Raw genomic sequence first — 54,044 nt, 5'->3', positions numbered from 1 at the left:
TAGCCGGTTTGGCTCAGTGGATAGAGCATCGGCCTGCAGACTGAAGGGTCCAGGGTTCGATTCCGGTCAAGGGCACATGCCCAGGTTGCAGGCTCTATCCCCCGGTAGGGGGCGTACAGGAGGCAGCCACTGATCAATGGTTCTCATCGATTCTATCTCTCCCTTCCTCTCTGGAATCAATAAAAATATTTAAAAAACAAAAAACCATAACAATCATATTTTGGATACAATTTTAATTTTACTCGAATTTCACAAAAGAAAAAAGTTGATAGAATTGCTGAATTCATATAAATATTTCCTCTAGACAAGAGATACTTCCCCTAAAATATCTCTTCAAGATTAAAAATAAAGAAACTGTGAGAACATTAAAGGCTGAAGTCATTATGATTTTTTCCAAGGACATATTTTCATTTTTGTTTGTATAGACTGACTTCTTGCTGTGAAAGAGTTCGTTGGCCCAGCCACACTGGCATGAACACGCAGTTCTGAAAATACTAAAGCCCTTCTGTACCAGTGACTATCAGCCACTGGACTCTCCCCAGGGCTCTCCCTCTCTCCTGGCCACCCCATCCCACCGCCAGGACTAACCCCAACCCCCATCTTCCCGGGACCCAGAGCTACAGGGGAAAGAGGACCCTGGTCCCCTCTCCCAGGCCCTTCAACACCCACCACTTACCACTTCGCCCCAAGCAGCTTAGTTTCCATCTGTTGTATATAATGGCCCTCAGGTAAGGCTTTGTTTGCAGAAAGTATTCAGTGTGAAAACCCTTTGAAAACCCTGCTCAAGGTCAGCCCTTGCAAGTTTGCACAGTCTGGGATTTCGAGAATGTAGGCCTTTCTCCCAAACACACTGCCTCCTATGAAGTCAAGTGCACAGCTGCATCCTGGTGTGACTACCTTGCATCCAAATGGGCAACAGACACAGGCCTGCAGGTATGGAGATGACCCCTGAGCCGGCTCCAAACCAGATGAGGCAGAAGGTGCAGGAGCCCAGGCTCAAGTGGAGGCGGCAGGAAGGGAGTTGGCTTTGCTCCATGCCCAGGCCTGTGCCAGGTGCTCACGGTCCAGATCCTCTCCAATCCTAAGAGAGGTGTTTCTTTGCTCCCTCCCTCCCTGCTTTACTGAAAACCTGTCTGTGCCAGGCACTGGGGTATAAAGGCAAAGCTAGCATCCCCAAGACCTCATTGCCCCAGAGAGCATCATCCAGAAAACGGCTGTGACTGCGGTGGGTGCAGGATGCAAGGGGAGCCCCAAGGGACTCAGGGAAGGTTCTCCAGGGGACCTGAAGGCTGAGGAAGGGCATTCCAGATGGAGGGAACTGCATGTGCAAAGGCAGAGAGGCAGGAAAGAGCCCGCCTGGTCTGGGAACTGTGGGAGGGCGATGGAGCCCGGGTCCAGGAAATCTGCTGGGTGAGGTTGGGGTCCCAGAACCCACTCCTTGGACCTTCTGCCTCCTTAACCTCCTTTGCTCCGGGTTAGGAAGAGGCCCCGGCCCAGCTGCACAAATGAATGGCTTTGACATTGGAGAGAGGGAGTGAGCAAGGAGGGGTCGGCTGATGTGTATTTTTGGATTGCTTCTCAAAAATCTCCTCCTCCTTCCTATATTTAAATTTTATACTTGCTTATCTGATTCTGCCCTTGGCCCTCACAGTACCCCCACCCCCTCCCCACTGGGAACTCTTAAGGACAAGGAACCGTGTTTTATTTCTGCATCCCTAACATTGGGCACAGTGTCTGAAACATAGTAGGGTTAATAAATAAGTGAATAAAGTGAGATTCATGTTAATTTCTAAGAAACTGGTCATAATGGCAGAGGACCGGGGAAATTTATTCTTTATTTCAAGATCAATAATTTTTGCCTTTAGATTTTGAGTCTGATTCCTGAAACACTGAGTCTTTAGTGCCACCTAGTGGCAGTAGCTGCAATAAAAGGCTTGTGTAACTAAGAAATGCTTGGACCTTGCATACTTCTGTTTTGTTTATTTTGAACTGAGACAGAGAAGGGAGAACTTGCATTGCATTATGGTACTTTGATTTTTTTATCTATGAATTCTCTGAACCATGAGATAATTCTAATTGTTAGCTCTAAGAAGCGTAAATAGTCCTTATAACGGATATTTTATGAAAAACGGGCAACTCTTCAATTTTGAGAAGGTGCAGGATGAAATGGGTAGAATGATCTGAACTTTGGAGCTCTGCTTGTGTAGCTCTTCTGGGTCAGAGTGGGACTAAATGAGACATAAGTTCCATTATTATTACCCTTTTGGAAAAGATTCTTCACTTTTAAAAAAAATATTTCTTTATTGATTTCAGAGAGGAAGGGAAAAGGAGAGAAAGAAACATCAATATTGAGAGAGAATCACCAATCTGCTGCCTCCTGCACGCCCCCTACTGGGGATGGAGCCTGCAACCCAGGTATGTGCCCGTGGCGGGAATTGAACCTGGGACCCTTTAGTCCACAGGCTGATGCTCTATCCACTGAGCCAAGCCAGCTAGGGTGATTCTTCAGTGTCTTATCCAAGGTTGTCTAACACCTGCTTTGTCTCTTCACTTGACTCCTAGTTGCCAGACCAAACCCCTGCCATGACCCCAGACTTTCTGCAGTTGATGTAGTCAGGAATCTGCCCCCAGTCTTAATTGGTTTGGCATAAAGATATTCTTAGACTATTTACACTTTATTGTACACTCGATTCATCTCTTTCTGTGAATCCTCTTTTTTCTATGTTTGTCAAGTAATAAAGTTCATTATTAACCTTTTTGAAATAAATATTTTAGGAAGCAACTGATACATTATATTAATGTGTTTGTTTAAAAAATTATTTTGGATGAGTGCTTTGTGATTACATGATCTTTTTATATAAATTTATCTTCCATATAAAATATACACTGCTAAATGGGTAATAATATAAAGAAAATGGCACATTTATAGACTGGATTTTGTGGTGCAGATGGCAATAATTCTCGTGATTAAAATTAGCAGCAGTGTGGAGTGCTCATACTGTTGTATTAAAGAATGGATCATAAAAGGCATGCTTTGCACTCTTTACAATATTGCATTCTAATGTAACATTACGCGCTTTCTCTTTTTTCCTTTTAGGATTCTTCCATTCTTATACTTAGTGACCATGTCATCTTGCAAGATTCATCCTGAAAATGTTGACTTAGAAAAGACCCTTTGTCTGGACTACGTTGGCCCCTGCTGTCTTCATGGCTCGCTCCTAATCAGGATGGTAAGTCTATTGAATTCTCTGTGTATCATAGTATCTAGATCAGTGGTTCTCAACCTTCCTAATGCCGCGACCCTTTAATATAGTTCCTCATGTTGTAGTGACCCCCAATTTCATTGTTACAAATTGAACATAATTAAAGCATAGTGATTAATCACAAAAACAATATGTAATTATATATGTGTTTTCCGATGGTCTTAGGCGACCCCTGTGAAAGGGTCGTTCGACCCCCAAAGTATACCTCAGAATGTGACTGTATTTGGAGCTAGGGCTTTTAAAGAGGTAATTAAGGTTCAGTGAAGTAGTATGGGTGGACCCTAATCTAACATGACTGGTGTCCTTATAAGGAGAGGGATGCCAGGGATGCAGGTGCACAAGGAAAAGGCCCCGTGAGGACACAACAAGCAGGTGGCCATCTGCAAGCCAGGAAGAGAGGCCTCAGGAGAAACCAAACCTACTGGCACTTGGGTCTTGGATTGCCAGTCCCAGAACATGGGGGAAGAAATTTCTGTTGTTTAAGCCACCCAGTCTATGGTATTTCGTTGTGGCCGTCCTAGCAGACTGTTACAGCCAGGCAGTGTAATAACTGCTTTTTATGAACTCTCTCTTTAATAGTCATCGTTACCAACCTGAGGCAGCTACTATTGTGACAGGGCCTGCAATAAAACTTTTGCCCACAGCAGGAACCCTCCTCAGTATGCTCAGACCTGACCCTGAACGTAGGTCAGTACAATACTCTGGCTCCTAAGTGGATGAGGTGGGGAGAGAATGAAACGGAGCCACGCATTTTTTGACACGCGTATCTCTATCCTGGTTGTGTTTGTGTTACTCTCCGTCCATTATGTTAAGAGAGAATAGTAATTCCCGAATTTACATCCGTGTCAGTTCTTACAAGGCTCTCTTGATTGAACTGATAAGCCCCTTCTGATCGTTCACTGTTCTTTTCTAATTTTGTCCTTTATTTTGGTCTCCCTCGCCGAGAGGCACTGGTCTATACTCTGCTACCCCAAGTATCTCTCACTGGTTTGATGTTTTTATATGATATTTTCACTTTAGCTTCATTTCAGTGAAATAAAGGTTTGCCTCCATGGGAGGGCCATACATTAAGCTATTGAAAAAGGTAGTTAATGAATTACCTTCTCATGTGTAGCTAGATGCTAGTTCTTATTGGGAGGAGGGCAGAGTTTGTTGGAAAGAATGCTAGAAACACTGAGAGTACTCAGGGCCTAGAGGAGGGTGGATTGGGCCACATAGGAGCAGAGGGGTAAAAGGAACATTGAGAGGAATTGATGACAGTAGTCATTTAGCAGGCCGTGACTTGGCTTCTGCTGGGAGCACCTACTGCCTCTCAATAGCAACTGCTGTCTTTGTGTTGTCACCCTGTCACACTTCCATCCTCCCCTACTGAGGTATGATGGGACCTGGACCTGCCTCTTGAGTCACGTGTGGCTACTTGAACCATCTCATCAAAGTCATATTAAGTACATACGGTCCTGGAATTTTATCTGTAAAACCTAAATAGTTCTCCCTAAAATAACACATGAGTGGCTACAAATAAAATTTGAAAACTGCAAATATGGGAGGCAAAGAGAAAGAAAACAGTCTGCTATTGCTCACAGGCTAGATTCACTGAGCACCACTTTAGTCTTGTTCTAAAGAAGGGATATAGGACCAAGGTACCCATAAAGTGCTTATTTAAAGTATTATTTAGAGTTTTGGGTTAGGGACCTTATAATTGAAAATGCTAAAAATACTTCTTAGGCCAGGCAATTCGATTTGGACTGAAGAGATAAGATAATGCTGAAGGTCAAGTTTTGACTTTGAGAAGACACAGGTATATCATTATCTGGGGGAGCTAGGCTTTTCCGTAGACACAGGGCCTCCTGTAGTGATAACTACAGACCCCTCTTCTAGGCTGTGCCTTAACTGCCTTGGCCCCGCAGACACCATCAGTAAACAAGGCTTCCTGGGAATATCTGAGTGGCCCTCTTTTAAGAGCAAACTTCCAAGGACTGCCTGAGCTCCCAAACCTATTGTGTCATCATCTTCAAAGGAGTCCAAGTACACAGCAATGAGGAACAGTCAACAAGACAGTGTGTGATTTTGTGCTAAATTGCATGTACAGATGAAGGACCGCTCGGAGACAGCTTCATGGGGGGAAGAGGAATTTTTGCTTGAGGGTAGATGGAAAAGAGAGCACAGCTGAGGTTCTGTTTTTGAGACTGTTAATTTTCTCTCCTGGCTGCCGTGCTGAAACTCCTGGAGATGATTGATGTGAAACAGGACGTAAGACACGGTTAAAAGGAGCAAGGAGCGCAGGCACATAGGAAGACAGTCTGAATTAGAGCTGCCAGTGGATGTGTGGAGACTTCACCAGCTGGAGGGAGGTTGGGAATTTTGTGTTTCATCAATGGAATGAAAGCACACCACTGTGCCATGGGGCAGACGCCTCAGTATGCAATAATATCCCCTGCCTACCCCTCCCCAGTTAACAGTGGGCACAGTAAAGTCACTGTGCTGGTGAAACAAATCTCATACAACCTGAAAAGTATAGCTGGTAGCTGATACTTCACCTTGAAGTTAGAATTGTTTGTTCCTTCAAGTGTTTTAATACTTCTGCGATGTTTTAGCCTTCGGCATCTCGATTTGAGCTTCCCCAGATGTTTGTGGTGTAAGTGATATCCTGGTCCTTGCACTTCGGCTGATCTGACCCATCTGTTGCCTAATGCATCGCTGTGTGCTCATGGACAAGGCCAAGGGATTAACCTGGGTTGGGTTGAGCATGTCATGCTTTCACAGTTTGCTTTCTTGATTTGGTTTCATAATGTTTTCTTTGTGCAAAAGGCCTGTGGGAATTTGAAAATGAGATTTTCTATAGATTTTACTCCTCCACCAACTACCAGTGTGATTTGGGCAAGCTGTAGAACCTGAAGATAGCCAGTTACCCACACTTCCCCTCTGGGTTTTCATCTGAAAAGCAAAAGGCCTGGGAATGATGATTTTGAGGTTTTTCTTCTGAGATTGAGAAATTGAAATTCCTGAGTAGTCAAAGTCAGATTTTTTTTTTTTTTTTTTGGCACCAGAGCATTGGGTTTGTCCACCAACATGCACTCTTCCACACTTATGTGCGTCAAGCCCACTGTCATCTATTTTCCTAGATGGAGACATGCCAGGTTGGTGAGCCTCGTGGAGTTTCTTTAAGAAACTAGACCCGGCCACCTGGCCCATGCTCACAGGCTCCTCTCATGTCCTCCCATTCACTTATCCATCACTCAACAGACACTTATTGAACGCCGGTCATATGCGAGGCACGAAGCTTTAGAACCCGATCTATGCCTTTTTATTCATCTTCCCTTACACTCACTTTCTTTGACAAACCAGGCAGACACCAGTATAGGAAATGCATATTTAATCATTCTCATGAGTGATCAGAACTATACAATCAAGTTTTCTATAACAAAATGTAATACAATCGTGGTGGGTCCAAAGTGCCCGGGAGGCCGTAGTCAACACGTGAAAGGTGTGGGTAGGGGGCTGGAAACAAAATATTCTTTCCTATCAAAGCCTCGTTCCTCAGGGCCTCCTTTCAAAGGTTTATTGTCCCTGCTTTCAGATTTCTCTGTGGGCTTCAAGGAAGGTACATGTTTTTATTGTCTTAATTTGAATGTGACTAGGTAGGGTTCTGAGATCTAAATTCAGAGAGGGAGAACTTGAGATGGAACTCAAGCAGGTCCCTCACAGAACTTTATTTGTAGAGAAAAACTAAGGGAAAGGAACTCAGAAGCTCAACAGCTGCAGATAATCCGTCAGAAATTCCTGGTTGCCCCAAACTGACTTCTGGCTCTCTGGTCTGAGACCGCAGCCTACGTGACAGAGGCTAATGCCTATTTTTAAGATCCTTTCCTATTCAGCATCAGGGTTTCTTAACCTCAGCATGATTGACATACTGGGCTGGATAATTCTTTGTTGTGGGTGGATGTCGTGTGCATTGTAGGGCGCTGAGTTCTATTCACTAGATGCCAGTAGCATCCCTCCCCCAAAATTGTGATAGTTAAAGTCTCCAAACATTTCTAAATATCCCTGGGGGTTTGCAGAATGAGCCCGGTTGAGTGAGTCTCACTGCTCTAGATGCTGTTGAGACCTGAGGTCCTCTCAGGCCACACAGGCTGGAAAGCACAAGCCTGCGACCTTGTGGTGACTTAACGCCCATGTGGCCAAGATGGGAGGCCTTTCCGAGCCCACTCAAGGCTAAACGTCACCTGAGAAATAAAATGGCATTTGTTTGTTTTTGAAAAGAAGGTACTCGGATCATTTAGAAAATGTCCCCCAACTACGATTTTTACCTTAAAATTACAGTCACGTCCCACACTTGTTCAGCGTTTGTCAGGTGGGAAGAGATGCCGAGGCACGTTTGGAAGCATCATAGTGACAAGCGGATCGTTGGACCCACCACTAAGATGCAGCCACCTCTGTTGTGAAGTGGCAGCTGACTAGCAGCTTCTTGCTGTTTCCACAGAAGTTTAAGCATGGACATATTGCAATTGAAACTTTCTGGGGGCGACATTACAGCAGGATAACAAGATCCAGAGACGGGGAGCTGCAATAGCCCACCCTCTCACTCCCCAACTGGGGATGGGTAAAGGGAGGTCCCTGAGATATGGGGGGGTACACTTGTCCCCACATGCATTTTACTTCGCAGTCTTAACACACTTCTCTAGTTCAGATGAATTATTTCCCCAACTTTTAATACGTGTCTTTGAAGATAGATTTATCTTGTTCATATTGGAGTCTTCAGTGGGTTGCTTTTGGCTTCTTTTTGCTTCTTGATCTTGGATGTTCACTCCAGGCTTTTAGGCATGAATTCATTTCCCCCAAGAAATAGAAAACTAGGTTATATCTTGTGGTGAAATTGTTCTGCAGATTCCTGGGATTCTGAAAATAACAGCAATAAGATACCATTACAACCATTCAGCAAACATTTATTGAGAACAGAACCTCTCCCTGCCACTGGATGAGTGTATTCTTATTCAGGAATGGCCTTGTTTTCTGTATTTTGATGATGTTCTATCAAGGCCACATGACACCCTAGGTTGCTGAGGGAAAGGAGATGGCTTGAGTCTCTCCTTCAAGGAAGGGATCATCCTCAGAGCTGATGCTGGAGCTGCTTGATCGTGTTAGGAACACAAGCACACACACAGTGGACCCCCCATACCATTCAGGGTTCATCTCACCTGCTGTACTAATGACTTTGCACGTTTCTGTGTGGCCAAGGCACGTTATTTTAGGACCAGGTAAGAGGAGAGAGGTAGGAGTACCCAGCCGATGGCAAAGAAAGAAGAGACACACAGGGAGGCCTTTGAGTCCAGCAGCTCTAGGTGACTCCGCCTTCTAATCTCAGAGTCTGTAAAGGGAGAGACAAGTTCAGGGTCATAGAGGGGAAGCTGCATATCATCTCCACATGACTGGTTAGCAAGGAAAAGTACCTGCAAAACAGCAAGTTGTTCCTAATACAACTTGTACCCAATTCGGGGGCAACTTTGTACCCCATTATCCACTTTCCTTTTCTTCAGAGGAAGTTCTATTCCATGGTCCACTCCAGTAAGCTCGCAGCCAAATGAAAAATGATACCAATAAAGAGATAATAATCGGTTACCAAGGAAAGAATGGGCTGAACAATGGCCGTGGCCAGTCCTTGGTTTCAGACACGTTTTTCCCCCTCTCGGCCGTGACCTTTATAGGTTCTGTGTTACTCGCTTTCTTGACATCATTGCAAAGTGATGAGAAAGTATTGTTCTCATTTTGAAGTAGGGAAGAGAAATGAAGAAATTAAATTGCTCTACTCTGTTTTTTCCCGCGACAGTCCAATCTCATTTAGTTCCTTTTGGCTCTGACACTTACTAGCTGTGTGACTTTAGTTCATCTATATGTGTTTCCATTTCTTCATCTATAAAATAGGACTAAAATAATAATAATCTACTTCTTAGGAGGATTAATGAGTTAATACATTAAAGTGCTTGGAACGTACCTGGCACATAAGTAAGCAATCAATAAGTATTATCTGTGAAAACAACAAGAGTAACCCTGCTCAAGCCTAATTAATGAGTATGACTTCCATTAAGTTGATCATTTCCAAATCCATCTCCTTATTCTGAACTTTGTCATGAGTTTCACATCTGGATTTACAGTTGCTACTGGGTCAGTTAAAAACATAATTATTGAGTAAATGTATGAGCACCTACTGTTGGGGTTCAAAGGAGCCCAATAAAGAACACCCCTTTTTACAGCTGAGTTCTGAATCCGTTAAAGAGTAGGACAAAGCGAGTGAGGCAACTGGAAGACCAAAATATCACTCTCATTACTAATAAATCTGATACAGGATGAAGCTTTGTCTGCTCGGAAGTGAGCTGTCGCCCAGGCATCTCCCCGGACAGGCAGCACCAGCCTGGGGCAGGCTTCCTCCAGCCAAGCCGATTACGCCCCTGAAACATTGATGGCTGGGAAGAGCAGGGTAGAAATTATACTTCCTGAGGGTAGCTAGAGAGACAAGAAAAAAGAAGGAGCTGAGCTTCTGAAGTCCGGCTTCTTCTAATAGACTCACCCATCAGATACATTAGTAACTCCTGCTTCTCTGATGAGGCATGGAAGAGGGGCGAACAGAGAGGCTGGAAGGGTTAGGTTGGTGGGGTATCTTCTCATGGGAGGAAGTATGTGGAATAGGGATGGAGCGTTCTCCCAAAACCCCTCGTATGCTGGGTCATGTGCTAACCATAGGACCTTTCTGCCTAGTAAACAATGGGCACTTTCAACTCAGCATCTCTAAAATCCCCATCTTTTTTCCTGAAATGTTGCTTCTGTATTTTAATTGTTTGTTGGCAGTGTTATTAACCTCCTAAGCAAACAGGTCCCCATCTTTTTTCCTGAAATGTTGCTTCTGTATTTTGTTTGTTGGCAGAGTTATTAACCTCCTAAGCCAACAGTGTAGAAACATCACACCCATTTGACTTGCTCTTTCTCTTCTCCTCCACATTTGTGTCCCTAAGGCCTGTAGATTATTTTTTTCATTAACTTTTTATTCTTCCCCTTTCTTTCCCATTGCCACTGCCCCCATTAAGACCCTCATAATTTCTCCCTTGGACTTTGACATAGGCTCCTGACTTCATGGCTTCCTCTTCTATCAAAACCATTCTTCTGTCCTGGCCGGTGTGGCTCAGTTGGTTGAGCATTGTCCCATGCACTGAAAGGTGACCGTTCAATTCCCAGTCAGGGCACATACCCAGGTTGCAGGTTCGATTCCCAGTCGGGTGTGTACAGGAGGCCTCCTATTGATGTTATGGACTTTGACATAGGCTCCTGACTTCATGGCTTCCTCTTCTATCAAAACCATTCTTCTGTCCTGGCCGGTGTGGCTCAGTTGGTTGAGCATTGTCCCATGCACTGAAAGGTGACCGTTCAATTCCCAGTCAGGGCACATACCCAGGTTGCAGGTTCAATTCCCAGTCAGGTGCGTACAGGAGGCCTCCTATTGATGTTACTCTCCCTCCCCCTTCCTCTCTCTCTCTCAAAAATCAATAAAAACATTGTAAAGTAAATAAATAAAGTATACATATGAAAACCTATGGAATGAGATAAAATATTTGCAAATCATATGTCTGATAAATGTTCCCTATCTAGGATGCAAAAGAATTCCTACAACTCACTCAAATTGAATTCATTTTAGCCCCAAGAGGGATGGTTTTAAAAGTTATAATTCAGTCTGTGCATTTCTTTGATGCCAGCTCAACCCTAGGTTTTTATGCACTAAAGCATTGCAGGGAGACCTGAGTGCTGGGCTCCCTGGATCCTGGTCTTCGCAGCTTGGGAGGCCAGTTCAAACTAGAGCTGTTGGGTAATCCTGGGCCATGTTAGTGGGAACATGAGCTGACTAAGGAGAGAAGGGCTGAATAAGACTAAGGCAGATTCTAAGACCTTCCGTCTTCAGATTGAAAGCCTTCTCAAAGGCAGACTAGAACCAAACCAGTGTTGGGGGACTTGGCATATAGATCACTAGCTGAATATATCAGAGATATCAAGTAATCATCATATCCCACTGCTTCACCAAAGCAGTCCTGCTGAGTTAGGGCCTCAGGACCCTACACACTGCTCTCCAAGCAGTCAGAAGGTGTATGAGATGAAGCTTAGTTGCCATCTTTGACCTATTAGGCCATAAATATTGTTTTGTATTAGTCTTCTTCTTATATAGTGTAATCCCAACTGGAATTGTGATGTAGGTGTCTGTGAAGAGAACTCTAGAGCTTTCTGTGCCCTCGTACATAATATATCAGTTATAGAAATTATATTTTAATTTAGATTTAATTCTCACCCCAATGAACCCATACAAAAAGCATGAAGAGACCCACCTGTCACTTTGATATCCCCCGTGGCTTTGGCAATGTTGTTCTCAATCATACAGGAGTATGTGTTGTTGATTGTGACATTGTAGAGTACAGATACAACCTTCATGGTTACATTCTCAGAATTCAGCTCAAAGCTGGTATTGGAGACTTCTGAGAAGTTGGTTCTTCGGTCAACTTGGGATGTCCAGACCACTGTAGGCTGGGGGAACCATCGGGGAGCCTCACATCGAAAGCTCTCTGAGCTGGCATTATAGTCCACATCCATCTCTGGGATGCTGAAGGCTGCAGGGTTGAAGGTCAGAAAGGGCTGATGTCAAGGTCAGAAAGAGAAGACAATATAGCCTTTGAAGTACTAGGTCTTAAATACACCGTGATTTCTATCATTGAGGTGACTCAGAACTTCACTTCCCCAGTGGGCTCTCTGTGTATGGCCCACTGTACTGTAGATGCAAATAATGATCTGCTCATGATATTGTTGTACATCACAATTCTGGCCGATATCACAAACTCCACAGACATAAGTTCTAGGTTTAATTGTTACAACAGGTAAATTCTCCAAGTAAGAGGAGTTCCAGTGATTACAAAAAAAGTTTATCCATTAGGGAAATTGGGTGTTTCCCCAGGGACCTGTGAAGTCTTCTGAACTTTATATCTTTTTTGCTACCTGGAGAAAATAGTTAGGGGAGGGAGAGAGAGAAGGAAGAAACAGTATTCACCTGTCACTACAATATATTATTTAGATAATATATGTGAAAATTCAGAAGAAGCTAGAGTTCAGAACAAAAGATTTTAAGACCTAATATAATGGGCCCCTTTTGGAGTTGGTGTGGGTCTTGGACAGCAAGGCTGGTTGCTAACAGACTTTGAGGGTCTTGTCTGATATTAATCACTCATGAGCGTAAAAGCATATTTCATCAACTAACCGATCTTTAGCCTCAAATAGCTTTTGGCCCTTTCTTTCCCTCTGCCTAAAAATACCTTACCTCCAGTTTTATACTCCAGGTTAGCATTCCCCTTGCCTTTGGAAGTGATGATGTAACATTTATAGGTGCCAGCATCTGTGAGTTGCACATTTTTCAGCCTCAGAGAAGCATTGCCAACTCTCACTTGATCAGCAAACACGGCTGTCCGGCCTCTGAACATCTCATTCTGGTCTGACAAGTCATCTTTGCCTTCTTTGAACTCATGGACGAAGCCCATAACACCTTCCTTTAGCCACTGTATCACGATATCAGAAAGTTTGATGTCAGGTTCAAAAGTGCAGCTCAGGATTCCGTCCTCCCCGATGTTCCCAGCCGAGGTGAGAGTCGTGACTGAGATGGAGTGTGTGCCTGCAATTTAGGAAGCAAGGGTCAATGCCAAGGAAAGCTTTGGAACTTCTGTCACCAAACCCTTCATTACTAAAAGCCAAACAGAGACTTCTGCAACAAATTAGGAAGACAGAAGGACAGCAGAGGCATAGGAAAGAAGATGTAAGAAGGATAGAAAGAGCAGGAAGACAATAGTCTGTTTTTATAGCTACAGGGATCTAAAATAAACAATAGCTTTTTGGGACCAAGTAACCCAATCCTGGGGAGACGATGAGAGGAGACCATGTTGGATTTGGGGTTTAAAGATGAGAACTCAAGTCCTGGCATTGTCATTTCGTATCTGTGTGAGCTGGAATAAGTCATGTAACCTCTCTGGATCTCAGGAAAATGGAGTTAATGCTATCTGTCTTGCCTATCTTAAAGGATTCCTGTAAGGATCAAATCAAAGGATTATGAACTTGACTTGAAAATTGTAATTGCACATATAAGGTGTTGTTATTCATAGTTAACCAGAAATGGTGTAGAAGTGAAACCTCATGTTAACCAAATGTGACTAGGAGTTCTGAAGAATGTCAGATTCTAAAGTGCTGTTGCTTTTATCTCCATTTGAATGATGAAGAAGCTAAGCGGAGAGAAGATAAGTGACGTGGTCAAGGTTATAGTGCCAGCTATGGCATAATGAAGAATGATACTTAATTAAATTATTTTTTTTGGCCTAAGATAGAAGATATCCCCTCCTCTCCAAGCATATCACCAACAGAATATGAATCATGCAGCCAGCCGTGTCCACTGCCTTTTCCGCACTTGCCCAGCCGATAGCCCACTCAGTCTATGAAGGATGGACCAGCCCTTCTTTCTGCACTGGGGCTGCTGATGGGGACGCCTGTAGGACTGATTCAATGAACTGAATCTTCTTGAGAGGCTCCTTCTGGGGTATGGATGTGAAGCTGAGATGAGGATGAGTCTTTGAGCCCAAGAGGACCGTGGGCCAGACACAAAAAGTAGGGGAGTGGGAAGACCATGAAAGAAAGATGAAGAAGGTGTCCCCATCCCCAGAGCTGTCGTAGATCCTGAGGATTTTCAGGTCGAGTTCCATCCCAATCTCTGAGTATCCTTTAATACCTTATATTAAAATGTTCTTCACTAACCTCTCCTCCTTAAAGCCAGAAAAATGGGTGCTGAGCGCCTCCCAGCTTCCTTATTGCTATTCCTTCCTCTTATCTTTGCCTCCATCCAATATATTTTACATGCATTAGTCTTATAGGTAGAGCTTAAAGAACAATATGAACATGTTAGTTTTCTAATCACTAGTCTTTCATGACTCCCAAGGACTGTGGAGTCAAGTTCAGACTACCCAGCATGGCCTTCAGACCTAAATACTGCATGGCACATAGGAAATGCTCATTAATTGTTACCTTTCCACCCTCATTTCCCACTGCTTTCTTTCATAGTCTATATTGTCTGTTCATATCAAGTGATTTATTGATTTTCTGCTTTCAATGGAAAAATACACAAGCATACTTGGTATTTTTCAAATGTCAGAGGTAACATTATGAACATACGGATATTCTCTCGTGCCCACAAGGGGTTAGAATTGTCTAGTTGGGCCCTCGGCCTTTATAAAGTAGATGAAGGTAATGGATGAGGGACAGACCTGAAGAAGCTAAGCTAGATGGGTTTATATTAGAAAGAACAGAGAGCTACTGATGGAAGAAAAGTTATAAGTAAAAAAGGCAGAGGAAACACAGGTGCACAGGCTGGACTGGGGGGATGTTTGGAGGCTTAGAGTGCAGGGAATAGAGACGGGAGCAGCTGCCATGCATGGCCACGCAGGTGGGAGGTTTGGGAGAGAAGTCATGAGAGAGGATGGTGCGAAGTTTTACTGTGTGATATGAATGTGAAACACGCCTTTCCCCGCCTTGGCTAATCCTGGTTATGCCAATTATACTATTATTTTCACACCCCTGTTCATCTTGCACCTCCAATTTATAGTTCCCTCCTCTCTTATCACCAGCTATCCAAGTTCTGCTTATATTCAAGGCTGTTCAGATGGCAGCCTCTCACGAAACCCTCCTTTGATCTACCAAGACAAAATGAGTAGACTCTCTCTTTACTGTCCCTGAACACTTTCCTGTGCCTTTATTACAGCAGCTGTCTCCCCTCTACCTTGTCTCCGGTCTCTATCTGGCACTAATCTGTGGGCTTTTCAAGGGCAGAAACTGTTTGAATCATATCTGTAATTCCTATACTGTTGTGATGATTAATTTTGTGTATCACCTGTACTGGGCCACAGAGCGCTCAGACATTTTGTCAGATACTCTGGGTGTGTCTGTGAGGATGTTTCTGGGTGAGGTTAAGATTTGAATGAGTAAACGGAGCAAAGCAGATCACCCTTCCTCTGATGGAAGCCTGAGAGGTGGGCCACCTGGGGCCTGAGGGGACTTCCCCGCCTCCAGACCTGTGAGAAAATAAACGTCTGCCATTTAAACACCAGGTCTCTGGTATTTTGTTACGGCAGCCTGAGCGAAAAATATGTATTTGTTCAGTGAATGAATAAATGAATGGAAGTCAGTAGAAATCAAGGGACTGTTTAATAGTTCTACCCAAAATGATTATGGGAGTGAGGAACATTTGGCAGGATTACCACATCTAAATTTGGGGGAGATGTGAGCCAGTGAAAAAGAAGGCAATGAGCCTGGTCGGCGTGACTCTGTGGTTGAGCATTGACCTATGAACCAGGAGGTCATGGTTCGATTCCTGGTCAGGGCACATGCCTGGGTTATGTTCTTGATTCCCAATGTGGGATGTGCAGAAGGCAGCCAATCAATGATTCTCTCTCATCATTGATGTTTCTATCTCTCTCTCCCTCTCCCTTCCTCTCTGAAACCAATAAAAAATATATATTTTAAAAAGGCAATGAAAATACACAGAGATTCTCAATAAAACCATGGGGCAAATGTAACTATATTAGAGCAAGGGTAAATTTGACTGTAGTTTATAAAGTGCCATTAAAGTTGATTTGAAAAATTACTTTTCAGGAAAAATACATAATTAGCACAGTTTATGGAGAGAATGAAATGGTAATGACATATCTTAGTTCGGTAATTGTGTTACCGAATTAATTGTAATGCGTTGGCCTTGAGCCCACAAGTGGAGGATTTGTTGGATGCTCTCTTAGAGAACTTAATGAGTAAAAGTAGCAGCCATGGGAGCCTGAGGGACCACTGTGGGCTCAAGACCATTTAAGGTTGCATTACAGATGTGGCAGATGGAATGCGTGTGATGTTGATTAAATCCCACCCTCCCCATAGCAAATCAAGAGGAGGAATAAAGGCCTGTGAGATCTTGAAAAACCACGAGGACCAAGCCATTGCTTTGTACCCAGAAAGCAGTCAATAAATACTTACTAGAGGAGGAATAAAGGCCTGTGAGATCTTGAAAAACCATGAGGACCAAGCCATTGCTTTTTAAGAAAGCAGTCAATAAATACTTACTGTTAGGTGAATAAATGATGATAAAAAGGGATAAAATAAAATTTAATATGCAAGCAACAGGAAATAAATATTGCTTCTCACAAAAAAGAAATCTATATACAAACTTGCAAACAAATACTGTCTCAAGGAGCTGTGTCCTAGGGAACACAGACTGGTCTGATATGACTCTCCAGGCCTCATAGCCACCAGGGGCTCTTGTGTGATTTGGTGAGCCACAGGGCTGTAGGAGATGAGTTTAAAGCAGCTATTTTTAAAAAATGTTTTTATTGATTTTCAGAGAGAGGAAGAGAGAGATAGAAACATCAATGATGAGAGAACCATTGATTGGCTGCCTCCTGTATGGCCCCTACTGGGGATCGAGCTCTTAACCCTGAAAAATCAACTGCCCTTTGAAAGGACTCAGTAAGACAGGTTCTGCAGCATAGAGAGCATCCTGGAAGCCTTCAGCAGGTGGTCACTCAGCATCTGCTGGAACGCAGCTGTCCAGATGGGCACCGCAGCACATGGCTTAAAAGTGGAAACACATAGGTTTACGCCTGTGCCAGAGGAGCCTGGGGTGGAACCTGTGAGTCCCACTCTTGCCAGAGAAGAGAGCAGGGTTGGTGGTAGCAATTGCTTCTGTGAGAAGAAACTAGAAAGGATGCTGGGCCTGACTAGATAAAGGCACACGGTAGGGAAGTGGCAGCAGAGCATAGTGTTTGAGCACAAGGCGCAGGTATCAGGCTGTCTGGGTTCAAATCCCAGCTCTGCCACTTACTTGCGCAAGTTTTCTAACTTCTTTATCCCATAGCTTTTCATCTATAAAATGGGATGTTTAATAACAGTAGTTCCCTCAGTGGTCTAAATGATAACACGCAGGTAAAGAGCTTCGTATAGTACCCAGTTTGCCACATGTTAAACCTTCAATCAGTGGTATTGATAACTGTTATTAACTAGAATCATTTGGAAAGATTGCAGATTAGAGTACCAGGAGGAAAGAAACAGTTTACTAAGTACTTTACTTATAGTCACTCATTGTAAGCCTGATAAAACCATGGGAGATAAGAGCGATCATTTTATGAATGAGGATAAGGGGGCTCTGTGGGATTAAATGGCTTTCCTAAAGCCCTTTAAGTAGCAAGTAGTAGAGCTAGTGTCAAGCTCCATCTTATCTGGTGCTAAGCCTGTGCTCTTTCTCCCCAGTTCTGCTGCTATCCAGGGCCAGACTGAAACAGTGAGCCTACTCACCTCTTACAAACATAGAAAAATGACAAACTATAAAACAAGTGTAAGAAAAGCCAATAGCTGTTCATTTTCTCAGATGAGTACAATTTTTTAAAATATCAATTTTGTTCCAAACAATTTGTTCAATGCTCCTGTTTTGGTGCCATAAGCACATGCCTGACTGGCTTACTGAGTAGCCTGTAACTTTTACCCAGTGTCCAAAGATGGAGAATTTGTGTCCTGTGGCTTCCTGCCCTGGCCTCCCTAACTTCAGAGGGGGCCTGCCTTGGTGTGGCTGGGAAATTGTGCAAGCGTCAGGAGGTGGTATACGAATGCATCAATAACAGCAAACTCTGAATAGCACTGATGGTGTCACCATAAATAATAATGGCAGCCACCTATTACACACACGCGTCAGGCACTGTACAAATCTTTGTCATTTAGTCCCCATAACTACTCTGACTGCCTTACCAGCGAGGAAACTGTCTGGAAAGTTAAGTTATATCCAAATGGACATAGACCATTGGTGTCAGGCCAGAGATTAGAGCGTCTGTCTGATTCCTAAGCTCTCCCACCACACAGAGCTGCTCAAAGTCACCCAGTGAGTGAGTGAGCGACAGCACAGGGACCAAGTAGGGTCAGGGGCCTTTCCGCTGCCTCTCCCTCCTTACACGTCACCTGGGACGGCAGCACATCCTCAGTGGAGGAGAGTGACGGAGAAAAGGCAGCTGAAACTATAAAGTCCTGAAGTGACAGCTCTGGCCACAGACTGAGTTCAAATACACGTGTTGGCCTGAGTCAGACAGCTGAAGGGAAATGGAGCCAAGCACTTGCCTCAGCGCAGACAGCTGCCGACCAGCTCACCCAGTGTCTTAATTAATGTGGCTTAAATAATAGATGCTTTTGAGACACAGAAGAGGAGGAAAAAGACCGTTCCTCTCAGCTGCCATCAGATAGCTGCCTTCCGAAGCGCACCATCCATGTTTCCTACATGGAACCACCTGTCTTCTCTTTTCCGGAGCCCCCTGTGTGCAAAGACTTGCTATTCTTTAACAGGTCAGCTGAGGCTTCATTGCAAAGGAACCATCCGCCCAGGCCAGCCATTGCTAGAATGGCTCAGCCCTGCAGCACTTCACCTCTGACCCCAGCACACCTTGAGCGCCGTCTGATAGATAGAGCACTCTGATAAGCGTTCCATTTGGTTCTCTCAACCGCCTGGTGACGCAGACATTGCTTCCTCCACTCCGTAAACTCGGAAACTGAGGCCCACAGAGATGAGTGACTAATGCAGAGCACTCTGATAAGCGTTCCATTTGGTTCTCTCAACCACCTTGTGACGCAGACATTGCTTGCTCCACTCCGTAAACTCGGAAACTTGAGGCCCACAGAGATGAGTGACTAATGCGAGGAGAATGCAGTCAGTAAGGAGGAGGCCCAGCGCTCTACTCTGAGGCTTTCTGGGTCCACGAGCCGCGCTCTTTCCCTTCTGCCACACTGAGTGGTTGGGGGCTCAGTGGTGAGGGGTGAACGGCTTGTGGTGACGCAGGAAATCACATACCTGAAATACCAAAACCGATGATAAGGGCAATGGCTCCAGCCAACACAATGATGATGCTAATAATGCTGTGGAGAGAGAGAGAAACAGGAAATTACTTCATTCCGTGCGACATGCTGATTTGCAACCTGGGCTCATCTCTGTCCTAAGAGGTGCTACCGAAAGCCCCTCAACATATTCCTAGAAATAGGCACCTTAGGAAGGAATCTCCGCAATTCTGCCCCGTCCCCCCGGGGCACGAGGTAGGTTAAAGGAGTGGCCCTTTTATTTGACTCTTGTATCATCTTTCTTTCCTGTGTCCAGACCAGGGAAGACCATGCACAGAGACTGTTGGGACAAGACTGACGATACCTCTGTAGTGCAGGTGCCACTTGGGGAGCACTGGTCACACACCCAGCCCACCCTGAGCATTGCTGCCCACCCCTCTTGGAGCATTCACCTACCTGTTTCGTCTCCTCCCATAGACTTCAGACTTTAACCGTGGTCACGTTCACCCTGTACTCACTATTCCTTAGTCCCATAGATCCTCAGCGGGACCTTATTTTCTCTTATTAACAATTAATACATATTAATTACCGAAAGGTTAGAAAATACAAATAAGCAAATATTCCATCAGCCAGACATAACCACTGTTAACTTCTTACTATGTCGCCTGCCAATTTTCAGTGACCAGATTAACAAATGGCATTTGGGAAACAAACAAGGAAGTATTGCCTACATTTACCGAGTGCTAGAATTATGTGGCAGACGTGTTCCAGGCACCATCTGGGGGTTATATCATTTATCCACACGCTAACCTTGTGAGGTAAACAAAGTTATCGGCTCCATTTCACCCATGAGGCAGTGACAGGGAGGTTAAGTATCTTTCCTAAATTCACATGGATGGAAAGTGGCAGAGCTCGGATTGGACTCTCTCTCTCTCTCTGGAATCTACACTTGCCTACTTCTCACACTGTCTCCCAAGGGTGGGGGCTCGCAAATGGGGTGTGTCGCTCCTCTCTGTTCAGGGGAACCCAGGGGCCACCAGCTTTAGCCGGGGAGAGTGACAGGCAGAGCAGGAGGTGTGCGTCAGAGCTGGTGTGTTGCAGAGCAGTTCCTGGGAAACTTGCCCATCGCTGCCCACCCTGGTGCATAGGTCATCAGGCCGGTGTCCCCAGCCACACCCTCTCGCTGCTGGCAGCTCACACTGCCCACAGCCACACGATGTTACTCAACAGGCAGGACAAAAGAAAGGCACAGGGAGGCGAAGAATGATGCTATAGAGAGAAGGGGAAACACGGGCATTTCACTTCCTGCCCTGAATAGGCTCGTTGTACCCAGCTCCCATTGGCTCAGGGCTGGGCCTACAAGGAACAGTTTGCGTAAACAGTTCCCCTGGAGGTCAGACCCTCATGAGGTCCAGCCAGAGAGGCAGCACTTGAAGAAGCAGAATGGAGCTTTTAATACTAGGGCATCTGCAATTGATTCCAAGAGGAGACTGCATATGACCGCTTCTCCTCTGTTTACACAGCTCGCTGCAGCTTCAGTTCTTACTGGCCCACGTGTGTGAGAACAGCTAGACAAACTCACAGCAAGAGGCCCTGTCTGGCTTTCTCAACCACTGAGTCAGGCAGCAGACTTGCATTTGTGGCCCTGGGATTGACCTGCCTTGGGGAAATGACTTCAACTCTCTCAGACTCAGTTTCTTTATCTTTAAAATGGGAATAAGAATAATTCCTGCTTTACCTGCTACAAAGGTGTTATGGGTTGAAGTGTGTCCCCCCCAAATTCTTACTTTGAAGTCCTAACCCCACTGCTCAGAAAGTGACTTTATTTGGAAATAGGTTTGTTGCAGATGTAATTAGTTAAGATGAGGTCATGCTGGAGTAGAGTGGACCCCTGATCCAATATGACTCATGGGTGTTCTTATAAAAAGGGGAGAGTTGGATACAGACATGCACACACAGGGAAAACACCATGTGAAGAGGAAAGCAGAGATTTGTAAGTCAAGGGACATCAAAGTTGGCTGGCAGGTCACCAGAAGCCAGGGGACAGGCTGGGAACAGATGCCCCCTCACAGCCCTCAGGAGCCAACCCAGGCGACACCTGGACTGCTCGCCTCCAGAACTGCGAGACAGTAAATTTCTGTTGTTTAAGCCGCCCTATTCACGGTATCTTGTGCCAGCAGTGCCAGCAAACTAATACAGGAGGGTTGCTTTAAGATCAAACGATGTAGTTGACAATGAATGTTGCATGATCCATAAAGGGCTACTCATATATTACTTTTTATTATTAAAAAAGCTGAGTTGGCCCTGGCTGGGTAGCTCAGTTGGTTAGAGTGTCATTCCCATATGGGAGGTTGCAGAGCGTGTGTGGGAGGCAACCAATCGATGTGTTTCTCTCACATTGATCCCCTGTCAGGGCACATACAGGAATCAAGGAATGAATGCATAAATAAGAGGAACAACAAATTGATGCTTCTCTAGCTCTCTCTCTCTCAAATCAATTAAAAAATTTTAAAAGAGCTTAATTGCACCTGCCTGATTAAATTTATTAGGAAAAGCTAATGACTTAAACCTGGAGAATAATCCAGCTGATAATAATAAAAATATCATAGTATTTTGATACATCAAAGTAGCAGGTCCCAGCCTTGGTGCTCAGGGTTCAGTGTGCATTTTCACATGTGTTTGAATCATCCAGTCCTGTTCTCTCCTTCCTCTCTCTGTTGTCCCTTCCCTGCGCCTGCTCACCCCATGCCTCCCCAGCATTAGTGCAACTCTCCCGTCAGGTATCCCCGCGCGCAGTCTGTCCACATTGCCAGGGTCAGCAGTGACTTCAGAATTTCTCTATGGCAGCAGCTTAGGGGCGACAGCCTAGTTGAAAGTGGGAAATGGGGTGATCACTGAGGCTTCCGGACCCAGCCTGCACAGTGCCAGTCCCAGCACCACCACTTACTAATTGTGGGACCTCAACTTCCGATCTTGTGAAGATTGAGTTAACCCATTTTACAAAATCACTTAGAAAAGTGCCGGGCACATAGGCAGCGTCTATAAGTATTGCTATTCTCATTCTTGCTTTTCTGCCATGGTTACCTAACAAGCACGTGCTTCTAACATAGTGCATGTTGCCTTGGTGGTGCTGATGGGTATTGTGGGGCCTACCCTGTGGGTTAGCTACTGAGCTGTTGGCAAGAATGATGACAACACTGATGATCACGGTAGTCCTGGTGATAGTCTGAAAACTCCCAGTGCCCTCCTGATTCCCTCATGATAAGACTCCACTCTGTGATGTAGCCCACAGGGTCTTTCAAAGGGGTTCTCGTCCTCTCTCTCCAGACTGTCTCTCCCCACACTTCCCCCGAGTCCCCCCTGGCCTCCTGCACTCCAGCCATGTTAATCACCATAGACCCACCACAGATATGCTGTCCCCCACCCTCTCCGTGGGGGGCTGGACAGCAAGGACACGGAGCAGATACCTGTACGCTCACCAGTAGGAATGGGACAGTGGAGGCTGGGAGCTCATCTCCCTCCCCGAGACCCACGCTTCCCCTGCTGTGGAGGCAGAACCCATCTGTCAGCAGGTTCCCTGTCTAAGCAGGATCACCTTGAGCTTTGTTCTGAACTGTTGTTCCCTCGGGGAACCGCTCCACTTGCAGAACCTTGGAAAGCGAAGCAGCAACTATCAGAGCAGCCAAATTAAATAATTCCTGCTGCTTATTAATTTTTTAAAACGATGAATAAAATATTTCACATCAGGTGTTCTTACACTGCTTTTTGGTTTTCACTTCCCCAGCATAATTTCCAATAACTATGCTACAGGAAATTTTTAATGCAAAACTAGGTCTTCTAACCACTGCATGGGCATTCACAGGGCACAGTTGTTACTCTGCACAGAAGGGCCCAGACGTGAGTCAGTGCTTCTGGAGGGTTTGTTCACGAAGCGAGTATTTGTTAGTGCTTACCACATGAAAGACACTGTGTGGGCAAAGGGGAGGAGACATAGGGAGGAAGTCAACAAGGGCCTGCCCTCAGGAATCACAGTGCAATTCAGGTAAAACACACGTGCACGCACACGCACACGCACACGCACGCACACGCATGCCACTGTAATAGCACAAGACAGAATGCGGTCGGGGCTTCAGTAAAGAGAGGAGCATGTTCTCACAGGAATTCAAAGTGCATTTCCATGAACTAGTTTCAAAGAAAGTAAAGAGGCTTTATCCAGGGATATATTTAGCGATTCGTGCTGCTCCCTCCTCTCTCTCCAAAGCGGACACACGGAGAACAGGGTTATGCTGCTGCCCTGGACGCATCAGGACCAAGCACCACACGGTAGTGCCCTGGGCTGGGAAGAGGTGCTTTCCAGGGACACAGAACTCAGAGCCACCGGGGAGGGACCAGCCTTGCACCCCGGACTCTGCCATATGAGTGGCCCTTCTCGCCTCCTTTTTGTGTCTTTCTGCAGCACTTGAAAGAAATGAGGTATTTCAGTTAAGAAATGGTATGTTGTGCTCCTGAAAAACCTCACATTCTATAAAATCGCACTATAAAGGTAACAGGGCTGACGGGAAAACAAGGTTAAGGTAAGGGCAGATCACTGAAACCCGTGTGACTCTGTAATGGGTCCCTAACGGAAACAGTAACTGGTACCTCGGGATAACTTGCACGGCCAAAGCAGGCAGTTCAGTAGGGCCAGAAGCCGCTCAGGGATGTTACACATGCACACAGCCCTGGCCGGGTGGCTCAGTTGGTTGAGCGCCGTCCTGTACACCAAAAAGTTGTGGGTTTGATCCCTGGTCGGGTGTGTACGGGAGGCAACTGATCAATGTTTCTCTCTCACATCAATATTTCTCTCTCTCTCCCTCAAATTAATAAAAACATATCCTCGGCTAAGGGTTAAAAAATGCACAGAAACAACTGAGCAGAAACTCTGACTTAGGGTGCTATGAGCCGGTGAAGTTGGGGTACAGAGGGAAGGACACCCCTGGGACGTGCAAGGCCAGGATGTGCTTCTCGGGGGAGAGCGCTCCAGAAGCAGGTGCTCATGTAAAATGGAAAGAAACAAAGAACTGAAAGCCGCACGGAGCCCTTCCCAGTGAAGCTGTCATTCTTCTCTGCTGTTTCAGCCCCCTTGCCTTGGGGAAGATGCATGTGAATCAACGCAACTTCCATATAACTGTCCTCATTCCCCCGTGTCCCAACCATGTATGAGCTAATCGGTGCTATAGAAACACACACTGCAGCAGACAGGCTGTTACCGGATTTCCAAGAAATAAACTGGGATAGGGATACCTATCTTTTAAGGACAAACTCTCGCTCTCCCCGAGGTCCATGAGGATGATAAAACAAAGACGCCAATGCTGATCGGGCACGTTGTGTGTGCTAGTGCTACATATGCATACAGTGTCTCATTCCTCCTTCATTCAGCAATGCTATGCGGAAGTATCACTATCATTGCCTTTTTACATGTGGGGAAACTGAGGCTTAGCCTAAATAACCGACCAAACTCTCACAGCTAGGAAGTGGGAGAGGAGAGCCAGGTCTCAAATCCAGGAGTCTAATGGACGAGCCTGTGCTCCTAAGAACCATACTTCTAGAAAAAGTCCCATGTGACAGGCAGGAGGCCAACAGTTCAGAAGGCTTCCCTCATCCGCATTCCTGCATAGCTCCCATAGCTCCTTGTTAGAAACAAGGGCTTCTGGGTCTGCTTCAGTACGGAGGGCACTCATTCTGGAAGACATAAGGCCTCTTTGTTCCATTCAAGCATGAATGGTTTCTACGGTCTCTAGTTCCTCCGTCTCAAATACTGACAGAACTGAGAGGTACCACATTCCTATAGATCATCCGCCTTCTTCCACTGTGTATCCCATAAAGGATTAACCCTCGGAAAACTAGATGACGTGAGCAAACGTGTGATTAATCTGAATAAGTTCTACTTTAAAATTAAATATACCAAGCAGAATATTTGAGTAAATCAAGTAAATGTTTGAAAAAAAAATCAGACATATTACTTTATTCGTAAACTGAAAAAGTGACTAGGTCTATAGAGGAATGCTGAGAGTGAAGACATTGATTTCAGCCTGTCCAAAAAGTTTCTCTCTCTATTTTTCCCCATAAAAGGAGAAAAGGCGGCATTATTTTTAAACACTATGTGGAACAGAGCATGTGTTCTGTAACCATTTTTTTTAATATCGATTAGTATGGGTTCTAGGTTTCTGAGACGCTTAGATTATTGTCTATTCAGTATTTTTTCCCCTGAAGAATCTTTCATTTTCTGTAGAGAATGTTTCCTCATCTCTACATGCCTCTCCTTTTTCTCTTTGTGTTGGTGAAATCAAGGCCAGCTTTGATCCAGGGGCAGGAGAACATGAGCATGAAGAGTAGTAACTGGAGGGTCAGGAAGAGATTGACAAGGAGATGCCATCTGGGCCTATTCTCCATCACTCTGCAAGGAATGAAGCCAGTAGGCGAAAGTTCTAGGAGGTTAGATTGAGCTTTATGTACAGAGAAACTTCCCAACAGAGCTCTCTGGTACTTGCCTGAGACCGAAGAGTTACGTCATTAGACGTGTGTGTACAAACAAGGGCTGAGAAACCACTTAGGGAGAGATGTGGGCAGGGGCGAGTTTCTGGGACCAGGTAAGGGTGGGACCGTTTTGAAAGTCCCTTTCTGATGCAGATAGTTGTATGATTCTGTACTGATCTTCCCTGAGGTTTCCTCTGGCCTTGCCCTCATCGTAGTTTGGTGTTCTGATATGGCGCCTAAAACCTTGGTTAATAACATAACAGTGATAGCTGATATTAACTGAGTACATGACCTCATTTATCTCATTCAATCCCCACAGCAACCCTATGAGATAGGTACTGCTATCTTTGCCTTATGGATGGGGAAACTGAGGCCTAATATTAAGTAACTTATCCAAGGGCTCACCCCCAGAGAAATTAGAGCAGGATTGGCCTTGGGTATGAGACTCCCTCGTCCATGGCTTTCATTATGATGCCGTATTTTATGTAAACCCAAAGCTTGGCAAAGCCCAGGATTCAGATCAGTTTCCAGGCTCATGTTCTGTGCCGCTGCCCCTGTGGAAGGACCACTCGCCCCATTATTCATTGATTGAAGAAGTCCATCTCTGTCAGGAGGGATCTTTTGTCTGAGACTCTGGAAGGAAAACTAGAAGGAGCGTCTCAGCTGGAAAAACACAGAATATTAATAAACAGACACCTTTCCCTGAACAGTATTTGAGTTTGCAGCAGAGCCATTCCATTATTTTCTTAAGCCTGCGCCGTCTATAACTGCTCCCCTGATGTCCATGCAGCACACACCGGCATTTCATCAGCCTCGTTCACTGTTGCCCAGAGGCACAAGCAAAGCGAGACAGAAGTCCATGCAAGGTGATTACTAGTCCTTTCCCTAATCATACCTGCATTTCCCCTTCCTCCTCATTCTCACTGCAGAGAAGAAAACATTTCCAGAAGATTCTTGCAGTGTAACATCCCGTTGTGTTTAATAACACACACGCTTCAAACCCTTTCTGAACCTCCCAGACGTGTCCGTGCTGTTAGAAGAGCCGGGTATCCCCTAAGCAGCCTGTGTGGTCTGGACTGAAACAGCCTAATTGTAAGTCTCCAAACTGGAGTTTAGGAGAGATTTCCAGGGGTGCTCACAGCACCTGCAGTGTGGTTTGGCTGCTAATTAGCACTTCCTTTTCAAATTGGCTGCTGTCACACACAGCCTCCTCCTACCTGTCTCACCTTGTCCCTCAGCCCTCCCCACCCGCCTCCTCAGGCCCTTAGGGGCACTGCTCAGTGACAGCCTGGTCATTTCTGGGTTGGACGAAACAAAAAGAAGGCACTGCTATCTCCCCACCCCCGCCCCCCCCATCAACTCCCCAGAGAGCCTGGAGTTTGATGGGAGCAGGGGGCTTGCACACCTGAGCAGCACTGCAATTCTCCCCATACCTGTGTCCAGATTAAACACTGCTTCTCCACAGGACTGTTGTAAGGGTCTAAAGAAACAAACTATTAATGTATAAATATTAGATATTATTTTGAATTGTAAATGTTGATTCTTATTTTTACCCCTTCGCCCTACCCCAAATTTAAATGACTTCTTACTGCTTACAGATTCAAGTTCAAACTAAGCCTAGAAGTTAAGACTCTCCCCAGATACCGCAAGCTGTCTGTCCAACGCTTCTCCCCTTCTGGAACCCTGTGTTCTGGTCAAACTGATCTGTGTTGTCCCCTGTCGCCCTCTGCCTAAACAGCCTTTCACCTCCTCTCTGGCCACCCAAAGCGGCCCATTCCAAGCCTGGCTTGGCTCCGACTTGCCTCTGACCTCACTCCTGAACCCAGCCAGGAGCATGCTCCTTCTCTGTCCTTCGTGGATGAAAGGGGTGGGGTTGGAAGGTGAATCTCAGAAGGCTGGGCTCCATGAGAGAGGAGAGCCAGGCACTGGGGTTTGGGATGGGCGCTGGGAAGCGGGAGCTGGAACTGAGAAGCTCTGATGGGGAAGGACAGGACAGGCTGTCTCTGGGGAGAGCACATCTCCATGATTCCTCTCTCCCCATCAGTCACCTTGATCTGGGCGGCAGGCAGATGGATGGCCTGCAGAGTTCCAGTGATCTGCAATCTAGATGACTCGGCAGCACCTGAAAGCACAGTGACTGCTGGACTTGTCACCCTTTTGGTGCCTATAGGAGGCCCGTGCTGTCACTGACCATGTTCAAAGATGTGCTTGGGCTGTCTCCTCTCAGGAAGCCTAGCCCTGGGTCAGTTCTGTGTATTCATCAATAAAGCTGGGAACAAGCACATGTCGCCTTCAGAGCTCTTCCCTACCAAAGCACCTATCCCTGTCTTAACAGTCTGATGCCTGTGTTCCCAAATGGGAGACAGGGTTCTATTTGTAGGCCCAAGGCTTCTGTCACTCACTCTCTTCACATCAGCGACACCAGAAAATCTCCCCACTGAAGAGCAGACCAGCAAATCTCGGAAACCACAGGAATGTGTCTGCAGTCTCCCAAGGTCCTACCCGGAGTCCATGGCAAACCCTCACCTGCTGGGACACACGTTCTCATCTTTTAGACGTGGGTGCATACAGTGGGTGCATAACAGCAACGAGCACATTTGTAACTTTTGAGTAGCCATTTATGGGAGAAATTCTCATTTATCTTCCTCCTTAAAGGAAAATAATATTTTATAAAACTGTGGTGTGTGAAATCTTGCTGACACTATGAATTATTACAAAATGCCTTGGAGAGTTGGAAATAGAAGACCTGGTTGGCTGGGGTCAAGAAGGGAACCTAGAGAAGGAATTAATTGATAACAGCTGTGTTTGAGTCCTTGCTGAACTTCAGCCATTTCAGTCATTACAAATGACTTTCACAATAGAGATATCCTTCTAAAAGAAAAAAGGAACTTTGCAGGGAATGAAAATTAAAATTTTTAGCAATAGTGCATAGAAATATCCTTAAAAGAAGTAATAATCTTACTAAAAATGTTTAAAATGCTGAATAAAATAAAACCACACACATTTTTGAACACTTGGTTTTGCTGGCAAGAAAAACAAGGAGATTTGCAGAGGCTAAAAGTGAAGCAAAAAACATGACTCTAGACAGATAAGAGGGAACTGAACACAGTGGCTGTCTACAAATTCCAGTGACAAAAGAGCCATCAGAATATCAGAGACACAGCCAAGGGGCCACCCAAGCTGGAGAATCGAATTGGAGAACCACATAAGCTAGAACCCTCCACTCCCCTAAAGGCACCAGCCAAGCCCAATCTTGGCTTACATTTAACCTCATTTGGTTTTAGTTCTGGGTGAGGAGAAGAATGCTCCCTGAGATTTGAGGTCTGAATTTACAATGCCTCCAGTCCTGAAGAACCCCAAACCAAAAATTAAGTCTAAAGGGTTCCTAGTTGGTAAAGTTCCAATGCTTAATAGAAGCAAAAGCAAAGAATCTCTGAAGAAATGCGTTCTCCACCCAGGCCTCAAAGGATTTCAGCAAAGAAACTTCCCCAAATACAAGCTTATAATAAGAAACCCCCAAGGGTACAAGAAAAAGGCACCATGAACAGAATAAATGAAAAGGCTTCAGATATTGAAACCATTAGATACAGAATATAAAATAAGCCTTCTTAATGTTAAAATAAATGAATAAAGGAATGGAAAGCTTGAATAAGGAACAAAAGATGAAAAAAACTGTCCAGATAAAGATTTGAAAAAGAGCCAAACAGAACATCTAAGAAATGAAAAATAAAGAATTGAAATTTAAAACTCAACCGGACACATTAACTAGTAGATTGGATACAACTGAAAGAGAGAATTGCTTAAGCAAAAGAGTTGAAATATTAAATATTAAAGAGAGGGTAAGACACACGAAGACCAAAATGAGAAATTTTAATATTTATATCTAATCAAAGGTCCAGAAAGACAGAATACAGAGTGAGAGAGAGGCAATAAATGAAGAGAAAAAGACTGAGTATTTTTTAGTATTTATGAAGTAATCCCAATCTTCAGATTCAGGAAGCTCAATGAATTATAAGTAGGTAAATAAAAAGAAAACTACAAGACACTTCATAGTGCAACTGAAGAAGAACAAAGCAAAAATCTTAAAAGCAGTGAGAGAGAGAAGACAGATTGCCTAGAAAAGAATGACAAGTAGACTAATAGCTTACTTTTCAAAGTAACAAGGGAAGCCAGAAAAATTATGGAATTATGTCTTCAAAGAAAAGGAAATTCGAGACATGGAGTATATCTATAGACCCCAGCAGGTATTATAGACTCTGATGTGACATGGAGAGAATACAGCCCCCACCATTAAGGCTTCATGCCCAATAGACTACTAGGTGATGCTATAAAAACTGAAGAGCAAATGTATAATTTCACCCTGGGGTAGAGTCAGCCTTAATGGCCATCCAAAGGATTTGTTTCAGGCATATTAACAACTTGGAGAAACAAGTCATGGACAAAGCTGTGCGGTCTAGAGGTCTAAGCCAGGGGTCCTCAAACTTTTTAAACAAGGGGCCAGTTCACTGTCCCTCAGACCGTTGGAGGGCTGGACTATAGTTTTAAAAAAAACTATGAACAAATTCCTATGCACACTGCACATATCTTATTTTGAAGTAAAAAACCAAAATGGGAACAAATACAATATTTGTATTTGCATGTGGCCCGCGGGCCGTAGTTTGAGGACCCCTGGTCTAAGCTATCAGGAACTTCAAGAGATAGACCAAAGAAAGCCTTGCTGACCAGCATAGTGTACCAGGCAGCACTGGGCGATCGATCCACTAGGCCAGTGGTCGGCAAACTGCGGCTCGGCAAACCGCGGCTCGAGAGCCATATACGGCTCTTTGGCCCCTTGAGTGTGGCTCTTCCACAAAATACCATGTGCGGGCGCGCGTACAGTGCGATTGAAACTTGGTGGCCCACGCGCAGAAGTCGGTTTTCGGCCTGGGCGAGTCTGTTTTGAAGAGGTACTGTTGATATTTGGCTCTGTTGACTAATGAGTTTGCCGACCAGGGCACTAGGCCAACTCAGCTTGCCCCACGGCATTAGAAAAGCAGGGATGGCAACCTGCCATTCCCATACCTGACCAACAGACTCACAAACAAGGGGACAGAGATAAAAGTTAAGGTTCAATGAACTCATCTAGAAATTTATAATCAGAAAACTAGAAAGAAGTGTTTTCTATTTTGACTTGTATATACTTTTTTTTTAAAAATGGCTTTGTATTTTTTTACTTTGAATTACATGCTAGCTGGTAGGGACATTGGTGGGTACCGCTGCCATTTTTTTTTAATGCTTAAGGCATTATTTCTGAATTTGAAGTCAGAAATATTTGAGGGTCAGTGAGGGAGCTACCTTCTTTACTTGGTGCCTTTCTTTATAATGTGTACAATTTCTGTTCCACAGTGCTGGCAAATGCACTAAAAATGTTAGTGTCCTCTCCTGCTACCAAGAGGCTAAGGCCCCATCCAGAACCAGGGTGATTGTGGATATAAAGTGTGATTTATTTCAAGGTCAGAGGGATGAAGGGTAGAGTTAGGGGAAGAAGGTCTCCCTTAGAGACACTTAGAGGCAGATTGTGTTACAGACCGAGACCCCCCGCTAGGCCTGAGAGCAGTGCCTCCTCACTTCTCCATTGTTCCAGAAACTGGTTACCTGTGCCTCTCATAACATACGGGGAAGAATAAGGCAAAAATCTTAAAGGCCGTAAGAGAGAAAAGAATGGAGATGAGAAAAGAACCAAGGCTGGTGCCCATGAAGCTGCACCAGCCACGTCAAATCTTGGCTTAGGTTTAAGAAGTTAGGATAAGAAGCTTTGTTAGTTTAATATTCATAATGTTTCTTAGTTTCCTCCTCCTTTATGGGTATATTTAGTCCAAAAGCAAGGACAGAAACAACTTTTCACCTCTCAGTCAAATATAGTCGTTCTGGCAGCTACCGGAGCTGAGAAAGCCAGGGAAGGCCAGAAAACAGTGGCATACAGACAGGCGCCCCGAGAAAAGGGGGGAGAATGAACCCTGGGCAGTGCCACTGTGGCATTTCCTGCAGGAAAGGCTGCTTTGTTGCTCTGGAGCGGTCTCTGGTTACAGGAACGCTCTTTCAAAACCAGGAAATGTGGTTTGACAAAGGCCATTCGTGTTAGTTCAGGGGTGAGCGGTCTGAAGGGCATATTTTGGGTTCCTGACTATTTGAGTTTCCGGGCTATGTCAATGGCTTGCTGGGACAATAGGGAAAATGACTGAAATTACACAGTCCCGTGGACTTGGAGGCATGCAGCCAGGGGACGGTTCTCTCCGTGTGGACTGTACCTGCAGGGACATCTCTAGGGGGCTGAGGCCCAGCTCCAGAAACTTGAGTCAGAGTCCTAACTGGTCACAGCTCCTGTCTTCTCTGCCTTAGCAGCATTAGAGGAGCAAGCTCTTTGTTAGAGTTTTCCAGTATGTTCCTTGCAATTTTATAATGCCCTGTTTCATTGGGGGCCGGGAGAGTGCAATGAATATAGTATGTTGCAAAAAAAAAAGAGAAAGCATTGGATAGGAGATGGGATACAGAGAATGAGAAGCGAAGTGTAGTGGATGGGGCCTTACCCTCCGTCTCCACTGCTCATGTCTGGGGTGGTGTCTGTCCAGATGTCAGGAGCACAGTGGTGAGACTCGGAGTGGTCCAGGCCCCAGAGCAGCCCTGTCTCTGCCCTGCCTCCAGGGCATTTGGCTGTCTCTTTGCCGACCCCTGTATATTTACGATGACTTGACTTTTACGAACAGACGACAGATGAGATGTGAGGATCTGAAAGATGACATGGCTTGTTCAGGGTGGATCAGTGTTTGCTCTTTCCCTGAGCCTGACTCGGAGGCTTCGTTTCCGCTTACATCATGAGAAACCTAAAAGGCTCGCTCTCACCCTTCCAGGCCATTGCACGTTGCAGCAATGTGTCTGCGGGGACGGGAGTGTCTTTTGTCGGCATGCTCACTCTGGGCAGCGCTTCCCACTGCAGGGCACAAAGCCACCAGGGTCCCATTTCATGTCACTTAAATTCCACCCAGTTACAGCGGCCAGCTAATTAAATGAACTCTGTGCTCTCACAGGAAGCAGCACTCTACCTTTCACCTCCTATCTTCCACTTCCCCCGGAGTATTACCTAATTCCTACCGACACCTAACACCTGCTAGAGGATGGGAGGTGCTGCGTGATGTCCAAATGCCTAGTCACTCCCCAGAGAATCAGTTACACTGACGACCATTAAGTAGCATGGGAGTGACAGGCAGCCCTGTTCAAGGCTTTGTCATGGGAAGGATTCCAGAGAGTGGGGTGGGGTGGGGTGGAAGCACCGAGGATTTAGTTGTGGCCCAGCCACTGCCTCACTGTACTCCCCCTGAACCTAACCTGTCCAACAGTTCCAGTCTCTGTCTCAGACATTTGGCTCTGGTGCCGGGAGAACAAATTCAAATTGGACTATATGTCTAGGTTCCTTACAAAGCGTGTGAGACGCTCCCGGAGGCACCTGCAACCTCACCTCAGGGTGAATCTCCTCCCTGTGCCAGACTAGCTTAGCTCGCCTCCAAGTTGTAAGCAAATTAGATGAACACCTATGAACTAGGAAGATAATAATACCCTGAAAGGATGAACTGATTAATAATTATAATAATGAGAGGGCAGTCATAATAATACACTGTGTTTATTTAGTATCTGTCACTTGAGGAATATGGGGTGAGCCACTGATGTCACCTCATGAACCCTCCCTTCGTGTTTATAAGAGAGAAAAGGGCAGAGACTCGTTACCAAAAAAAAGCCTATTTGGAGGAAGGTTAATCATGGAAGAATTCTGTAGAAGGGGAAGCTCTGAAAACTATGATGACTTTGGACAACAAAGATGAGCGGGCGTCCCGGGAAGGAGACTACCGGCCTGCTCTTCTCTCCTGGGCTCAGCCCTCCGTACTGCCCGGGCCCCCTCATTACTGTGCTTTCTTTCTGTTCATGCCCTCTGTTTTTCTGTAATTACTCCAGCCCCGGATGTATATAAATAAGTATTATGTTTAAAAGGATTACATTTTCATAACATTGGGTCAACCACAATCAAATAGATTTCCTTAACTTTAGGACTTTAATATGCTCATTGCATAGTGAATGTCCCAGGGGAGTATATACTAGGTTGAACCGTTTGAAATAATCATTTCTGTAGGTCAAAATCAATCAAATGTTGGCAATTTCATATGGTCCAACCAATTACTATTCAGGTCTTCCAATCTCGCTTGACTACAGAACTCTTGGAGAAAATACTGTTGCAGAGACGGTGTCCCTGAACTCACTTTGGGAAACAGTCTTAGATGCGTAAATACAGACTGTCAGGTGCTTGGGCCCATGATGTTCAGGTGCAACAGGATAATGGACTGAACAGAATGGGAGGCAGCAGATGGAGGGGTCCTGCCAGGCCCGGGGCGGAGATTCCAGGACTTCCCACCCCCATTGGAAGCACGGAGATGCACATCACTCTGTAGAGTTACACCTGTTGCAGTAGTAAGGCGCAAGGATGTTTTTAGCTATAAAATTGCTTTAAAATATTAAAAAAAAAAATCATACCAGTTGCTCCTTAAGCTTTGAGTCCATACCAGAATATGTCTGGGAAAATCCCAATGTACCCCCTCCTCTTCTTTGCAGCTGGGAGAATAGCATCAAGGAGCCGATGACCTCCCAGCTAGGACTTAGGTAAATTATGTTCCTCTGGCCACCTCATTGAGCTGGCTGGGGTCAGTTACCTAAGAGCTGGGTACCTCTACCTGCCCATCCAGATGAAGGGCCGGCCCACCCACTTAGTCCCAAAATCTACAGGCCTTTCCAGTCCCCAGTGGTTGCTTTGTAAAGTCTGCATTTAAGTTGGTTATGTGAAGTTTTGAACAGGATCCTATAGCAACACTATTTATAAATGATGATTGGATTTTCAGCAGGGCTTCAAAAACCTGTTCAATCCTAATGTTTCAGAAATATATTTATAATGGGAAAGGAAAATAGCAGAAAACATTGCTGTCATAACTACACAATGACAGCTGAGTGTGGAGGACACGGGCTTGTGTGGGCCTCTGGCTCTCATTTACGAAGCTGCGTCCATGGGAAAATGTCTTCCTCGTCTTGCTGAGGATGTTGCCCTGAGAGCACCTCAGCAGCTAGAGGTAGAGGGTGAGGTGGTCATTTCCAGGGGACCGCTCTGCCCAGGCTCAGGTAGAAGCTGCCCTGCGGGAGAGGCTCCCAGGCCAGCAGCTGTGTGGAGCTGCCTCTGCTCCCCAGGCCTGGGGGAAACCCCCCCCTGGAGGCCTGCTTCCTCTTCACCAAGGACGGGGGAGGGGAAACCAGGAGAGTGAGTCGTGTCATGGAAACTAAGAGAAGAACGTGTTTCAAGAAGGAGGGGGTGGGACATCTGTGTTGAATGCTGCTGTGAAAACAAGAACAGCGCCGTCAACATTAGATTTGACATTGACAGGAGCAATATCTCGGTATTGTGGGGACAAAATCCAACTAAAGTTGAGAGAGAATTATAATAGAAGAATGCATGATTTACAATGAGTGTCTGCTAAGTGCTTTATATGTATTAACACCCCTAATTCTTATACTGTTCTGATGTACATTCTAATAGCATTCCTATTGTACAGATGAGGAACATAGAGGGTAAATAACCTATTCAAGGCCGTCTGGCTAGAAAGCGGCAGAGCTGAGATTGCACCCAGGCAGCATGGCCTCAGTCTGTGCTGGGAACCTTAGCACCTCCCTCTCCCATGCCCAGGAAGATCAGAACTCAGACAGCTCTTTCAACAAGCAAGTGTGCTGAGAAGGAAGAGATGGGGAGGGAGCTGGAGAGGTTGTGGGGCTGAGAGAGGGTTATTCTTTTAAGATAGAAAACACTGACATATGGGTTGCATGTTGACGGGGATAATAGAGTAGCGAAAGAGAGATTGATGACGCTGGCCGGAGGAGGTGAGGTGGGGGGGAACCAGGACACAGAGGGGTCACCCTTTGATAGGAGCGAGGTTTGTCCTCTGGTGCCGGGAAGGGAGGCAGGGAAAAAGGGCCCAGATGAGGGCAGCAGGCAGTTTTGGAAGTGAACAGATGAAGGAGCACCTGTCTGCAGGCTCCTGCTTTCTCCGGATAAAGCAAGATGGTCACCTGAGACTGCGGTAGGGGAGGAAGAGAAGAGAGTTGTGAAATGGCCATGTGGGGGGTGGGGGATGGGGGGTAGTGGTGGAGAAGAGTGCATGAGCAGCTCATAGGAAGCTAAAAGAGACAATTTACGACCCTTGAATTTTATGGATGCTGTCTGTGTTTCTGAAATCTTTCATGGTTTTTATTCTCTGAAGATTTTTATTCAAAATCTGCAGAGAAAGAAAGAGGGAGAGTGCCTGTCTTCCCCGGCTCTGCGGCACGGGGAGCGGTAGGAAGGGATGTGCTAGTCAATCTGGAACATCCCAGGCGGATGGTTTGGGATTGTGGAGCGCTGCTACAAGGAGATACAACCTGCATTTCGTACCTGCAGGAACTTCATGCTTCTTCCTTTGTGTTCCTCAAGGCCCATCTGTTCCCTCCTGAGGACATTTCTTCAGGAGAAATGTGGACTGAGGAATGATCCTGGGTGAAATGTATCCCTCTATGGCAGTGGTTCTCAACCTCCCTAATGCCAAGACCCTTTAATACAGTTCCTCATGTTGTGGTGACCCCCAATTTCATTGTTACAAATTGAACATAATTAAAGCATAGTGATTAATCACAAAGACAATATGTAATTATATAGTGTTTTCCAATGGTCTTAGGCGACCCCTGTGAAAGGGTCATTCGACCTCCAAAGGGGTCACGACCCCCACGTTGAGAACCGCTGCTCTATGGCTTACATCCTGTGCTTCCCCTGAGGAGTCAGGGAGCCCAGAGAACGCTGCTACAAGGAGATACAACCTGCATTTCGTACCTGCAGGAACTTCATGCTTCTTCCTTTGTGCTCCTCAAGGCCCATCTGTTCCCTCCTGAGGACATTTCTTCAGGAGAAATGTGGACTGAGGAATGATCCCGGGTGAGATTTATCCCTCTATGGATTACATCCTCTGCTTCCCCTGAGGAGTCAGGGAGCCCAGAGAGAACGCTAATGCAGTTGACCCCCAACCCTTCGCTGTGCCCCTCAGTTTCCGATTCAGTGGGTCCGGAGGGTGGGCCTGAGAATGTGCATTTCTAACAGGCTCAGGTGATGCTCTCCTGCCTGCCAGGAGACTGCACTTTGAGTTTTGAGTGAGTTGCCACCTCAGTCAGCCAAAGATTTCCCCTTCTGTCACAGAACAAGGACTAGAAAGTCCTCTGAAATCCCTGAATTTGGACACACAGGTCCCTTAAACCCAGCCGCTCCTGTTGGACTTGTCATTCCTCTCCCTCCCACCAAGTCACTTTGTTGTTCTGTGAAAACAGTGGAAGGGAATAACTGAATAAGCAGAACTAACACATCAAGGCCAACTAGGTACAAGGTGCTGCCCTGAACTCTTTACATGTATTAAATTTAGTTTCCACAGCAACTCGAGGAGGGAGGTCCGATTAACCACATTTTACTGCGGAGGAAATGACGACTCAGGTTAAGTAACTTACTTGGGGTCAGCCCGCTGGGACGTGGAGAGCTGGGATAGGAACACAGGTCAGACTAACTCCATATCCACATGATCCCCACTTCTTCACATGTCACAGGTAAATGTGGATGGAGCTTTGGCCTCTCAGATTTAGGGAGCCTTGGTGTTTGGGTAAATCGTGGTCAGCTGGGGTCCAGCACAGTTTTGAGCTAGGTCACTGGGCAGTATGTGTAAGATCATTGACAGAGCTCTGTTCTGCCCACTTGTAACTACATGACCCTTGAGAAAGTTGCACAATGTATTTTAATTATCCCGGCCATAAGGTGAGTGGGTGTACTGACTTTCTGAAGTTTTCAGCTCTGAAAGTGTGTGAGTGTAAGTCTTAAATGTTTCTGGAATGGATTGCCCCCCTCCGGATCCCTGCTGCCGTTCTCACTGTCAGGTCCTTATCATTCCTTGCATTTCTGACTGCAGTTGTTTTCCTGCTGCTCTCCTTGCCTCCTGGCTCACGGTCCTCATAGCCATTCTCCACACTGCCTCCGAGTGACCCACCAAAGGTGAAAACCACCAGGATTCCCTTGCTTGAGAGCCTTCGGAGGTCCCTTATCACCCATACGTCTTGTAAACAAAGTCTAGCACCACCTGGCTCGGCTTCTTCAGCCTCATCTTGGCACTCCCTGCCTGGAACTTCATGCTCTCATGATGACACGGAGGACTTGTAGCTTTCTAACTTCCCATGGTAGTTCATGAGTTTTATTCTGTTATCCTATCCTATCCTATCCTATCCTATCCTATCCTACTCTGTCCCACTCCTTGACCTGTAGTATCCTTCCCACCCTTCTTTATCTGGATCCCGCCAACTCATCTTTGAAACTTAGCCCAGCCCTCAACTGGCTCAGGAAACCTTCTCAAAAGCCTCAAGTTAGGGAAATTGCATCCTGCCCCGATTGTCTCATGATTTATGAGCCGTACTATGGAATTATCTGCTTAGTAGCCTTTCTCCCCATTAGCCTATAATCTTGTCAATGTCTTAATCATCTTTGCCCTAGTATCTAGTGCAATGCCCAGCACATAGTAGGTGCTCAGTTAATGTTGTTTACTAGAATGTAACCCCTTCAGAGCAGAGATCATGACTCTTGCACCCTGGGACTCCTAGCAGCTACTCAACAAGTGTTCCCTGGGAGGTGCTGTGCCCTCTGACAGCCATGAGGAAAGGGGGAGTATAGTGTTGACCACACAGCTCATAATTGTACCACAAAGGTCAGGCACAGCGGAAACGGCCCTCCAGCATTCCACCCCTGAGCGGCATGCACAGGAGCATGAGATCTGGAGGTAGTGAGCTCTCTAGTGATTATTTAAGAGAACGATCCACTGGGTCTGCAGAACATGCAGGCCCTCTCATGAGCTCTCCTCCACCACCAATGGTCCCCATCACCTCGACAATAAGTATTGCTCTGGATTAAGGAAATTATGGCAAAGACTGAGGGTTTGTTAGGGTCAAGAGTGGATACCAGGTTCCCGCAGGGGCGCTCCACCTGCTTCCCTGGGACGAGATTTCTTGACCCTGCTTCCCACCAAGCCTGCCCATGGACCCTCTTCCTGGGGGCCTCTTTGCACAAGGGATCTGCTGCCCCTGTGGCTTATCTCTGCCTTTCAACTATAGAGCCTGAATAGCAGACCTAGGGACAAGAGGATGAGCCTCTGTCCATTCCAGTGGTCTCCTAATCTTCCTGCAAAACCAGCCAGGCTGGTTGCAATGTGTTATTAGAAAGCCCACATATCTGTCCCTGGAACAACAGCCGCTTGTTGAAGGGGCGTGTTTCACATCCATGAGACTGTGGTTTAGTGTAGAGGGAAGGCGCTGGGATGGGCAGGGAGGGGGCGAGCAGGGCACCCGGGAGAGAGCTTGGGTTTCAGAGTTCAGTAGAGTGGATTTCAAAGCTGCCCTGCCTCTTACAGGCTGTGTGGCCTTGAGCACATGACTTAACGTCTCTGAGTGATAATTAACCCTCACAGGCTGTTGTGAGGGTTGAAGGAGGCTACTGTAAGGCATCTAGCCCAGGGCATGGAGATAGAAGTACTGGCACAGCACTGGCTCCTCTGACGTGGGTGCTTTTGGGGACATTCTTGCTGGTAGGAGAGTCCAAATGACCCCCCCCCCACACACACACACACCTGCTGCTTCTCCAGTGAGTGGTATACTTGCAGGGCACAGAGAGGGGAGTGCTGCCCCCCAGCCCTGCCCACCACACGGCCCCCCCCAGCACCTGCTGCAGGACTGGCCACTTCAGGTGGACACAGTGAGGGAGCTGACCTTTTGTTTTAAGAGAGAATTTTCTAGGCTGCCTCTGGGAAGCAGTGTTCTCTCAGTCTCTTCACAGACTTTTCTGTGAATCTGAGGTTTTCTCTCCTCCCTCCCTTTTTCTTCCTTTCACTGGAAAAGACACAAAAGACCCCTAGAACAGCGGTTCTCAACCTGTGGGTCGCTACCCCTTTGGGGGTCGAACGACCCTTTCACAGGGGTCGCCTAAGACCATCGGAAAACACATATATAATTACATATTGTTTTTTGTGATTAATCACTATGCTTTAATTATGTTCAATTTGTAACAATGAAATTGGGGGTCACCACAACATGAGGAACTGTATTAAAGGGTCGTGGCATTAGGAAGGTTGAGAACCACTGGCCTAGAACCAACGAGCACCAGCCTTCCTACACCCCAGCAGGAGTTGGGACGACATGGAATCACCACGTTTCAGGAAAGCCCTTCCTTCACTTTCCTTCTCTTTCTTCCCAGAAAGGGGAACAGAGGCCACTAGAGGTGGCTGGGGCATGGGAGCCACAGACAAGGGATGGGGCTTCCTTCATCCTTCCCCTCCGGGGAGCTAGGCTGGGCCCTTGAATCCTCCTCCTCCGGTCCACGTGGGCTCTCCACCCTCAGCTCTGCAGCTCCGCCTGCACAGCAGCATTGTACACGCCCACTCCTCCTCTCCTGCTGCTTTCTCATCACCCCTAACCGCGTCCCAGCCCCAGGGTGGGCTGGCTCTGACCTCCTACAAAGGCCTTTTTCTCAGCAGCAGCAGCAACAGAGTCCCCTCTCCAAGGAGCCCCCAGGAAGACCAGAGACCCCATCCTGGAGCGGGGAGTGGAGGAGGGCTGGTGTGAATTCCTCAGCCGTGCAGGGACATCACACCCAGAGAAGCGGCAAAGCTTATGCAGCCCGTCCTTCATCCTGCACCCTACACCTCCCCCATCATCAGCCATCGATTCCCTTCCTTCCCACCGAGCATCCATGCCATCCCGCTCGATGCCCCCTCAAGAGCCTCAGTGCCCCCAGAAGGGCCAGCCGGGCACACACACTCCTCGGTCCAGAGCTGTCCCAGCAGGTGTCAGCCCTTCATGGCAGAAAACCAACCCTCCCTGAACGGGTGCCCCAAGTGCCTGGGGTGTAATGTTAAGTCAAGTTCAGTTAGGTTTTTTTTTTTTTAATATATTTTTTAATTGATTTTTTACAGAGAGGAAGGGAGAGAGATAGAGAGTTAGAAACATCGATGCGAGAGAAACATCGATCAGCTGCCTCCTGCACATCTCCCACTGGGGATGTGCCCGCAACCCAGGTACATGCCCTTGACCGGAATCGAACCCGGGACCTTTCAGTCCGCAGGCCGACGCTCTATCCACTGAGCCAAACCGGTTTTGGCTTCAGTTAGGTTTTTGTCCAGCAGGCTCCTGTCAGCCCAGTGCTGGATCAGATAAGGATACATACAGATGCTGGGGTGTAATGTTAAGTCAAGTTCAGTTAGGTTTTTGTCCAGCCAGGCTCCTGTCAGCCCAGTGCTGGATCAGATAAGGGTACAGATGGGGACCTATGGGGCAGCCCGGCCGTCTCAGCACCCCCCAAAGCCCCACCCCTGCCCCCTTCACCTGTAGAGACAGAGAAGTGTGCACTACCTCCAGAAGATGATCTGCCCCAGGGACGCCATGGCGAGGGGAGGGTCCCTTCCCCGGTGCTGGTGCTGGGAGAGTGCCGCTGCCTCTGCCCTCCTGGTGTGTGACTCACAGCCAGCGGGGCGCTGGTCTTAAATAATGAGCTCAGGCCGGGAGTGTGCGTGCAGCGGTGGAGGCTCAGGTATGAGGAAGCAGCGCTGCTGTGCAGCCGTCCCTGCAGGCACGGAGGCTGCTGCTCCCAGCCGCCAGGGAGGCCAGGCCTGCGGAGCTGCCTTTCCAGGCCTTGACCTGTGACAGCAAAGCTTCCCAGACCCCCTGCTTCAGGGCTGGTATTCGGCACAGGCCAGGTCCTCCTGACCCTCTGGGGGGAAGCGCCAGGGATGGAGATTTAATCTCCAAGTGAGAAAGCTCTGGGACCACTCAAGGAGTCAGGGCCATGCCGAGAAGCTGGAGGCTGGCGTCCCCAGGCCGGCTGGGTCCCCACGCGGGGCCTCTCGTGGAGGAGGGTCGTGCTGAGGGACCTCAGGAAGGTTGGGGGTCAGAAACGATGAATGCTGAGTTTGTCCCCCAAGACTGAGCTCGCCTCGGGCACAGAGACTGCCCAGCTGGTTTTATTCAGTGAAAGGGTGGTGGGGCCTGCCCTGCTCACCTCACAGCTATCTTGAGACTCCAGAAAGACACTGAATGTGCGCTGCACAGGAGCTGTTGCTGTCGGGTTAGGTTAGAACGGCTCGTCTGTGACATCCCCAGCACCCAGACTTCCAGCGGGGACATTCTTGAGGCATAAAGCTGGCTCCCTTCGTATTGTTCCTCCCCCCGCCTCCCCCTGCATCCCCTGGAGGAAGCGGACCCGGGTAGTAAACCTCCACCGACTGGCTAACCTGCTTGGAAAACGGCTGCTTCACATGCCACAGTGCCCCAGTCCCAAACCTGAACGTCGTCACCCTCTACTGTCTCTTCCCCTCGCCCTGACATCTCCATGCTCCCCAAGTCTCCTGATTCTTCCTCCTCGTATTGGTTTGCTCTGGCTCCCATAACAGAGTCCGGCAGACTGGGTACCTTAAACAACAGAAAGTTATTTCCTCACGGTTCTGGAGGCTGGAAGTCCAAGATGACAGTGTTGGCAGGATCAGTTTCTCCTGAGGCCTCTTTGCTTGGCTGGTAGACGGCCCTCTTTCCCGTGTTGTCACGTGGTCTTCCTCCTGTATGTCTCTGTGTCCAAATCTTATAAGCAGAGCAGTTATATAGCATCAGAGCCCACCCTAATGATCTTCACCTTAATCACCTCCTTAAAGACTGTCTCCAGTACAGCCACAGTGTGAGGTACTGGCGGTGAGAACTTCAACATAAGAATTTTTTCAGAGGAGGACACAATTCTGCCCATAACACTCCTTTATGCCTCCCAAAGCCACCCCCTTCTCTCTGTCCCCACTAGTACCACCTAAATTCAATCTCTCATCATTTCCCATTTGAAGTGAATTATTAACGAGTCTCCTATTTCATTGTCCTGCTCCCAGTCTGCCCCTACATGTGTCAGTCTACCCACTTCTGCTGGAACGATCTTTCTAAAATGCAAATCTGATCAGTCGGACCACTTCCCAGGTTAAAGTGAGCGGTGGTTCTCCAGCGCCTGTGGCCTGGCCTCTGCCTACCTCTCCCGATTTCACTCTCCCCCTTCTCCCCCTGTATCCCAGGCATGCTGAGCTGCTGTATGTTTCTCCCAAACATCACTCTCTGCCAAGCCGGTCTGCCTTTGTTCATGTTCTGTCTGCCTCAAATTCATTGCTCACCCATTTCTGGTTTTATGTAAATTCTATGGGAAACCTTTCGCCACCACTTCCACCTGACAGGTGCTACACTCTGGGCTCCCATGCGAACCGCGTGCCTACTTCTGTGTTCCTACATGGTGCTTGTTGACTTGTCCAACCAACCCCTTCACTAGACACTCTTTAGCAATAGAAAGGCATCTTATTCGTTTTTGTATTTCACACCATAAGGCATGCACGGAGTAAGGGATCGTTAACATGTTTGTTGAATAAATGCACATTTTTCTTTCATAGCACACCATAATAGTCCTATTTCCTGTTGATGCATCTATCTCATCACTAGGCTGTGAGCTCCTAGAGGATAAAAACTATGCCTCATTCATCTTCGTGTCACCAAGTCCTAGCACCATGCCAGATACACAAAAATGACTTGGTAATGTTTGATGGATGGGCGAGCAGGGATCAACTTGGAGTGTAATCCATCAAACCCTTGTAAGCTGAGACATCTCGGAAACTGGATTGAGGCTATTAGATGCAGGAGAGAACAAGTTGCATATGAGATAGAGAAACAATTTAGGGCTAGAACAAAAAGTAAAGCAGATGTGTGAAACATACAAAATCTGTTTTCTCTTTGTCTTGGGGGAAGGGGCGGGTGGAGAGAGAGAGAGAGAGAGAGAGAGAGAGAGAGAGGGAAAGGAAGGAATGAAGGATGGATGAAGGAAAGGGAGAGACTAAGTTAATGTTATCTGGAACCAAAAGGTCTTCTCATGAATTTTTAAAAAATGATTTAAACAGCCCACTCACCTGGAGCTCTATGTTCTCCTTGAATGTCTGTGCATTCCCCCGTGCACCAGCCTAAAGTTTCCCCCGTAGCCTATCCTGGCTGATAGAAGAGCGTCTGTTTACGTGTGGAGCTTTGTACTTTTCACAAAAGGCCAGGGAGCTCATGTGATCCTTTCCATAACCCTATGGGTTGTGTTTTACAAATGGGAAACTGAGCCTCAGAGATGAAGGGATTAGTTCAAGGTCAATGATTTCAGTTTCCCCAGACCTACTTGCCTGTGTGTACAGACGGGAGCATAGTAATGAAAATAACAAAGATCTCACCAGCTCTTGAACCTACCTCCTAAGGTAGAACCTCCGGCTGTCGGCACTTTTACCTTTGAGGGTCTCAGGACAGTTTACAAAGGTTCTCAGAAAAGCAAACTGGAAGATTCTTTACACTGAAGGCTCCCAAGGAATCATGCCTTTGTGTCTGTACTAAGCCTTTGTGCAGTCCCCTCCCACACTGACTCTGGGCTTGACCTTGGGACATGAGCAAGTGTGATGTAAACAGAGGCCTGAAAAGGACATGTGCACGTGGGCTTTGTCCTCTCTGGCTGCTGAGGACTCTTCCACCACCTTGTGATAAAGCGTGTGGAGCAGAGATGAGTGTCCTGAGTGTCCCCTCCATAACCAGGCCCTTGGCCACCTGACAGCTAACTGCAGCCACGTGAATGACCTTGGGTGAATGGAAGAACCACCCAGCTGAGCCCAGCCCAAATTACTGACCAGCATAATCATGGGCAAGTAAACTGATTGTTGCTTTGAGCCACTACTTTGGGGTGTTGGTTACATAAACAATAGATACACTGTCCTTTCATTTTACTCTGCTCCAAGTTTCTCTCTGAGGGTCACTGCCTCTGAAGTCACTTCAGATGAGACCTCACATTACTACCATTGCTGGGAGCCTCTACGTGAACCCTAGTACCTGTAGCAAAAGTGTTCTCTTGCTTCCAGATTGGAATGGTGTTCCATGGAGCTCCCAGCATGCTAAAACATTTACACACACGCGCGCGCATACACACACACACGCGCGCGCACACACATGCACACGTGCGCACATACACATGTACACACACTAATGCCTCAGAGTTTAAATTAAAAAAAAAAAGGTTTATTGTTGAATCTGCCTGCAGGAAGGAAATAAAGAGAGCCCTCACCTGCTGAAAGCAATGACTACACCCACACCTCTGGGCCTTTTCATCAATATTTCTCTAGTGCACTCTGAAACCTGCTCTGAGAAATACCTTGTAGTTAGCGAGGCTTTGGAACCTTATGATACTCTGCTAGAGCCGAAGAAATGCCATAATACTCAGCCCAGCTGGGAAGAGCAGACCTTGTGGTCTTAATACAGCACATTTCAAAAAGGCTAATTGAAAGGGAAGTTGACATCTTGTAAAATATTCAGGAGCTGTCATTTTGTTTGAGACTTTGACTTTCTTTGGCCAGTTGCTAGAGCTCTGTTATTGGGGAGGGACTGATTGCTTCATCAGCAGACAGGCCGGGGACCAATATCCAGGCAGGTGCCATCCTTGCTCTCCATTCCCCTCCCTCATCCTTCAGCGAAGCCCTCAGGTATGGACTCCTGGCAGCCCTGCCCATCAGTTCACCTGTTCATAAGTTTGTGGGACCCCTGGTGCCATCACAGGGTCACAATGTGCTGGAGCCTGCATGATCTGGTCAGCGGACTCTAAATTTAATACTGTCCCACCCTCACGTTCATGGAAGACCTTACCAGTTGACCATGGCTCTCTTTCCTGCTAGTCTAGTGTTGCTCTAGAAACTCTTTCAAAATAGCATCCAGACAGCCCCTAGTAAGCAATTGGAGATGTTCCCGGTATTAGTTTGCTAAGGGCTGCTGTAACAAAGTACCACCAACCGGGTGGCTTAAGCAGCAGGCATTCATCGTCTCACAATACTGGAAGCTGGAAGTCTGAAATCACAGGGTTAGTTTCTTTGGAAGGCTGTGAGGGAGGGATCTGTCCCAGGCCTCCTTCCTTGGCTTATAGATGGCTGTTTTCCCCTGGTGTCTTCTTAGCATCTTCCCTCTGAATGTGTCTGTGTCCAGATTTTCTCTTTTTGTAAGGATACCAGTCATACTGGGTCAGGACCCATCCTAATGACCTCATTGTAACTTGATTACCTCTGTAAAGACCCTGTCTTCAAATTTGACAACATTCTGAGGTACTAGGGGATTAGGGCTATAATATATTTTTTTATGGGGGAGACACAGTTCAATCCATAACAGTCTGTAGGTGAAGCCGCCTCCTTCCTTGGCTTATAGATGGCTGTTTTCCCCTGGTGTCTTCTTAGCATCTTCCCTCTGAATGTGTCTGTGTCCAGATTTCCCCTTTTTGTAAGGATACCAGTCATACTGGGTCAGGACCCATCCTAATGACCTCATTGTAACTTGATTACCTCTGTAAAGACCCTGTCTCCAAATTAGATAACATTCTGAGGTACTAGGGGGTTAGGGCTATAATATATTTTTGGGGGGAGACACAGTTCAATCCATAACAGTCTGTAGGTGAAGCCTGTTCCCCCTCCCTTTCTATACTCTGCTTCTCCAGACTACATGCGTGCCTTCTGCTCTGAGCAGAATAGGAGACCTGGGGGAGAAAGGTTGGGGGTGGGGCTGTTTTGGCTCTGACATGCGTAACCCCAGGCCAGTGATGATATTCCGGACCCAGCTGGTGAGATGAGGTCCCCAACCTACTTCAGGCTCCATGTGTGGCCTTTCCCAAAGCTGCACATTAACAGAAAGGACAATGATGGAAGATTGAAATGTTGGTCCCAAATATTTATTGTTCCTCCTCAGAGGAGGATTGTGCTTCTCTATCCCATTGGCATCAGGATTGGTTGTGTGACTCACTTTAGCCAGTGAATGTGAATGAAAGGGACACGTGTCACTTTTGAAGGCAGCTGTAGGAGGCACGGTGTGCGTGGTCATGGTCTCTCTCCTGCGTGGGAAAGGCAGTGTTCTAGATGGACGGGGGCTCGTCAGCCTGGGCCCCAGAGTAAAGCTGACGCGGAGCAGAGCTTATGCTGAACCACAATGGACATGTGGCTTGAGCTTGAAAGAAACCTTCCTTGCTAAAGCCACCAAGATTTAGGAGCCGTTTGTTATTAGATATAACTTTGCCTCTCCTGTCTGATATAACAACCTTCCCAATAGAAGAGGGCTGTATGTTAGTTAGAAATGTAAGTGTGAAGTGAACACAAGGATACATTCCAAATGGGTCAGCGTTTAAGTGTAATTAATGAGGCACAAACATACTAGAAGAACAATATGACTTATTTCCTTTAAAAGGCATGAGCTTGAAAGAAACCTTCCTTGCTAAAGCCACCAAGATTTAGGAGCCGTTTGTTATTGGATATAACTTTGCCTCTCCTGTCTGATATAACAACCTTCCCAATAGAAGAGGGCTGTATGTTAGTTAGAAATGTAAGTGTGAAGTGAACACAAGGATACATTCCAAATGGGTCAGCGTTTAAGTGTAATTAATGAGGCACAAATGTACTAGAAGAATAATAGGACTTATTTCCTTTAACATTTTTTAAAAAAAATCTTTATTGTTGAAAGTATTATACATGTCCCCCTTTTTCCCCATTGACCCCTTCTAGCCTGCCCTCCCACCCTCACCCCCCGACCCAGGCCTTCAACCACCCTATTGTCTATGTCCATGGGTTATGCTTTAAAATTTTTTAAAATTAATTTTTAGAGAGAGAGAGGCATCGATTTGTTGTTCTACGTATTTATGCATTCATTGGTTGATTCTTGTATGTGCCCTGACCAGGAATTGAACCTGCTGTGACCAGTGTTGGCACCCAGTTCTCATCTTTGTCCCTGGTGTGGTCACAAGATATCCCACACATTCCAACATAAAGTCTGAGATTGCCATTGAACAAAAGGATCTAGTTACTTAAGAAATAGTGGATCCACTTCTAGTGTAAGGACGGGGAGACGAGACTGTTTTAGAAGCATATGAGGAAGTTGCTGTTCAGGTTGATTAGGTTATGCAAACAGAAATTGGTTAGCTGTCAGGAAAACACAAGGCCAAGCAGGAATCTCAAGCTACAACTGTGGTTTCAAGTGACTCCTTTTTTGCTCTCAGAAATCACAACCTTATTTTCTTTTTTCCATCAGAACCAAGTCTGGTGACTTCTGCCAGGGCCTTGTAAATCATCTCTTACCCAACAATAAAACCCATAGTTGTTTCTCAGCTGGCCATTCATGAACCACAGGTAAACAGACTCTTAGCTAACTCAGTTAATGTCATTCTCTTGCTGGTGGAAGTGAGGTCCTTTTATGGGATCGTAAGGATAGAATTCTGAGAGACCCACATATGGGAGGTTGTGGCGTGGTAAGATTTATTTGAGTGGAAATACAGGCTGCCCCCAGGTTCCTGATATCTCATCTCCTTCCATCCCGCGATGGAAAAAGTCCAGCCTTGTCTTCATCAAGCCCAGAACAAAGACCAGTGTGCAGAGATTCTGTGCCTTACTAAAGCTTAGTCCTTTGGCGCCTGCGCAGTCTGCTGTGGGCCCCAGGTGGCTGCTAGACCTACATGTGTACACAAAACATACAAGCAAGCAGGGTGAGCATGTTATAGAGAGAGAGAGAGCGAGAGCGAGAGCAGGAGAGAGAGAGAGAGAGAGAGAGAGAGAGAGACCTTCTTTGTTAACCTGATTATGTTATCTTGGGCTTGGAAATAAGGGGGGAAACAGGCATCCTTTGAGGAGCCCTGGCCAAAGAACTAGGGGGTCATTTAAGAGGCCTGGGGGCTGTGTGTTCATTGTTAGGTTTTACCTCTGACACTGATCTGATGTGTGACCTTGAGGAAGGCCTTTCACCTTTCTGTGCTCAGTTTCCTCATCTGTAAGGTTACACTAGTGAAGATCTTTACACCTATTTGATTCTAAGCGTTTAAAACCAGGGACTCAGCTACCTGCTCCACTGATTTCTCTTGAGAGAGGTGTGTTTTTTTCTTTATATAGTACACTCTGTTTCCCAAATACAATGGACAGTGTAATAGCTTGGATGATTGGATTTACTGGCTCATTACTGTTTTAGAAATAGAACAAGTCACTTAGAACTCTTACTAATCGCCCCCTTGAGGCTGATAGAATCAGTGGGTAAAGCGGCAACACTTTCCTCTTTTAAGATTTAACTTGAAACTCACATGTTGTGTGACATTGGAGGGATTAATGTGCAATGAAGATGCCAACTCTAAGTACCAGAGGAGAGGAGAGAGGATTGTTGACCCCACGGCCCAGGATTTCTTACATCTGAGCCCTTGACCTACTACGACCTCTTAGCCAGCCCGACGCCTTTCCTCCTGCTTGGCTCTGCCAAACCTTGTCCCTCTTTCAAGGCTTCAGAAGCTTCTCCCGTGTGGCCTTCAACCTTTCTCCTCACCCCCTCGCTGGAAGGGGCCCCCCTCTCTTTCCCTCTATAAGCACTACTTTGCGTAACACGCTGCTCTGTTCCGTGGGTGTTTGTGTCTAGGCTCCATTCTGGAGGGCAGGGGTCACATGGTCTGCAACATTATCTCCCATAGAGCACACACACCAGGCAGGCACATGGAGGACACGGAGCATGAGGATTCACTCGCCCGGTTCTCAGTTCCTCCCTCTGTTGTATGTCCTGAACTCTTACCCCATCTGTTCTGTTCTTGAATCTCAATAAGTTCACCTTTTCTTTTTTTTTTTTTTTTAAATATATTTTATTAGGCTCCATTCTGGAGGGCAGGGGTCACATGGTCTGCAACATTATCTCCCATAGAGCACACACACCAGGCAGGCACATGGAGGACACGGAGCATGAGGATTCACTCGCCCGGTTCTCAGTTCCTCCCTCTGTTGCATGTCCTGAACCCTTACCCCATCTGTTCTGTTCTTGAACCTCAATAAGTTCACCTTTTCAACCACTTTCTTAAGTGCTACTGAGGGGGTTAGACACAGGGGCCTATATACCACTTTAACAAAGAGTGATGAATCACGGAATAGTGACTAGACAATAGAACACACTGTGATGTGCCTCTCAGATCTCCCTTCAGAAATGAAGGAATTTCCACCTCAGAGCCTCCTCCCCAAGGAACCGAACTTGCAGCAATACCTACTATGTACCAGAAACTATTCTAGGTTGTGGCCTTAGAGGGGTGAATAAGACCAGGTTCTTGCTCCAATGGAACATTCATTCTGTTGAGAGGAGACAGACAATAAGCAAATGCAGACAAAAATCAAAGGGGGTAATGGACAGAATATGGGAGTTGGAAAGTGACTCAGGAAATGAAGGATGAATATTATTCTTTTTACATAATATCACCCTGTGTGTGCTTTATTGAAGCCGTCATGCTCAGGCCTTGAACATATACTTCCGCAGTGGTTAGTGTTGCTCCATTTGCCGCTGCTTCTTGGTCTTCAGGTTCTTTTCATGCTTGTTGAGCCAGCGGCACATGGGACCCCTTTTCTTGGGCCCTAGATCCAGGGGCTTGCATTTCTTGCCCTTATAGAACTTCCCGAGCAGGAGCAAAGTCTCAAGTAGGCAGGAGGGGATGGGATGCAGTGTACAATTGGGCGAGTCAGCTGTAGTTTGGAGCCAGGGGAAGCTGTCCTTTGTGATAAATGGGAAGAAGCAAATATGAGAAAGCTTGCAAGGGGGGGTGGTTCCCTTTGTTGTGGGAGTACGTGGTTCTCCTCAGATTAATTCTGAGGAGAATATAAATTGCAATGAAAATGTTTGAGGTCTTTGAAAAGAGAAGAAAGTGTGAAATGCTTGTCCATAACATTCACTGTACGTGCTATGTGCCAGCTACCATTCTAGGCTCTTGAAATAGACCAGTGAACAGAACCGAAATCCTTGACCACGGAGAGCTCACACTCCAGTGAATTTACTAGAGTAATGCATTCAGATTGCCCAGCAGCGCTTAGGATCCACTTGAGATTTGGAATCAAGACTATAAATGAAAGTGGTCACCGGATTGAGTATTGGTCAGTTGCTTGAAGGCGTTGTTGAATGGTCAGTGTAGGAGAGGAAAAACTTTTCCTCTATCCTCTTCGGTTTAGTTCCCCAGAGACTGCTAATTAAACTGACAAAAGACAAGTTAACAGGAGAAGGTTTCATTTTGCATGAAAGGGGGTTAGACACAGGGGCCTATATGCCACGTTAACACAGTGATAAATCATGGAGTGGTGACTAGACAATGGAAAGGTGGGGGTAGTTTGGGCTTCTAGGGACAGTAAATTGTGGGAAGGTGACTACGAAAAGTATGGTAGCTAAAGGTTGCTCAGTAAGGTTTGTTATGCAAACTCAAGGTACTGCTTGCTGTCTTTAGTAATACCAGTCATCTCCAGTGATTGAAAGTGTTCTCTTCGTGGTGCTGGAGAAGGAGACACCTTTACAAAGGGAAATATATGCCCTGCTTTTAGGCAGTAAGGGGGAGGCAGACAGTTTCTCCTATGTCTATTTCTTAATTGTCCTCAGCTCAAGATAACCCTTAAACCAAAGTGGCATGTTGTGGAGTAGGAGGTCCTGATTTCCAATAGAGAAGTGTCTAGAACATATGAAATAGAAATAGATATATTAAACAGGAAAACCAACACTTTATAATGCTTCTCTAAAACCAGTGAAAACCCAATTTTATCCCTCCACCTCCTACTGCCTCCTTCTCATATCCCCATTGCCACTGTTCTAGTTCACGTTCTCAGTTCTCAGCTGGACTACCCCATTCGTCTCCTAACTTATTTCCCTTTTCCATTATTTTCTCCCTGTAAGCCAGTCTGTAAACCTTGTTAGATTACTTATTCGTAGCTCTCCCTGTCAACGTGTCACTTTCCAACTCAGAAGCTGAGTTTCTCAGTTCCTATAAGATAAGGTCTAAACTAATTTTTCTTTTCAATGCTTTTTTAAAATCTGGTTCCCAAGTTACCTGTGCCATCCTTGTATCCCCCTCTTCCCTTACTGAATATCGTGTTCCATTTAGACTAATTTACTCGATGGTCCTTAGCCATTGCTTTTTCTTGATATGCATCATGCTCTTCACTTGGAGAGCTACAGCCTCTCTGCCTGTCTCAGCTACCTCTTGTGCTGCTCAAGTAGCATGGACTGCGCAAGTAGCGTCTCTCCCTACTCCCCCACCCCATACCGCCTAATGCCACCAATTGTTTCTGTTACTCCTTTAGCTCTTACATGCTCCTAAATTGATAATTATCTTTTATGTGTCTATTTCCTACCTCCTCAGCTAGATTATAAACTCTCAGCAAGCTGAAGCCATGCCTCATACTTCTCTGTCTGACTCTCAGCAGTTTTGCACTTGGAAAGTCAACCCTTTTTCAGCATTTAATTTTGTATGCTGACTTAGAGGCAAAAATCATTCCACCAGAGAGCCGTCACGTGACGCCTCTGATTGGTGGTTCCAATTAACAGGACGCTCACATGAGAAGCCACCCCCCATTTGTTTTCACTCCATTAGGAAATTCTTTGTCCTATGACCCATTAAGTAAAGCAACTTTGAAAGCAATTTAATTAAAACACTGTGATTTTTGCAAGATTGCCAAAATTTCTCGAACTATCTCTAGGCAAAACTATGGCGTATAAAATACAGCATTTTCCGATATCACCGTAGCAGTGGAGGAGCCCAGCAGCTCAGACTTATTTGAAGATGAAGTTCTGAGAATTTCCTCCCACATTGTTGAGGTCACTTGGCTGCTAGATAGATTTTGCAAATGAATCTTAAGGTCCAAAAGCTGTAGCATAAAAATATAATAGCAACCTGGGTGTGCTGACACAGCCCCAGCAATTAAAGTTAAAACCAGCAGTTACCACTTTATAGCATCAAAAGTAATTCGTTCCCCTAATGAAAAGTCACCCTCTTTGGAGCTAAGTCTTTTCTGCACTGAGAACTGTCATTTTCCCAGCAAAGATTTATTGAGAGCTTACAATTCACCGAATTGCAGTAAACAAACAATACAAAGAAAAATAATGCCTGGGTTCTTTACTCAAGGAGTTAGTCCACTAACAGGGGGCAGGTAATATAAGGTTATTAAACTCAAGTTCAGGTGCTCGGGGAGATGTGTACATTGGAAAGAGTGGTAATACATAGGAGGAGGGCTATCTTGGGTGGAAGGGGGGGGAAGAACAGGTCAAGAAAGACTTCAAAGAGGTTGTCTTAAAAGATGCGCAGTTGGCCCTGGCAGGGTGGCTCAGTTGGTTGGCCATACATCAAAATGTAATATAAGGTTATTAAACTCAAGTTCAGGTGCTCGGGGAGATGTGTACATTGGAAAGAGTGGTAATACATAGGAGGAGGGCTATCTTGGGTGGAAGGGGGGGGAAGAACAGGTCAAGAAAGACTTCAAAGAGGTTGTCTTAAAAGATGCGCAGTTGGCCCTGGCAGGGTGGCTCAGTTGGTAGGCCATACATCAAAAGATTGCAGGTTCAATTCCTGGTCAGGGCGCATACCTAGGTTGCAGGTTTGATCCCTGGTCAGGTTGCGTATGAGAGGTGGCCGATTGATGTTTCTCTCTCCCTCCCCCCCCTCTCTAAAAATCAATAAACATATCCTAGGGAGAACATTAAAAAAAAGATGCTCAGTTGGTTGGTAGCACCTCATTAAGCTAAACATAAAATAAACATATGATTTAGTAAGTCCACTCCAAAGTTTATGTTTGCCCCCAAATTGAAGCAGGTGCAAACATAAACTTAGTACACAAATATTCATAGCAGCACTATTCACAATAGCCAAAAGGTTAAAACAACCCAAATGTTCACCAATGGATGAATGAATAAGCAAAATGAAATATATTCATACAATGGAATATTATTTGTCCATAATATGAAATGATGTGCTGATATGCTACAACACGGATGAACCTTGAACACATTATGTTAAGTGAATGAAGCTAGACACAAAAGCCACAAATTGCATGATTCTATCTATTTAAAATATCTAGAATAAGCAAATCCATAAGACAGGAAGCAGATTAGCGGTTGCCAGAAGATTTGGGGGGGAATTGGGAAGTAACTGCTTAATGGTTTCAGGGTTTCCTTTTGGGGTGATGACAATGTTCTGGAACTAGGTACTGATAATAATGGTTGTGCAATTAGTGAATGTACTAAATACCACTGAATTGTACCCTTTAAAATAGTTAAAATGCTAAATTTTATATTATGTAAATAATAATAATAATAATAACTGGCCTATTGGGATGGCCCATTTTCGGTGTAGGTGCCATGTTTTTTTGGTTCTTGCAATTA

General features: G+C 46.0%; 1 protein-coding gene across 2 annotated transcripts; it reads right to left on the bottom strand.

Annotated features, from left to right (window-relative positions):
- Positions 1-6,621: 6,621 nt before the first annotated feature.
- VTCN1 (V-set domain containing T cell activation inhibitor 1) lies at positions 6,622-41,292 on the bottom strand. Of its 2 annotated transcripts, XM_014534527.1 has the most exons (6): positions 41,202-41,292; positions 19,186-19,250; positions 12,604-12,951; positions 11,624-11,902; positions 8,459-8,628; positions 6,622-8,159 (listed from the first exon to the last, which is right to left on the bottom strand). In XM_014534527.1, the coding sequence occupies exons 1-5, from the start codon at positions 41,231-41,233 to the stop codon at positions 8,504-8,506; spliced, it is 849 nt and encodes a 282-aa protein (XP_014390013.1). In that variant the 5' UTR covers positions 41,234-41,292; the 3' UTR covers positions 6,622-8,159; positions 8,459-8,503. The 2 variants fall into 2 exon arrangements, with proteins under 2 accessions (XP_014390013.1, XP_014390014.1); XM_014534528.1 differs by lacking the exon at positions 8,459-8,628.
- Between the last annotated feature and the right edge of the window lie 12,752 nt (positions 41,293-54,044).

Source organism: Myotis brandtii, unplaced genomic scaffold (assembly GCF_000412655.1).
Source record: "Myotis brandtii unplaced genomic scaffold, ASM41265v1 scaffold131, whole genome shotgun sequence".
In the NCBI taxonomy this organism is placed as follows: domain Eukaryota; kingdom Metazoa; phylum Chordata; class Mammalia; order Chiroptera; family Vespertilionidae; genus Myotis; species Myotis brandtii.
Note: the sequence above shows the minus strand (reverse complement) of the source record. Positions and strands in the feature narration are given on the sequence as shown.

Bases quoted from the DNA above. Each gene is read 5' to 3' on its own strand.
- VTCN1 (XM_014534527.1), bottom strand. From the start codon at position 41,233: ATGGCGTCCCTGGGGCAGATCATCTTCTGGAG. The intron at 19,251-41,201 runs GTAGTGCACACT...CTCTCTCCACAG, and splicing joins GGGCAGATCATCTTCTGGAG to CATTATTAGCATCATCATTG. The intron at 8,629-11,623 runs GTGGGTCTCTTC...CTCCCTTTACAG, and splicing joins GGGGGATATCAAAGTGACAG to ACTCTGAGATTAGAAGGCGG.